This window comes from Pectinophora gossypiella, unplaced genomic scaffold (assembly GCF_024362695.1).
Source record: "Pectinophora gossypiella unplaced genomic scaffold, ilPecGoss1.1 Pgos_33, whole genome shotgun sequence".
NCBI lineage: Eukaryota > Metazoa > Arthropoda > Insecta > Lepidoptera > Gelechiidae > Pectinophora > Pectinophora gossypiella.
The window spans coordinates 653,359-725,447 of NW_026063243.1; the positions used below are offsets into that span (position 1 = coordinate 653,359).

Genomic DNA, 72,089 nt, shown 5'->3' on the forward strand with positions numbered 1-72,089 from the left:
TTTAGGTGCTATAGTTTTGCCAGGCCATAGGGTGTCTCCCTGACGCGGAGCAGTTTTCAAAAATGACGTTCCGATCACACCCCTATACATCATTTTTACACCCGAGACATTTTCTGGAAAAACAAAAATTTCTATGGCGGCCATCTTGTTTTTCGGCCATTTTGTTTTTTTTTCACTGGCGATAAAATTTGACCAAGACTTTAATAGGCCTCGTGAAAACAAAAAAGTTCCAGGTGTGATAGTTTTGCCAGGCTGTAGGGTGTCTCCCTGATGCGGAGCAGATTTTAAAGATCGGAAAGTATTTTCATACTCAACAAGACGTTTCGATTACAACCCCATACACAGTTTTTACCAACGAGACATTTTCAGGAAAATTGAAAAATTTGTATGGCGGCCATCTTGTTTTACCGCCATTTTGATTTTTTATCACCCGCGATTGGATTTGACCAAGATTTAAATATGTTTCGCGAAAGAAAAATTGCTCCAGGTTTTATAGTTTTGCCAGGCCGTAGGGTGGCTCCCTGATGCGGAGCAGTTTTTCAAGATCGAGAAAAATTTCCATAGTCAACGGGATGTTCCGATTACAACCCCATAGACAGTTTTTACCAACGAGACATTTTCTGGAAAAACAAAATTTTGTATGGCGGCCATCTTGTTTTTCCGCCATTTTGATGTTTTTTCACCCACAATAGAATTTGACCAAGATTTAAGTAGGTATTGTGAAAAAAGAATCGATCCAGGTGTGATAGTTTCGCCAGACTGTAGGGCGTCTCCCTGATGCGGAGCAGTTTTCCAAGATCTGGAAGTTTTCCCATACTCACCGGAAAATTTGGATCACACCCCCCATACATCACTTTCACCCCCCGACACTCCTTCTGGGAGAACAACCCTGTCAGTGAGTGAGTCAGTCAGTCAGTCAGTACATGGGTTTGTAGCTTTATATAATATAACTAGATGTCGCGTAGTTCGCTCGCAGCAAGCTGCTCGCGTGTCCTGTATTAGTTCGAAGCTTTGTATGGCGGCCATCTTGTTTTCGTGAAATCAAAAAAGTTCTAGGTGCTATAGTTTTGCCAGGCCGTAGGGTGTCTCCGTGATGCGGAGCAGTTTTCCAAGATGACGTTCCGATCACACATCAATCCCTATACATCAATTTTACCTCTGAGACATTTTCTAGAAAAACAAAACTTTGTATGGCGGCCATCTTGTTTTTCGGCCATTTTGTTTTTTTTTTTTCTCTAGCGATAAGACTTGACCAAGATTTAAATAGGTCTCGTGAAAAAAGAATCGTTCCAGGTGCGATAGTTTCGGCAGGCCGTAGGGTGTCTCCCTGATGCGGAGCAGTTTTCGAAGATCGAGCAGTATTTAAATACTCAACATGACGATCCCATCAAATCCCCTACACATAAATTTCACCCCCGAGGCATTTTCGGGAAAAACGAAAATTTTGTATGGCGGCCATCTTGTTTTTCCACCATTTTGATTTTTTTTCAACGGCGGTAAAATTTGACCAAGATTTAAATACATTGTGCGAAAAAAAAATTGATCCAGATCTGATAGTTTTGCCAGGCCGTAGGGTGCCGCCCTGATGCGGAGCAGTTTTCCAAGATCGAAAAGTATTTCCATACTCAACATGATGTTTCGATCACATTCCTCATACATCATTTTTACCCCCGAGGCATTTTCGGGAAAACGAAAATTTTGTATGGCGGCCATCTTGTTTTACCGCCATTTTAGTTTTTTTTCACCGGAGATTGAATTTGACCAAGATTTAAATAGATTTCGTGAAAACAAAAAAGTTCCAGGTGCGAAAGGTTTGCCAGGCCGTAGGGTGTCTCCCTGATGCGGAGCAGTTTTTCAAGATCGAGAAAAATTTCCATAGTCAACGGGATGTTCCAATTACAACCCTATACACAGTTTTTACCAACGAGACATTTTCTGGAAAAACAAAATTTTGTATGGCGGCCATCTTGTTTTTCCGCCATTTTGATTTTTTTTCACCGGCGATTGAATTTGACCAAGAATTAAATAGGTTTTGCGAAAAAAAACTTGATCCAGGTATTATAGTTTTGCCAGGCCGTAGGGTGTCTCCCTGATGCGGAGCAGTTTTCCAAGATCTGGAAGTTTTCCCATACTCATCGGAAGATCTTGATCACACCCCCCATACATCATTTTTACCCCCCGACGCTCCTTCTGGGAGAACAACCCTGTCAGTGAGTCAGTCAGTCAGTCAGTACATGGGTTTGTAGCTATATATAATATAATAATATAATAATAATAATAAATAATAAATAATAAATAAATAAATAATATTGTTACACATAGTATATGCCATAGCTTTCAAGATATTCTGGTCTCTCAATATGCGGATGATTTTGTTTTTTACATTAGCCATCAAAATATTAATGTCTGTAAACTTAATATCCAATCGGCTTTGAACACTATGGTTATTCTTCTCCGAGAACTAGGTCTAGAGTTGTCAGCTTACAAATCCCAGTATTGTGTATTTCGAAGAGGACGCAAACCGTTCAATATTCAACTAAAAATTAATGAGGGCGTAATAACTTCATCGGACTGTGTCAGGTATCTGGGGCTCTGGTTAGATAAGTCTTTGTTGTGGAGGAAACATGTCATGGAAATTTACGAAAAAACAATGAAATTTTTAAATTTGTTAAGGGTTTTGGCAGGAACGGGTTGGGGTGTACATCCAATGCATTTGCGAAGACTCTACATACACATACATACATACATAAACTCACGCCTATTTCCCACCGGGGTAAGCAGAGACTATAGAATTCCATTTGCTTCGATCCTGACACACTTCTCTTGCTTCCTCCACATTCATCAATTGAAGACTCTATTTATCTCTTATTAGAAGTAGACTCGATTATGGCTGCTATCTGTACGATAATACTGCCAAAACACACGCTTCTAAATTGAATAAGGTTCAAAATCAGGCGCTTAGAATTGTAGGCGGTTTTATTAAAAGCACCCCAATACATGTAATGGAGAGTGAATTGTGTGTCCCGCCACTCTTCTTGAGAAGACATTATCTTGCTTATAAGTATTGTCTGAAGACGCGTTCTGTATCAGAAAGTATTACTGTCTCGTTACTGGATTCGCTTAGTAATCATTGCCGTGGCAGATACTGGGATAAAAGGAGAAAACCTCTGCTTGTAAAAACATTTGGAGAAACTAAAGGGGTCGAGATTTGGTCATCTAATCCGTTAGGCATGTTTTCTTTAGACATCTGGGTTTCGAGAATTAGGATTAATGAAGTGATCCTTACTAATTTAGACTCAGTTAAGCTCCCGAAAAATAGCTACGATCAGAACGCTCTTAAATCTAATATTATTACAGAGTTACATGAAAAGTATTCGGGATGGTACAAAATCTATACAGACGGTTCTAAATCCGGTAACAACAGAGGTGCAGCCTTCTATGATTCGAAGTCTGGGACTAGTAGATTGTTTAAACTTGAGAAGGAAGTTTGTATCATGACGGTGGAACTGACTGCAATCTCAGAAGCCCTATCTTACGCACAGAGTTTGGAACGACAAACTATAGTTATTCTTACGGATAGTAAGAGTGATCTTTTTCACTTGGTTCGATGCGCCTCAGGAGACAGAGGTGTTTCGATTGCCTATACAATATTGTCCCAAATTAATGGCCTTCATAAAAGAAATAAAAAGCTGAGACTGCAGTGGATTCCATCTCACATAGGCATAAGGGGAAATAAACAAGCAGATAAATTAGCTGAAGAAGCCATCTTTAGGGGTATTCCAAAGGATGTTTTGCCAGGTTACTCTGAAGCGCTACCTAAGTTTAAAGACTTAACTTATTCCAGCTGGAGAGAGCATTTTGATTTAAGATCAAAAGACAAAGGCATATGGTATAGGACAATACAATGTGAGCCGCCTCGAATTCCATGGTTTTGTAAGACAAAAATTAAAAGATCGTATGTAGTTATGATCCACAGATTACGATCTGGCCACTATCCTTCGAATAAGTTTGCGTTTCTTATAAAAAAAATCGAATCGCCCAATTGTGATCTATGTGGGACCGTAGATGATGTTCAGCATATTCTGATGGAGTGCAAAAAGATTAATAATGATGAGACGAAGATTGTTCAGAATATGCTGAAAATCAATCTTATGGACACAGGTATATTACAGAGCATCCTGGCAGACCCTTCCTCGGACTCCGTTAGAAAGCTCTGTGATCTAGTTTTTAGTCTAAATAAGTTAAATTGTTCGGTTTAAATATGTTATGGGTGAATGTCGGAATGACGGGTTTGGTGGCGGACTTTCATAATGTTTTTTCGTGGGGAGTTGAGTTCCGGCATGGGGGGGATGGTTCTAGTTGTTTAGAGGAACAAGTTACCTCGTAGCTGAAGCTATCCTTTTTCATGTCAGAGCCCAATTTTTCGCGGAGGAATGGTGTGGGGGTTCGCTGCCGGGCTTGGCACGTTTTGATATTCATCCTCATAATAGATTGTAGTACATGTTAAGGATCGATGGAGCTGGCATGTTTTAAAAACAAAAGTTCCTAAAAATAAAGAGAAAAAAAAAATTACTTCTTGCCACCTAGAAGCTAAATCTTTGTAAATAGCTTTTCCAAACTTAGTTTCTTTCTTTGGAGCATCGCCCAAAATAGCTTGTACTTCCTCATCCAACTCCTGCGATTCTGGCATTGATGAGGGTTCCGCGGCGTCACCGACGGGCGTCGGCGCGCGGCTCGTGGGCTGCGCCCCCGACGCGTCACCGGGCGTGCGCTGTGGCGACGTGGCTACCATGGGCGGCTCGAGATTCGAGTCCATGATTATCGATGCCGTATCGTTTTCAGAGTCTGTAATGAACGGATAACGTACATAAATTATGATGTTCTTTTGTTTGAGGGTAGACTGAGTCCCATAGTATGGGTACGTGACAGAGATAGCCCAGATGGCGTCTCGCATCACTAACATCATAATATAACTAAGAAAATGTAATGTGAAAGTAAAAACCCATCGTGGTAGTTACGCAACACTCTTTTTCCAGTATGTACATTATGTGGGTATTTGCATAAAATAAATAGATACCAACCCATTGGTTCACTCTCTGACGATATAATACGGTTACAACGAGCACAGCGAGGTTGAGCCTCAAGACGAGCTTCTAATTGACGTAGTTTCCGACGAATTTCTTCACAGTCATCGTCACTTTTACGCTTGTTTCTAGGCATGGCGATATTTTTGCAAAAAAAAGAACAATCTAGTTTGAACAAATGACAATGGGCACTTTTGTATGAAACTTGGTCCAAGAACCTCCACTGATGAGACTTACATGTAATGAAAGCTTATGCTTTCCCTATGATTCTGGCAAAGTTCTATCAGATTCTGTCCCGGGGTTCTTTTTTTACGGCCATGTTTGTCCTGGCTAAAAATGTGATAAAATACAGTGGGAGCTAAAATCGGCTCAAGTTTGTTGCTGGATAACTAAGTCTACATAAATAATTATGTATCATATTGTATATAATTTTAAAGAGAATCTTTTCCAGAATCCGAAACATAAAAAAAAACAAAAAAAGTCTTTATGTAAGCGAATTATAGTCAATTTATATCTGCAGCGCCATTGTTTCTAGGTAGCTAAGTTCAAGTTTCATTCCTTTTACCCCTTCCAAAAGTATCTTACCGATTTTTTTTATATTGCTTCCTGAATTTGATCTGAGTGATAATAACAAGAAATTAAATAGACACCTCTCCGATAGAGACCGCCTAAGCTATTGCCTATTGCAAGAAATCGTCATCATTAGCAAGTCATTACGGTATTGCATATAAGCTTATCAGCAACTTGGAACTTGGTCCAAGAACCTCCACTGATGAGACTTGCATGTAATGATAGCTTATACTTGTCCTATGATTCTGGCAAAGTTCTATCAAACTCTGTCCTAGGGTATTTTTACGGCCATGTTTGTCCTGAGTGTAAGTACAGTAGAGGACTGCAAAATCACCTCAGGATTTGTTGTCGAAAAACTATTTAACTAAGTCTATATACTTACATAATTATATATCATAATGTATATCAATTTTAAAGGGGAAGGTTATCAGAATCAGAAACACAAATAAAAAAATGCATTATGTAAACGACTTTTAGCCAACTCACGTCCGTAGCACCATTTTTCTCAGCAGCTACGTACGAGTTTCGCGCCTTCCGACCTTTCCAAAGGAGTCCAATCATTTTTTCCTTCTTCTGATATTGCATTCTTAACCTGACAAGTGACAACATCAAGAAAAAAAAAAGATACCATTCCGATAGAGGCCGCGTAAGCTATGGACCTATTGCAGATAACGTACTCAAAGGCTAGTCATTATAATCCAACAGACGTAACATGATTAGAATGCGGCAGGACGGAAATGTAGTATGTTTTATTTCACCACAATCTTGTTTTATTAATCCAGGCTTATGGCTTGTCTTATAAACAATGCCGTATAGTACAACAAACAGAATCTCTTGTCAGGTTAAGAATGCAATATCAGAAGAAGGACAAAATGATTGGACTCCTTTGGAAAGGTTGGAAGGCGCGAAACTCGTACGTAGCTGCTGAGAAAAATGGTGCTACGGACGTGAGTTGGCTAAAAGTCGTTTACATAATGCATTTTTTTATTTGTGTTTCTGATTCTGATAACCTTCCCCTTTAAAATTGATATACATTATGATATATAATTATGTAAGTATATAGACTTAGTTAAATAGTTTTTCGACAACAAATCCTGAGGTGATTTTGCAGTCCTCTACTGTACTTACACTCAGGACAAACATGGCCGTAAAAATACCCTAGGACAGAGTTTGATAGAACTTTGCCAGAATCATAGGACAAGTATAAGCTACTAAGCATCAGTTTGCTCCGGGACGCTAACCGAGATACACCTACGTATTGCGCGCGCGCCGCGTCGCTGCGATTGAAGCAATAATATTGTTATCGCGACGAGAAGTGTGAGCGCGCAAGTTATTTTATTTGTAATGGAGTGCTATAAATGTAAAAAAGTTTTATCTAAAAAGGGGTCGCACTTCATGTGCCAGGGTTCGTGCCAAGGAACTTTTCATAAAAGTTGTGTGAAAGGATTAGCCGCGGATATGAAGGCGGGAAGAGTACGTATCCATTGTAACAACTGTGAGGAAGATTCTGATCCAGAAAGTGAGGAAGAGGATAGTGCAAGTATATTGAAAGATATTCAAAAAAAAGTAAACGACATATCGGGAGTAAAAAAGCAGCTTGACATGCTGAAGGACACAATTACGCTACTTTCGGAAAAATATGATAAAATACTAGCTGACCTAACTTTATCAAAGGAAAAAATTGGGAAGATGGAAAAATCTGCCATCAATATTACTAATAAATGCGTTTATTTGGAAAAATGTAACAGTGCCCTCGAACAGCGAGTGCAAGACCTGGAACAAGCAGCGCGTAAATACAATTTGGAAATTGTCGGTGTGGAGGAGATGCCTGGTGAAAATACCGCGGAACTTGTTCGCAAGATTGCTGACGTGATGAAGGTGAAGTGTGATGTTGCGTGGGTGAGAAGGCGAGCACAGCGCAAACAAGGCAGACCGGCGTCTATCATCGTCGGGTTCAATACATCCGCGGCGGACACCCGCGACTCGTGGTTAGCGCAGCGCCGCAGCCTTGTCAACGTTACCAGCGATATTATCACAGGTGGCACGCTTCGTGGTAAAATATACGTCAATGAGGACCTGACTAAGGCCACCCGCGAGCTGCCATGGAAAACGAAAACCGAATTGCGTGGTATCTACAGATATGTTTGGGTCGTCAACGGCAAAGTACTAGTTAAAAAAAGTGAAGGTACGAATGAAAAGTCGGTGTGGGTGAGAGCAGAGAGTGATCTCGCAGGCCTCAAGGGAAAATAAGTTATTTACCTACTTAAGTATTATTATTTTATTTTCTGTATGTTTAACATTATTTCGTAACATTCACAGATATAGATATAGACTCTATTGTGAGTCCTACGGCTTTTTCTAGCTCCGTAGATAGCTTGCAAACATGGTTCTCAACTTTTAGTAATTTGAAAGAGTTTTGTATTTTACATGTAAACATCCGTTCTATTAAGAAACACTAACGAACTATTAGTCTTATTAAAAGATCATATAACCAAAATACACGTCATAGTAATCACTGAGCCTAATATCAATTTCAATATGCTAAACTTGTATAAAATTGAAGGATTTGAATGCAATAGCGTGACACGCGCGGGGCGGCGCGGGGGTGGGGAGTTGGTATACTCGCGAACGCAGCTGGCCGCACAGCCGTGTGTAGCGCCACTGTCCGCGGACATGCGCTCGGCAGAGTACGTAATGGTCAAGTTTGATCATGGGACAGAACCCACTTATATAATATCTATCTATAGACCTCCTAGAATAAATAAAAAAGACAAGGTGACAGAATTTCTTCACGAATTTAGATTACTTTTAGAAAATTTGCCATCAAACAACAAAATTATATTCTGTGGAGATATTAATATTAACTTATTAAACTCGTTAGATACATCGGTAATCATTTACGAAAACTTGTTAGCTGAGTTTGGATTTACAAAGTGTATTCATAATATCACTAGAAGGGAAATTTTAAAAGGAAATTTAGTAGAATCTTGTTTAGATCATATATACATTCGTGCACCTAATGCAACCATTAATTCTGCTGTTATTGAACATAAAATTTCAGACCATTACTGTATAGCTGCAGCTTTAGATTGGAACTCACGGCCGCGAACATCAAACCGCGTACGCGCCCGCTCCGCTCATGGCGGTGGGGCCGTACCTCAGCGTCCCGCGATTTCTACGAATCCCGCGCACGTGACCCCCGCGCCCGCGCAAGTGGCCGTTTCCCGGAATTTAACTCGACGAGTCCTTGATAACCGCGCGGTACGCGAAATGTTGCTATGCAGTAATTTTGATGATTTAATGCGTATAGATTGTCCTATCAAACTTTATGAGGCTATTAGAAATTTATTTACCAATATTTATGAGAGTTGTTATATAAGTGTAAATATTAAAAATAGTAGTAATAGTAATAGAGGTAATAATAAGTGGATTAGTGAAGATATGAAAAAAATAATGTTAGAAAGAGATAGATTATTTAAAATTTGGAGTAATGAGCCTAAAAATATGATAAAGCGTCTTAACTATACGACTTATAGAAATAAATGTATGAAAACTTGTTTAAAGCGTCGAAATGAATATGATAAACAGTGTATTTTAGATTGTAATAAAAATATTAAAAAAATATGGGATAAATTGAATTCACTTTTGGGTAACGATAAACAATCTTTAGATGATATTATTACGAAAAGTATGAACAATCAGAGTAATTTAACGGATATATGTAACAACTTTGCAGCTACGTTTTCTGATGAGATAGAAGATATAAAACATATTTGTAATGATACGTGGTTGGATAGAGATACTTATGTAAGCAAGCCCAGCGTGAGCATGAGATGGTCACCAGTCAGCAGCAAGCAGGTAGCTAAAGTTATAAGTAGCTTAAGTGCCGATAAGTCTGCTGGTAGCGATCTCGTACGCATGCGGGACTTGAAGCTTGTGGTAGAGCAAATTAGCCCCGTTATTGCTAAGTTGACTAATTTATGTGTAAAACATTCAAAGTTTCCCGATAAACTTAAAGAAGCATTAGTGCGTCCGATACATAAGAAAGGTGATAAAAAGAACTACTCTAATTATAGACCAATAGCTATTTTATCCAGTATTGATAAAATCATAGAGAAGTGTATTATTAATCAAATTGGAACTTTTTTACGCTCTAATAATGTATTAAGCGAATGTCAACACGGCTTTCAGAGAGGAAAAAGCACGGGCACACTTCTGTCAAAGTTCACAGATGAAGTTAATAATTATTTAAATGATAAAAACATAATTCTGGCTGTATTTTATGATTTTAAAAAGGCCTTCGATACCCTGCAGCATGAGACGCTGTTACGAGCCATGGAGGAGTGCGGGGTGGGGGGGCCGCTGAACCGCTGGTTTCGTGACTACCTCACTGCGCGTTCCTTCTCCGTGCGTGTTGGAGAAGCGCACAGTATACCGGTGGATGTACGCTGTGGCGTTCCGCAGGGATCCGGGTGTGGACCTGTGTGCTATTTGATGCACGTAAACAGCCTATGTAACGTGCTCAAACATAGTTCCGCTCACATGTTCGCAGACGACCTGTGCACGCTGCACGCGGGCACCGACCTCACCGCCATGCTGCGGCTCGTGCAGCAGGATATCGACAGTGTAGTCAGATGGTCTCATGATAACGGCATTGTACTAAATACTGACAAAACTAAATTATTAATTATTCATTCCCCTTATTCTAGATTACCGGATAACGTTTGTTGTAACTTAGTTACTCATAGTTTCACTTGTCTTCATAGTAATAATAATATTTGTGACTGTAAACCTATCGAAAGAGTACCATTTGTGACCTATTTGGGTATGAGAGTGGACGAGCATTTTGCTTGGACCTACCACATAGATTATATATGTAATAAGTTAAGAATACTACTTGATAAATTCTATCATCTCAGATTTAAAGTTCCTACTAATATACTAAAATGTATGTATATGGCTTTGGTTGACTCCATAGTGTCCTATGGGCTGGATTGCTATGGTTTAACCTTTAAGTCACATATAAATAAAATAGAATCACTTCAAATAAGATTTCTCAAATTACTAGTCAGTAGGAAAACAAAAAATAAGTGTAATGGAAATTATACAACACTATTTAAGATTTGTAATGTACTTCCTGTTAGTCTAAAGCACACCTATTTATTAATATTAAATAACCATAGCAATCCAGACCATAGAGAACTTGTTGAGCATGGCCAGTGTACGCGGACGATGTCGACGGGCAGGTATGTTGTACCACGAGTCAACAACTACTTCGGTGACAGAACACTCCGTAAACGCATACCGTATCTGTACAACATGCTGCCGGTCGACATACGTCAGGAGTGCAATATAAATAAATTTAGAAAATCTTTATTTAAACATCTCATGCAAAAGATCTCTTAGCTATAAGTTAACTTTAAGTATCTTAAACATTAAGCGAACTCCACTCCCACAGACAAACCGAGGAATTGGTTTTGTGGGGTTTTTATTGTACCAATATTTTCTGTATTTCTTATGAAAAATAAACATTTTTACAATTTTTTACAATTTTACAATTATCATTACATGCAAGTCTCATCAGTAGAGGTTCTTGGACCAAGTTCCAAGTTGCTGATAAGCTTATATGCAATATTGTATTTGTATTTGTATTTGTAATACCGTAATGACTTGCTAATGATGACGATTTCTTGCAATAGGCAATAGCTTAGGCGGTCTCTATCGGAGAGGTGTCTATTTATTTTTCTTGTTATTATCACTCAGATCAAATTCCGGAAGCAATATAAAAAAATCGGTAAGATACTTTTGGAAGGGGTAAAAGGCATGAAACTTGAACTTCGCTACCGAGAAAGAATGGCGCTGCTGATGTAAATTGACTATAATTTGCTTACATAAAGATTTTTTTTGGTTTTTTTTTTTTATATTTCGGATTCTGGAAAAGATCCTCTTTAAAATGATATACAATATGATACAAAATTATTTATGTAGACTTAGTTATCCAGCAACAAATCTTGAGCCGATTTTAGCACCCACTGTATTTTATCACATTTTTAGCCAGGACAAACATGGCCGTAAAAAAAGAACCCCGGGACAGAATCTGATAGAACTTTGCCAGAATTATAGGGAAAGCATAAGCTTTCATTACATGTAAGTCCCATCAGTGGAGGTTCTTGGACCAGATTCGCCCATTCTCCTTTTTGAATTTGATTTTAGGCGTTGGCTCTTCCTCCAGTCCCTTTCAGTCCATAATGTCAAATTCCCAAAATGTCAAGTGGTTCAAAATGTCAAGTTATCCGTAATGTCAAATTACCAAAATGTCAAGTTCCCGAAAAGTCAAGTTCCCAAAATGTCAAGTTACCCGTAATGTCAAATCACCAAAATGTCAAGTTCCCGAAATGTCAAATATACGAAGATAAGTTTTCTGGAAGAAATCGCTTTCATGTTCGTGTATATGTCGTGTTTTATCTATCTATAGGTATATATTGGGTTATAAATAAAAAATAAATTAAATGTAATCAAAATTGGTTTATTAGAAAATTAAATAATATTAGAAAGTATCATCACTACACTTTCAGTTCACAATGTAAAATTATCTTATTGTGTAACAAAAGGTATATGAGTTTTATTTGAATAATCGAAGTCGCAGATAAATAATTTTGTTCATAAATTGTTGTAATGTAAGGTCTTTCTTTTGTAATTGTAATAAATAGTTTTTGTATTTTCGATCAAAAATGATGTCTCGGAGTGGTCTTTTATTCCTCATTTTTTTAAATAAAGAATCATTGATACGACTATCCCAATATTTGCTTTCTTTGTATAATTTATGCAGACACAAATAAAAATTGGGTTTCTTCGGTATTCGCCCATTCAATCGCCTGTGCCATCCTTCCAAAGAGTTGGTTGTCCGATGACGCTGTCCAGCACAGCTTAAAATAGTTGGCGACTTTTTTGGGTACCATGTACTTTCGAAATACTTCCGAAAACGATCCATTTCACCTGACCTTGGACTCTTTTCCAAAATGTAATGCCATGCAGCCGGTATGTCGTTTGCTGGCAATAAGGGTATAATGGCAGACATTCGTGTAGTGTTACGTCCTTCGCTTGTTGCATTTAATTTGACCTTTTTCGATTGTTTCCAAATGGCAGCGTTGAAATGATGGAAACAACCAGTCACTTCAGCTTCAGGAAAAACAAATGATACTGCATTCATGATTCCGGTTTCATAATCAGATTTAAAAGTACGGATTTGGACCCCTAATTTGTCTTTAATTAGTGAAAATAAACGGACATAAGTGTGTTCCAATTTGTTTGGCAAAAAAGCGTAAATCACTGGTATCACGTTAGTTGTTTCTTCGTTAGATTCCACATCGTTACTTCGTTAGACTGTGAAGCTTCTCGGGCTACCTCCGGCGCGGGCTGCTTGCCGCTCCTGCTGCGCGCGCACGTGCGCCGCGCGGTCAGGTCGCAGCGCATCTAGCCGGCTGCGCAGGCGCCGGCCCTGTAGGGCCACCGCCGGCGATACGCCCGTAGTGGCATGATTACAATTGCGATATTGTAAAAGGAACTTGCCGAGTGCCGTATTCACGTCCTCCCCTGTATGCAACGCTCGTTTTATCGCTTTTTTTACTGTTTTTACCGCGTTTTCCGCCGCGCCATTGCCTTGTGGCCTATAGGGAGCCGACGTTACATGTTTAATACAATTATTTTGACAAAACAATTTAAATTCATGTGACAAAAACGGTGGCCCGTTATCGGTCACAAGTTGCGATGGTAACCCGAAACGCGCAAAGATGTGTCGTAACACTCCGGTGGTAGCCCCCGCGTCGGTGCCTCTCATAGGCACTACCTCTATCCACTTTGAGTGTGCGTCCACTAGGATGAAGTACCGCACGCCAGCGCAATCCGCAAAATCGGCATGCACGCGCTGCCACGGGTGCAGCGGGAACTCCCACGCGTGCAGCTGCGCCCGCGGCGGCGCGTCGCGCACGGCTCGGCATGCGTCGCACGCTCGGCACAAAGTCTCAATGTCACTATCCAGATTCGGCCAATATACGTAACTGCGCGACAAACATTTCATTTTGTTCATGCCCAAATGTCCCTCATGTATTTCACTTAAAATATGTTTACGTATTTTATCCGGAATTACGATTCGATATTTATATATTAGGCACCCCTGTTCCACAATTAGGTCCGCCATTCTAGAAAAGTACGGCTTTTCCGCATCGCAACTCGGTCCCGACGGCGGCCAACCAAACATAACATAACCTTTTATTTTAGATAGGATCGCGTCCTCTTCCGTGGCCCTAGCAATTTCTTTACATGAAATAGGCAGCGATTCCTTGACTAGATTCAGGTAATCTAATGTATCCGCGCAGCGAGTCTCCCGAGCTAAGGGTAATCGTGACAAAGCATCCGCCGGGCCGTTATCTACTGATCGAACAAATTCAATTTTAAAATCATACGCCGCGAGGCGAGCCGCCCAACGCTGTAAACGGCTAGCCGCGGTCTGCGGGATCCCTCCCTTGTCACCAAAAATGTGTACCAGAGGCTGGTGGTCCGTGCGCAACGTGAACCTCCTCCCAAATAAATACTGGTGATGCTTAGTCACCCCAAAAATGATGGCGAGGGCCTCCTTATCAAGCTGACTGTACCCGCGCTCCGCGGCGTTGAGCGTGCGCGACACGCAACTGATCGGTCGCTCGCCTTCGGCGTAGCGATGAGCCAGCACGGCACCCAGGCCGTACGCGCTGCTGTCCACCGACAGCACCAACTCGCGCCCCTCCTCGTAATGTGCTAGTACTCTCTCGCTCAGGAGACATCGCTTCGCTTCCTCAAACGATTTTTCACAATCGACATTCCATTTCCAATCCACCCCTTTTTTTAACAGAGCGTGTAGCGGGTGTAACATTGTGCTTAAATTTGGAATAAAGCGTCCGTAATAATTTAACATGCCTAAAAAACTTTTTAATTGTGTCACATTCTCTGGTCTAGGTGCATTGGAAATGGCGTCTAATTTACTCGGATCCGGTCGTAACCCCTCCTTATTGATAATAAAACCTAAGTACTTAACCGAGTCTTGCAAAAAACTACATTTACTAAGTTTAACAGTAAGGCCCATGTCGCGCAACCGTTCAAGTACAGCTCTCAGATTTTTAATATGTTCGTTCTTATTCGACCCTGTTACACAAATATCGTCGAGAAACACAACACAGCCTACCCCACGCAGAGTTTCCTCCATTATTTTCTGAAATTTCTCTGGCACGCACGATAGTCCGTACGGCGTGCGCCGGTAAGCAAAAGTACCCATATGTGTAGTTATCGCGGTATAGCGCTGTGAATCACTCGTCAATAAACATTGTTCATACGCGTGCCTAAGATCGATTTTAGAAAATTTCTCTCCGCCGCTAAGGTTTGCGAACAACTCGTCAATCCGAGGCAACGGGTAGTAATCTCGCTTCAGTTTGGGGTTGATTGTGACCTTATAGTCACCACATATGCGTATTTCACCATTTTGTTTCACCACAGGAACTATCGGAGTCCCATAATCTGAATAATCAACCCGATAGATAGTGCCATCCTCATCGAGTCGAGACAGTTCGCGTTCAACGCGCGCACGCAATGATAATGGCACCTGTCTAGCTCGCACATAAACCGGTTCGCTATCCGTCAGCTGTAATTGAATCGGCCGCTTGCAAGTACCTAACTTATCGCTAAATACCTCAGGGTACTCATTACATAATCTGTTTACGAATCCGTCTTCGACGAACACTTCCCTATACATTTTTTCACTGATTGCTGAAATACGGCTTCCGGTGTCTATCTCACACTCAATCATCACCCGATCTATGCTCAGTTTAATAAAGTATGGTTTGTTACCTTGTGCTGCTACTTTGATATTGAACATGTCATCCTCAGATTCCTCACTCACGTAATTCTGACGACCGCCTCTATCGCGCACACGTTTACACATTGATTTTAAATGGCCTTTTACCCCACACTCATCACACGAATAATTTTTATACCGGCACCTATCTGAAGGGTGCGGTTTGCCGCAGCGCCAGCAAGCGCGCTGCTCCGCCGCGGCCTGGCCTGCCCGGCCCGCGCCGCTCGCCCCTCCGCCGCCGCTGCGCCCGGCCGACGGCCCGTGCCCCGTACTGCGCCCGCCGCTCTGTATACGGCCATAATGCAGGCTATCTCCCACCGCCATCGTTGAGTCTGTCACCGCCACAGACGCTCCCGTAGTGCCGCTGACCTCCGCATGTTTTTCAGCAGCCTCCAGAGCCAGAGCCAATTCGACCGCCTCCTTGTACCTAATTGATTTTTCGGCGAATATCCTCGATCGCATCATATCGTTTGCCAGCCCCGATACAAATTGGTCCCTTAAATTCTCCTCTAGGGTAGAACACTTTTCGCACTTTCCGAAATTACAGGTGGCTGCTAAATGTTTCAACGCTTGTAGGTACTCGGTTAACGATTCATCCGCACGTTGCCGTCGCAAACGAAATACGTGGCGCTCCGCGATCTCAGATCGTTGTGGTTCCAAATGATCCGTCACCAATTTCACTAACTCGTCATATTTTTTATCTTCCGGAAAAGCAGGAGAACACAAGTCGCACATCAACGAGTACGTGGCTTCACCCACAACCGTAATTAACAAAGCCACTTTGCGTTCGTCCTCGATCTCGTTTAACAAAATATACTGGTTTACGCGACGAATGTACGCGGGCCATTGTTTTGAACTTAAGTTAAACGCTTCTAGTTTACCGATCGGCATTTTTATTTAGTAAATCCGCCTATAATTATTATCAATTAAGTAATCTGCAATCTATTGCTAATGTTCGCGCCTCGTCGCCAGTGGTACGTCAATGAAAGTCCAAGGCTTGCGACAGACTGCTTTATTAACTAGTAAAATATACCCACCACCGTGCAATATAAACAATAAATAGGTAATATGTATGTACCGACGTTACAAATATGAATTACAAAAAGCTGGTAAAAAGGCTTAGGAACCGACCTAAAAGTTCCATCTGCGTAATATGAGCCCTGTCTTTTCATTAACTTCTTCGCAATAGTCGTAGCAAATATTAAAATTTTATCCTTGTCACCATCTTCACAAATCAAAAAATTTCTAAAATAATCTGGTATTTTGATTGAGCTCGTATCATTGTGCACTAATAAATCTGTATTAAGATATTTCTTGCGAGATCTGTACAAAGAGTTTTTTAGTGAATTAAATGACGGTATTAAATCTTCACACATAGGGTACTTTTCCTTCAACTTTCTCAATGGTTCTTCACATATTTTCTTAATAGGTCCTAAATCTCTGCACACAGCTTTCTTCAAAAATGATTTTACTTTATTCACTTCCAGTATAACAAGATTCCGTTCGCAAGTATGCGATGTTTCCCTCAATATTTTTTTCCTGGTTTTATCTATTGTTACTGATGCACAACACTCCCGTCTATTAACACAACGCCAGTTTGTGCTCTCATTTTTATTAGTTATTATTATATTATAATATTATATTATATACTAGCTTTTGCCCGCGACTTCGTCCGCGTGGCGTGTTATATAAGAGAGAGATCTTTGTGTGTGTGGGAGTGCATACTTATGCAGTTTAGATTTTTTCATAAGTACATTTTTTTTTCCCAATAACTCCCATTTTTCAAAATACAGCCAAAAATAAACTTTATATTTACTAAGGTATGCATGCGTGCTAGATTGAATCAATTGATTGAATTGTTTTTTTTTTAATTGATTGTTCATTGAGTTTTAATTTTAATACACACTTCCTCTCTTCCCTTCAACGTTGCTGTGCCCTATAGGGTCCATGTTTTAGTTCCTATGCCTATGTAACACCCTATTGTACTACATGGAATGCAATAAATAATTTAATTGAATTGAAAATATCTATCTTACGCGGTTTCGATTTTTTCATACAAATGTTTTTTTCCCACTAACTCCCGTTTCCGTGGGAATTTTGCAATATCCTGTTGCAACTAAGCTTTAAGTTAACTAAGGTACCTGCATGCCAAATTTCAAGCGTCTAACTTAAGCGGTTTAGATTTTTCATACAAAAAGATTTTCCCGCTAATTTCCGTTGCCGTGGGAATTCCGGGAATTCCTTTCTTAGTGCACCTCTACGGTACCTAAGCTATGTCCCTTCCAAATTTCAAATGCCTACGTTTAGCCGTTCAGGCTATGCGTTGATATATGTCAGTCACTGAGTCAGTCAGTTTCTCTTTTTTATTTAGATTTGATTTTTTCATACAAATGTTTTTTCCCGCTAACTACCGTTCCCGTGGGAATTTTGTAATATCCTGTTGCAACTAAGCTTTAAGTTTACTAAAGTACCTGCATGCCAAATTTCAAACGTCTAACTTGAGTGGTTTAGATTTTTCATACAAAAGGATTTTCCCGTTAATTCGCGTTCCCGTGGGAATTTGTGAATTCCTTTCTTAGTGCACCTCCACGGTACCTAAGGTACCTGCATGACAAATTTCAAAGGTCTAACTTGAGTGGTTTAGATTTTTCATACAAAAGGATTTTCCCGCTAATTCCCGTTCTCGTAGGAATTTCGGGAATTCCTTTCTTAGTGCACCACTACGGTACTTAAGGTATCTGCATGCCAAATTTCAAACGTCTAACTTGAGTAGTTTAGATTTTTCATACAAAAGGATTTTCCCGCTAATTCCCGTTCCCGTGAGAATTTTGAGAATTCCTTTCTTAGTGCACCTCTACGGTACCTAAGCTATGTCCCTTCCAAATTTCAAATGCCTACGTTTAGCCGTTCAGGCTATGCGTTGATATATGTCAGTCACTGAGTCAGTCAGTTTCTCCTTTTATTTAGATTTGATTTTTTCATACAAATGTTTTTTCCCGCTAACTACCGTTCCCGTGGGAATTTTGTAATATCCAGTTGCAACTAAGCTTTAAGTTTACTACAGTACCTGCATGCCAAATTTCAAACGTCTAACTTGAGTGGTTTAGATTTTTCATACAAAAGGATTTTCCCGCTAATTCCCGTTCTCGTGGGAATTTCGGGAATTCCTTTCTTAGTGCACCACTACGGTACTTAAGGTATCTGCATGCCAAATTTCAAACGTCTAACTTGAGTGGTTTAGATTTTTCATACAAAAGGATTTTCCCGCTAATTCCCGTTCCCGTGAGAATTTTGGGAATTCCTTTCTTAGTGCACCTCTACGGTACTTAAGGTACTTGCATGCCAAATTTCAATTGTCTAACTGGAGTGGTTTAGATTTTTCATACAAAAGGATTTTCCCGCTAACTACCGTTCCCGTGGGAATTTTGTAATATCCTGTTGCAACTAAGCTTTAAGTTTACTAAAGTACCTGCATGCCAAATTTCAAACGTCTAACTTGAGTGGTTTAGATTTTTCATACAAAAGGATTTTCCCGTTAATTCGCGTTCCCGTGGGAATTTCGGGAATTCCTTTCTTAGTGCACCTCCACGGTACCTAAGGTACCTGCATGACAAATTTCAAAGGTCTAACTTGAGTGGTTTAGATTTTTCATACAGAAGGATTTTCCCGCTAATTCCCGTTCTCGTGGGAATTTCGGGAATTCCTTTCTTAGTGCACCTCTACGGTACTCAAGGTATCTGCATGCCAAATTTCAAACGTCTAACTTGAGTGGTTTAGATTTTTCATACAAAAGGATTTTCCCGCTAATTCCCGTTCCCGTGAGAATTTCGGGAATTCCTTTCTTAGTACACCTCTACGGTATCTAAGGTACCTGCATGCCAAATTTCAATTGTCTAACTTGAGTGGTTTAGATTTTTCATACAAAAGGATTTTCCCGCTAATTCCCGTTCCCGTGGGAATTTCGGGAATTCCTTTCTTAGTACACCTCTACGGTATCTAAGGTACCTGCATGCCAAATTTCAAACGTCTAACTTGAGTGGTTTAGATTTTTCATACAAAAGAATTTCCCTTCACTACTCTGCTCCTATTGATTGTAGCGTGATGAAAAGTAAACTATAACCTGTCCAGGAGTGTGAAGAATAATTGTACCAAGTTTCATTAAAATCCGTCCAGTAGGTTTTGTTTCTATAAGGAACATACAGACAGACAGACAGACAGACAGACAGACAGACAAAAATTTTACTGATTGCATTTTTGGCATCAGTATCGACCACTTATCACCCCCTGATAGTTATTTTGAAAAAATATTTAATGTACAGAATTGACCTCTCTACAGATTTATTATAAGTATAGATTAAAATATCCCATACAAACTTTCAACCCCTATTTCAATCTCTTCGTCCCTTCTTTTCGCAATAAAAGGTATCCTATTTTCTTTCTCAGGGTCTAAAGATTGTCTGTGCTAAATTTAATCAAAATCGGTTGAGAGGTTTAAGCGGGAAAGCGAAACAGACAGACAGGACAGAGTTACTTTCGCATTTATAATATTAGTAAGGATTATTTTCCCTCGTTAAATAGTAAACAAACTAAGTGTAGGTGTTATAATTTCGTTGACGAACTGATTACCTATCCGTTTCTTTGTCTAAAATGAGTATTACCTTATTACTATGATTGATTACTGGGCTTAAAGTTCGTATAAATGTCTATCGAATTACCTCCTCAAGTTTAAAGCGTAGCTAGTCATGTAGTACTATATTAATTATGTGGTGTAAGTAATTAGATTTTATCTGTATGTAATGTAACAGTCAGTTGAATAAAAAAACTTATACAAATCAGATCAATTAATTGGCGTAATGTGATTCTAGAAAGAGTTTTAATGTTAATAGATAGCTAGCTATAGCTATGTGTAGGTTCCTGTAGGAATGAGATATAACTGTTTAATAAAGACAGTTGCATCAAAATTTTATCATAAATTCCCTAAATTATGGCGCCTACCTACCCTCTAAGTTAGAAAAGTGATCAAATACTAACTTGAAGTCACTCAGTTTAAAAAAAAACATCGAAATCATTCCAGTAGCTATGGCGTCATGCGCTTCTTGACACGATCACGAAATCTAGATTTCCGCGGGAATGAGGTATTTTCCCGCCATAAAAAGTAGCCTGTGTCCGTGCCTAAGATCCTATCTTTAAATTAACCAAGTCTTATAAAATTCCGTTCAGACGTTAAGGCGTGAATGAGGCAAACTTTTAAAACAAACAATTAAAAATCACTAATCTAATTAGTTTTCTGTCTACTGCCTACGCCTTAAGTACGATAGCATAAATATTAATAGGCCATATCCTTTTCTAGATTACTATCTATCAGCTAACTAAATTTCATCAAAATCCGTTGAGCCGTTTAGGCATGATAGACAAAACTCCCAGCAAAAACCATAAAAAAATCACTAACTCAATTCAGTTTTCTGCCTACTTCCTACCCCCTAAGTACGATGACGTGATCAATTTGATCGTACAACCGTTTTTAGATAACCAACTATTACCTTACTAAATTTCATTAAAATCCGTTCAGCCGTTTAGACGTGAAAGAGCAAAAGTCCCAACAAAAACGACTACAAATCACTAAATCAATTTAGTTATCTGCCAACTGCCTACCCCGTAAGAACGATGGCGTGATTATTTATAGCCTATGACCATTTCTAGGTTATCATCTATCACCATACCAAATTTCATCAAAATCCGTTGAGCCGTTTAGGCGTGAAAGAGTAACAGACAGACAGACAGACAGACAGACAGACAGACAGAGTTACTTTCGCATTTATAATATTAGTATGGATAGCTGCAAACCCACTGACTGACTGACTCACTGACATAATTGTTCTCCCAGAAGGAGCGTTGGGGGGTCAAAATGATGTATGGGGGGTGTGATCGGGACCTCCCGGTGAGTATGGGAAAACTTCCAGATCTTGGAAAACTGCTCCGCATCAGGGAGACACCCTACAGTCTGGCGAAACTATCGCACCTAGAAAGATTCTTTTTTCACAAAACCTTCTTAAATCTTGGTCAAATTTTATCGTCGGTGAAAAAAAATCAAAATGGCGGAAAAACAAGATGGCCGCCATACAAAATTTTGTTTTTTCAGAAAATGTCTCGGGGGTAAAAACTGTGTATGGGGGTGTAATCGGAACGTCTTGGTGAGTTTGGAAATACTTCTTGATCTTGAAAAACTGCTCCGCATCAGGGAGACACCCTACGGCCTGGCAAAACTATAAAACCTGGAACAATTTTTCTTTCGCGAAACATATTTAAATCTTGGTCAAATCTAATACCCGCTGAAAAAAAACCAAAATGGCGGAAAAACAAGATGGCCGCCATACAAAATTTTCGTTTTTCCAGTAAATGCCTCGGGGAAAATAACTGTGTATAGGGTTGTAATTGGAACGTCTTGTAGAGTATGGAAATACTTCTCGATCTTCGAAAACTGCTCCGCATCAGGGCGGCACCCTACGGCCTGGCAAACATATCACACCTGGAACGTTTTGGTTTTCATGAGACCTATTAAAATCTTGGTCGAATCCAATCGCCGGTGAAAAAAAATCAAAATGGTGGAAAAACAAGATGGCCGCCATACAAATATTTGTTTTTTCCGAAAATGTTTCAGGAGTAAAATGATGTATGAGGGTTTTGATCGGAACATCATGTTGAGTATGGAAATATTTTTCGATCTTCGAAAGCTGCTCCGCATCAGGGAGACACCCTACAGCTTGGCGAAACTATCGCACCTGGAACTTTTCTGTTTTCACGAAGCCGATTAAAATCTTGGTCAAATTTTATCGCCAGTGAAAAAAAAACAAAATGGCCGAAAAACAAGATGGCCGCCATACAAATTTTTGTTTTTCCAGAAAATGTCTCAGAGGTAAAAATGATGTATTGGGGTGTGATCGAAACACCATGTTGAGTATGGAAATACTTTTCGATCTTCGAAAGCTGCTCCGCATCAGGGAGACACCCTACAGCCTGGCGAAACTATCGCACCTGAAACTTTTTTGTTTTCACGAAGCCTATTAAAGTCTTGGTCAAATTTTATCGCCAGTGAAAAAAACAAAATGGCCGAAAAACAAGATGGCCGCCATACAAATTTTTGTTTTTTCAGAAAATGTCTCACGAGGTAAAAATGATGTATTGGGGTGTGATCGGAACGTCATCTTGGAAAACTGCTCCGCATCAGGGGTCACTCTACGGCCTGGCAAAACTATAGCACCTAGAACTTTTTTGATTTCACGAGACCTATTCAAGTCTTGGTCAAATTCTATCGCGGTAAAAAAATGGCGGGAAAACAAGACACGCGAGCAGCTTGCTGCGAGCGAACCACGCGACATCTAGTTATATTATATAAAGCTACAAACCCATGTACTGACTGACTGACTCACTGACTCACTGACAGGGTTGTTCTCCCAGAAGGAGCGTCGGGGGGTAAAAATGATGTATGAGGGGTGTGATCAAGATCTTCCGGTGAGTATGGGAAAACTTCCAGATCTTGGAAAACTGCTCCGCATCAGGGAGACACCCTACCGTCTGGCAAAACTATCGCACCTGGAACGATTCTTTTTTCACGAAACCTATTAAAATCTTGGTCAAATTCTATCGTGGGTGAAAAAAAATCAAAATGGCGGATAAACAAGATGGCCGCCATACAAAATTTTATTTTTCCAGAAAATGACTTGGGGGTAAAAACTGTGTATGGGGATGTAATCTGAGTGTCTTGTCGAGAACGGAAAATGTTCTCAATCTTGAAAAACTGCTCCGCATCAGGGAGACACCCTACGGCCTGGTGAAACTATCGCACGTGGAACTTTTTAGTTTTCACGATACCTATTTAAATCTTGGTCAAATTTAATTGCCGGTGAAAAAAAATCAAAATGGCGGAAAATCAAGATGGCCGCCATACAAATTTTTCGTTTTTCCTGAAAATGCCTCGGGGTGAATGTGATGTAAGAGGGATGAGATCAAAATGTCATATTGAGTATGGAAATACTTCCCGACCTTCAAAAACTGCTCCTCATCAGGGCGGCACCCTACGGCCTGGGAAAACTATCGTACCTGGAACGATTCTTTTTTCACCAAACCTAATAAAATCTTGGTCAAATTTTATCGCCGGTAAAAAAAAAATCAAAATGGCCGAAAAACAAGATGGCCGCCATACAAATTTTTGTTTTTCCAGAACATGTCTCGGGTGTAAAAATGATGTATAGGGGTGTTATGGGAACGTCATCTTGGAAAACTGCTCCGCATAGCACCTAGAACTTTTTTGATTTCACGAGACCTATTCAAGTCTTGGTCAAATTCTATCGCGGTAAAAAAATGGCGGGAAAACAAGACACGCGAGCAGCTTGCTGCGAGCGAACCACGCGACATCTAGTTATAATATATATAGCTACAAACCCATGTACTGACTGACTGACTGACTGACTCACTGACTCACTGACTCACTGACAGGGTTGTTCTCCCAGAAGGAGCGTCGGGGGGTAAAAATGATGTATGGGGGGTATGATCGGGACCTCCCAGTGAGTATGGGAAAACTTCCAGATCTTGGAAAACTGCTCCGCATCAGGGAGACACCCTACGGCCTGGCAAAACTATCGCACGTGGAACTTTTTAGTTTTGACGATACCCATTTAAATCTTGGTCAAATTCTATTGTGGGTGAAAAAAAATCAAAATGGCGGAAAAACAAGATGGCTGCCATACAAAATTTTGTTTTTCTAGAAATTGTCTGGGGGGTAAAAACTATATATTGGGTTGTAATCGGAACGACTTGTAGAGTATGAAGATGTTTCTCGATCTTTGAAAACTGCTCCGCATCAGGGCGGCACCCTACGGCCTGGCAAAAGTATAAAACCTGGAGCAATTTTGTTTTCGCATGATATGTTTAAATCTTGGTCAAATTCAATCACCGGTGAAAAAAAACCAAAATGGCGGAAAAACAAGATGGCCGCCATACAAAATTTCGTTTTTCCAGAAAATGTCTCGAGGCAAAAATGATGTATGGGAGGTGTGATCGAAACGTCAAGCTGAGTATGGAAAAACTGTTCGATTTTTAAAAACTGCTCCGCATCAGGGAGACACCCTACGGCCTGCCAAAACTATAGCACCTAGAACTTTTTTGATTTCACGAGACCTATTTAAGTCTTGGTCAAATACTATCGCGGTAAAAAAATGGCGGGAAAACAAAATACGCGAGCAGCTTGCTGCGAGCGAACCACGCGACATCTAGTTATTATATTATATATAGCTGCAAACCCACTGACTGACTGACTGACTGACTGACTGACTGACTGACTCACTGACTCACTGACAGGGTTGTTCTCCCAGAAGGAGCGTCGGGGGGTGAAAATGATGTATGGGGGGTGTGATCAGGACCTCCCGGTGAGTATGGGAAAACTTCCAGATCATGGAAAACTGCTCCGCATCAGGGAGACACCCTACAGTCTGGCGCAACTATTATACCTAGATCAATTATTTTTTCGCAAAACCTATTTAAATCTTGGTCAAATTCTATCGTGGGTGAAAAAAAATCAAAATGGCGGAAAAACAAGATGGCCGCCATACAAAAATTTGTTTTCCCAGAAAATGTCTCGGAGGTAAAAATGATGTATGGGAGATGTGATCGAAACGTCAAGCTGAGTATGGGTATACTGCTTGATCTTGAAAAACTGCTCCGCATCAGGAAGACACCCTATGGCCTGGCTAAACTATCAAACATAGAACATTTTTTTTTCCACTAAACCTACTTAATTCTTGGTCAAATTCAATCGCTGGTGATAAAAAATCAAAATGGCGGAAAAACAAGATGGCCGCCATACAAATTTTTCAATTTTCCTGAAAATGTCTCGGGGTTAAAAACTGTGCATAGGGGTGTAATTGGAACGTCTTGGTGAGTATGGAAATACTTCTTGATCTTCAAAAACTGCTCCGCATCAGGGAGACACCCTACGGCCTGGCGAAACTATCGCACGTGGAACTTTTTAGTTTTCACGATACCTATTTAAATCTTGGTCAAATTTAATTGCCAATGAAAAAAAAAACAAAATGGCGGAAAATCAAGTTGGCCGCCATACAAATTTTTCGTTTTTCCTGAAAATGCCTCGGGGGTAAAAATTATGTATAGGGATGTGATCAAAACGTCATGTTGAGTATGGAAATACTTCCCGATCTTCAAAAACTGCTCCGCATCAGGGCGGCACCCTATGGCCTGGGAAAACTATCGCACCTGAACCAATTTTTCTTTCACAATACTTATTTCAATCTTGGTCAAAATCTATTACTGGTAAAAAAAACAAAATGGCGGAAAAACAAGATGGCCGCCATACAAAATTTTCGTTTTTCCCGAAAATGCCTCAGGGGTAAAAATGATGTATGAGAAATGTGATCGAAACGTCATGTTGAGTATGGAAAAACTGTTCGATCTTGAAAAACTGCTCCGCATCAGGGAGACACCCTACGGCCTGGTGAAACTATCGCACGTGGAACTTTTTAGTTTTCACGATACCTATTTAAATCTTGGTCAAATTCAATCGCTGGTGACAAAAATCAAAATGGCGGAAAAACAAGATGGCCGCCATACAAAATTTCCCTTATACAGAAAAAGCCTCGGGGCTAAAAATGATGTATGGGAGGTGTGATCGGAACGTCATGTAGAGTACGGAATTACTTCCCGGTCTTCGAAAACTGCTCCTCGTCACGGAGACACACTACGCCCCGGCAAAACTATCGCATCTGAAACTATTCTTTTTTCACGAGACCTATTTAAATCTTGGTCAAATTCTATCGCCGGTGACATGCTTCGCATCAGGGAGACACCCTACGGCCTGGCAAAACTATAAAACCTGGAGCAACTTTTATTTCGCATAACATATTTCTATCGCCGGTGACATGTGTGCTGTCAACTTTTGCTGGGTTTTTTTAATTTCTGACTAAAATTATTGTGAACCTATTCCATAAATTTTAAGCCTGTCGTTTACCCGTCACCTGATAATAAAATGACAGGTATAACTTCAAATAAACTTAGACAGTGTGTACTGGAATCAGCACCAATAACACACGTTACTCTTGCATATTTAGTAACTAGGTAGGTCATGTTAAATCTGGACAGCGCCATCTGTATTTTTTTTTTGAGAAACTAGCCTGGAAAGTCCCTCATTGGTACCTATAGATTCTGTAATTATATTTGTCTTGCATTTAGACCAATAAAGACCACCAAAGGATGTTTGATGTGAAAATCTGGTCCCAAGAGGTCAAAAATTAAATGTAACTAACAATTTTGATACCACAAAAAACATTGATTGTGAGATCCTATCAGTTGGAGTGGTGCTAAACGACGTGATTACTATTTTTATTTTTCAAAATAATTTTAAAAAGAAACAATTTTATTAAAAACATAATGAAAGATATTCCTACATTTAATTAAATAGTTGAAATAAAACAGCAACTTAACCATATATACTCTCGGCCTATGTGGTCCAGTGGCTAACATTCCGGAGGTCCCAGGTTCAAGTCCCGGTGGGGACAAAACACAAAAATTTCTTTGTGATCCCTGATTCAGTTAGGACATTGCTGGCTGATCCAACGACATTGGCGGCTCAGCAATAACCCTGGTTGATGAGGTTGGTCATCCACTTCACAACCTACATGATAGAAGAAGAACAAGTACCTATTTATGATTTTTGAACAGACTTAATATGGTAACATATTAGTAAGTAGGTAGAGAATAAACTTAACAATAACATTAAAATATACACAGGTTTTTATCTATTTAATGATTTAATAATATAAATTATAATAATTATAAAGTGATATAAACTCATAGTTTACCAACATCTATGAACAAAAAAAACCCCCGACAAAACAAAAGTACTCAATTATTATGAAAAAAGGTGAAAAAAACCCTATAAAAAGCAAAAAATAACTTATCCCACATACCTATGCTTGCAAGCAAACTGAGCGTGTAACATTCCTATCACACTTAACAAACATTTCTGATGACCTTGAAGACCTGAACCGATTTCTACCAAACATAGCTAAGAACACTCTCGACTAATATAACTTACAAACAAAAAAAAACCATATTAAAATTGGATCATCCGTTTGGCAGCTACGATGCTACAGATAGACACATATACACAATTTTGCGTCGGGGGTTAATAAATAGAACTATATACATTGCAACAACACACCTAACACAGCTTTTATGTTCACTAGATATTAATGCTTTTGAGGTGAGCTCATCCTGCAAACAATGCATACATGGGCATCCATCAGGCATCTGAAAGCAAACATGAATGTTTTTAATAGTATATTGCACAATATGCCCGATTGTATCAATATTATTTAATGTGTAGGAATGGAACTGAAACATTGCCAACAATAAATTAAAATTAGAACAATGTTTTAATCATAATTAAGGATTGCCTTATAACATTTATGATTGAAACACAATATTTTTCATGTACAACATAAAATACTTAATACTTTAATACCTATCTCGGAGATTGTTTTTCTATATAATACCACTCTTCACTTCTTTCCATAAGCCCATGGCCTGTGATTTTATCTTCGTGACTGCTTTCCCAAAGATATTCCACAACTTATACAGACATAATTGTTTCCAACTGTCCGATTGGAACATTCTTCAGGAAACTTGTTATTGTTGCTTACATCTCTTAGTATGAGTATGAGTTAGTATGACAAAGTCGATCAGCATTCACACCTATAAATAAATAACTATATAATAACAGTGTCATATATAATAACAATGTCATTTGATTGTATGTTACTTACATTGCAATTTATCAACGAACATTATCCACAAACTTTTTATCATATCGGCTCTATCCAAAACACACAATGGCTCTGGAAGTTTTTACAGTAGAATGTCGACGCTCTCGCACGGTGAACTTGTAAGCTACAAATTCTAACAAAGTAGCACAGGAAATTATCAAGAGAACTTCTCGGCAACGAGACCACAGAACGAGACCATAAGACCATTTTGTTTAGTTTTTTTTTTGGTTATTTTGTACATAGGACAGGCAAAGGAAACATAACCCATACAGCCAAATACTATACTAGGTACGTTAAATTCGTTAAAAACAATAAACGTATTTTCATATTTTCAAATCGGTAAGCAATGGAATCCACAGGTTACGCAAATTATGTGTTATTATGTCATAATTATAGCCTCATCTTTTTTTCTTTTTGGAAATTTTTGGCCTGGTTACATAGATCTTTAGGTTTGTGATACGAATTAACTCAAAAGTCCGCATAAATTTTCGAGTTATGAAGCGGCTTCTTGGCACGAAGTGAAAATAGATAGTACCACTTTGTTTATTGAATGTTTATTTATTATTTATATTTATATAGGCTTTTCGGCGGGAAACGGGAACGGGACAGTTGCTTTCTTCATTGAGTAATCTAAATAATTAATACGAAGTGGTGTTTTGTGGTTAATGATCGCATTAAGTTAGTCGGAAGACATTCGCGAGTGTTATTATATTGGAGTATTCAATAAACAAAGTGTATCTGCCTATTTTCGCTTCGTGCCGGGAAGCCGCTTCATAACTCAAAAGTTTATGCGGACTTTTGAGTTAATTCGTTTGGGGTTCGGAGTAGGAGTCTACTCCGAGGGTGGGGGCTTAGGTTTCATCATCATCACCTTTCATCATTTCATTAATCATCAAGAAAAAAAATACGTAAGACATGGCTGTATGGGCATAGTTCCCTTTGCCTTACCCTTCGGGGAAAACAAAACAAAAAAAAAAAATATATTTATATATTTTTCCGATATGATAACACTTAAGTGAATGTTTTTCGATTACTTCTTCATTTCGTATTAAATATAAATAGATTATTCAATGAAGAAAACAACTTTCCCGCCAAAAAACAATGGAAAAATTAATGAAAATACTCAATATTCACTGCTTTTAATAAATTGTACTGAAGTAACAAAAAGCAATTAGATTTTATATTGCTTATTTATTAATTCTATCGACATCTATGCGACCGAGTCAAGAAAAAAGTACCTCAATATTTTTCGATATTGGCTGTTTGAATCTGCGTTGCCAGAATTTCTTTGTCTCATGGAAAAAAAAGTAAACTCAGTACCCAAACCGTTGGCGCGAAAAAGTGACAAGCGTTTTTTCACTTGTATTTCAAGATTCCAAAGGTAAGTTGATTTTGTTATTGATAATTTAACAATTATTTATAAATATATTTAGGTATATAATCTTTAAAATCGTAAAATAGTTAGCCATATAAACATAATTATTATAATTGTAAGATCTTTAACTATCTGTACTGATTTTCTCTTTTTCACATAATGAAAGTGAAACATTAAAAGGTAAGTACGTACCTACTTAAAGCTATAATTCTTATTTTATTGTCTATTAGATAAACACAAATAGTACAGAAGTGGTTTGTTTACAGATGAAGCGTTCAAGCGTCGAAATTCCATCGTGCTCTACAATGCGTCGCCGTCGCGTCGACGACGAGCCTGCTGCAACCTGCATCGGTGCCGGTAAGTATTTAGATTTTAACGAGTTTAATTCCAGTTTACCAAACGATCGATTGATTTTATGATGATAAAACTTTACTTAATAACAGGCAATAGGTACCTACTTACTTAAATCAATTGTATTGCCCCTACTTATGCTGTGTGACTAGAATAGGCGATAGTTAATTACTATTAATATTTTTTTAGATTATGTAAGTATGTTGGTAGGTATATGAAATAAGTTAATTAACCTATGATAAATTTAGATGAGATCATAACACTATAGATAATAATAATAAGATTGAATCCTTTTTGAATTATAACAATCCGAGTGTGATTCTGGTTTGACAGCAACCCATGTTGTAGCACAACAGTAACTTCACTCATTAGATGACCTGTAATAAGTAGGTCTGTAAAAAATTACCTATAGTACACACAAAAGTTAACCTATGACCGTAGCATTATTACTTATTCTATGCTATACTAATACCAGTCACTCTCTTAATATTCTGTGTGAAAAGTTAAACCTTTCTCTAAAATCGTGAAAAAGCCAACTAAATAATTATGTCTGTTTTATGTGTAGAAGAAGTAGCGTATTTTATCAAAAATTACAAGTTACTACAGATGGTTAAATACAACTATAACCAATCTTATAATAATATTATAAGATATTAACTGTCTAACTAAAAATTATAGAAATAAGTAGTAACTAGGTAACAAAATTATTATAAAGTTACCTACTTAATTATATAATACAGCTATTTATAATAACAAAATTATATCAAACAAGTTATTAAGTAAGTATATAGATATAGAGATATCGAAGCTTTGAAGTATTTTATCTGAAAAAAAAGTTTGAATGCTATAATAACATTTGTCTACAATAAACTTATTTAAATGACTGTTAAAGGGTGTATGTAGGTTTGTCTATATTTTGAATATGGTTAGGGATATGGTATATATCTTGATGACCATGTGGTGGGGACTGAAGGAAACTAATCTAATTCAACCGACTTCAAAAAAAAGGTTATCAATTTGACCCATATGTATATTGTAATGTGTGTTAAATTTTCCATATACATGCCTGTATGTTTGTCCATGCATTTCGTAAAAACTACAAATCGTATTGCAATGCTTTTTTATTAAGTATCGTCCAACATAGAAAAGAATGTAAGTTTCATCAAAATTGGTTTAGAAATTTCCAACTTATGGTTGAAAAACAGTTAAAAATTAGGAATTTTGTGTTTCGACTATACTAATAGAAGCTTAGAGCTTAAGTAAGTATGGATACTAATGGTTTGAGAGTAAATTAAAGAAAATTGGAAAACGGTCAAGAGTGTGTCGGACACTACATACATTGAACAAATTATAAGACATTTTATAATATTTCAGTGTTTTGGTAACGATGGTCACTGGCGTATTAATATTATTAGGGACACTCGAGTTTATACAAATAAAAAGTAATTTCAAAATTTAGATTCTAATGTATTCAACTAAATATTATTTCTTACTATTTATTTGACAGATTTTGAAGTCCGTTTTATTTTTTTTAATTACTTTTTGTGACAGCTATAAAGTAATAAGCAAAATAAAGTAACAACTTTATAATTATTTTGTTTATTACTTTACAGCTATCTAAAGATATAGAAAACGCCGAATACAATGAGTGTCTAAAAAATACCATACCTCCACAACCCTGATACAGTAAAAATATAATAAAGGTAGGCATATATACTATGTTATACTATATTTTATGTGTATATGTACCTAAGGTTCCGTCCACAGAAAATGTTAGTAAAGGAAAAATCTATGTATGTAAGTATGTATACGTATCATACGTAGATACACGTCTACCGCATAAGTACGAGCGAGACAGACCATTCTAACGTAGTATTATTCTTTATTTGATGCCTATAGCTTAAGTGAAGTTCAACTCGATCGTCTTATATCTAGATACTTGAATTTCGGCATCAGAATTTTCTTTTACTAACCTTTTCTGTGGACGGAACCTTCGGTGCGCGAGTCCAAATCGCACTTGCCTGGTTTTTTTTTTAAATTTTGACAAATATACGTACCTACTTCACCTGTATTAGTCTGAAATAATCTCACACTATGATGCAACAAGATCAAAAGAAGAACAAAAACTGTGGTATTACGTTTTCCTGTTATTTTATATTAAATTTTCGAAATATTCCGTCAATAGAGTGCTGCATTGCGTACATACATAATATCTCGCCTATTTTCCATTGGGGTAGGCAGAGAACAGACTGTATAATCCTTTATTTAAGTAAAGTGCAGTGTAATAAATCGACATGTCTTCTAAATATTTTATAACGAGGGTTTGCGTTGCGTTACATCAATTGAGTTGAATGTTTGTATACCGGTACGGCACCCTCTCGGTGTCATTGGTCTTAAAGTCATTTTATTAGGTACCTGAATTAAATATTTATGTTACAATGATGTAATTTTCAATTGCTTAATATTTTATTAAAACCGTCAAAAGGTTACTAATGAGAACGTTGAGGAGTATGAGTGGGATAACTTTGAATGATAAAATAGTGTGTTAAGGGACTGTTGTAAAAGAAAATGTAGTGAAGAGAATTGACAAAAGGACGCTTAGATAGGTTGGACAAGGCCAAGATTTATTATACGGATGTAAGTGGTAAAATCCGAAGTGGATGGCCTAGGTGGTACATACCTCGATTAATTTCAGGATGTTTAAAGAAAAGCCACGGTCAAGAGTACTGGGAACCGGCGAGCATGCATAAATGAGTGTACTTTGATAAGAGTGGTAGAAGCGAAAGTGATGTGTCAGGATCGTAGTAAGTGGAATTGCGTGGCCGATCCCAACGGAAAATAGGCGTAATCTTAAGTATGTGTTTTTTCGAGAAAGTTGCTTAGCCATTTTCTATATTGTAAAGTCGGCGCCTCGTATTTTTTTTTCACTTCAGCCACAGCTACGATGGCAATGTTGTCGACTTAATTCATCGACCTTTGATGTTCAACCACAATGTGTGCTCTACATGACCGTCGCGACTGAAATGATTATCGGCGGCGGCTTTGTGCGGCACGAACTGGCGGCACTGTGTGAAAGTGCTTAAACGAATGCCATTTTAACTACTTATTAAAAAAATCACCTACCTAGGTTTATTGATCCGACTGAAATTTTATATATATGCGTAGTTTTTTTTATATTAGGTAGGTAACTTAATTCTCATATAATAATTATTGCATTCCCTATAATAATATCGGTGAATAATTGTTTTATTAAAAAATAGATTGTTGGAGAATGATAATATTGATAATTGATATTTTAATATTGATATTTTAATATAAGGTTCATCATATCCATCTTAGGACTTCGTATCAACAGTGGCTGCAAGTTGTCTTTGATTACTTGTGGCTCTGCCCACCCCATTTGGGATTACGGGCGTGAGTTTATGTATGTATGTATATTTTAATTTAAGTACTTATGTAGGGTAAACTGCCTAATTATTAGAACCTTAAATGATTGGTACGGTCTAATCATTTTTCGGCACCGAATATATCAAAATGCAAGGAATATATCAAAATGTTCTTATTTTTTTTTTCTTAATAGTCAGTAGGGGTGTCAATAATATGGTGTATTACCTTATCTATTAAATAAATTAATATCTAAAATTTACTGAATCCTTAGGTCTAACACACCAAGGCTCCGATATGTATGAAGGTAATAATTCGCAATGTACGGTTATCTCAGCATGCGCTTCAATTTATTCAGTGTTCCATAATCGCGCATCTTTCACTACTGCCGAAATTGATGAAATTTTAAGAATGGGGGATACACTTTACATGCAGTTAAAATATCTACTTCAGAGGGGTGTCAGTTATTTTATGCCAGATGAATTACCCAATGAGCTTCGCGTCGGGAATAACGTCGCACATATAGTTAGTATGGAGGACAACTGGATCATTTCTAATACGTATCCTACAACTCCCGCGAATAAAGACATAGGTTTATTAACGTTAAAGAATATACTGGACAATAGAGTGTTTTTTAATACTAATGACTATACTGTCGATTCGCAATTCGCTTATAATGTGAACAACTCGAATCACAACGACAGTACCGATAGCATATTGTTTACGGGTCAGGGTTATACTTTTAGTTTTTGGCGGTTTAATGGTGAATATTATTTTTTTAACAGCCATGCAGTTAACAGCAACAACATTAATATAGGAACGGGTAAGCCAGAAGATGGTCCTTACGTAGCACGTTTATTTAAATGTAATTCAACCGAAGCGCTAGCCAAACTTTTGCTCGCGAATGAAGTTTACGACGGATCCGAATACTCATTAACCCGATTAAGAGTATTAAATGACGACCTTATATGGCAAAACGAAGCGCAGGTTAGTTCCGAAACGTCACAATCCATTTTAGTAGATTTAATATCATCACCATTACTGAATGAGAATCAAACTTTAGATTCGATTTTGATGAACTATCAATCAACCCTGGCCCCGCTTAAAACCTCTGTGCAAAATTTTGATATTAGTAAATTGGAAGTTGATTCAAATCCGGTAGATGTATATAACACTACAAGTGATATAAAACTGACAATTTTAAAACCAGTTGTCCTATTAGAAAGAATCAGTAATCAAGACGAAAGCCAATGCGTTAAAAATAAAGGTGGCCGACCCAAAAAACAGAAACGCGGACCGAAACCAAGTAAAGAAAACGCGCATCGCGAAGCTGTCAGGAAATACACAACGAAAAACCCCGCTGTTAATCGCAAGGCAGTTCAACAGTATAGTGAACGCAATCCAGATATTCACCGCGAGGCCATTCAACGGTACAACGAACGCAATCCAGACATTAACCGCGAGGCCGTTCAACGTTATAACGAGAACAACCCAGACGTTCATCGCGCGGCCGTTCAACGTTATAACGAGAACAACCCAGACGTTCATCGCGCGGCCGTTCAACGTTATAACGAGAACAACCCAGACGTTCATCGCGCGGCCGTTCAACGTTATAACGAGAACAACCCAGACGTTCATCGCGCGGCCGTTCAACGTTATAACGAGAACAACCCAGACGTTCATCGCGCGGCCGTTCAACGTTATAACGAGAACAACCCAGACGTTCATCGCGCGGCCGTTCAACGTTATAACGAGAACAACCCAGACGTTCATCGCGCGGCCGTTCAACGTTATAACGAGAACAACCCAGACATTCATCGCGCGGCCGTTCAACGTTATTACGAGCTCCACCCTGAAATTAACAAAAAAGCAGCACAAAGATATACAGAAAATTGTCGTAACATAGAAACACCGCTGAGATATTCAAAAAATTTAATAGGTGAAAAACAGGGGCATGAACTCAGTACTATTCGATTATATAATTTAAAAAATACGTCGCTTTTGTCTGAGCTAACATATAGATGTCCAAGATGTAATGCTCCATTGTTCGAAGAAGAGAAATCTCGTCGGCAATGGTGTTGTCATTCAGGAGAATATAACGTTCAGAATTTTCTCCCATTAAACGAAGAATTTTATTCAAATTCAGCTTTTTTAAATAGACCACGCGCTTACAATAATATTTTTGCATTTTCGGCATTAGGTGTTTCCCATGGTTACCATCATCCAGAAGGTATATCTTTTCTAAAAATTCAAGGACGTATTTACCACCGTATATTTGATTTGTCTTACAATGAAAGTCCTAATAATATTAATTTTTACATAAATGACAGTAGCGAAAGAGAGAGTTTAGCTGGCGAATTAAGTTTAGATAAAACGGTAGTTCGAATGATTACAGGGTTCATGCACACAGTTAATCCATACATAAAATGTTTTAGAAGGTTAAGTTTAGAGGTATCATCAGAAGCTTTCTTGAAGTTCGAAAGAACTACACGTACGACTCACGGTAACATCCTCGGAGATCAACCTATTGGTCAAGAAATTGCTGCAATTATTAGTACAGACCGCGAAGAATTTTCTCCACGCTGTATTGTAGTCAAAAAGATAGCAGACGGTAGGCCTCGAACAATAGATATAATGGATTCCTTATACGAGACTTTCCAGTATCCTCTCTTATATCCTCACGGAAATACTGGTTGGCATCCAGATATGAGAGATAATAAGGGCAATAAGCTTAATCAGGTTAAATATGTCCGTTGTTTACTTTTATCAGAATCGCGATTTAGCATATTTGGTCGGTTATCTGAAGAGTGGTTAGTCGATATGTTTTGTAGAGTTTTAGAAGAACGCTTGCGGTTTTTGAAAAATAGCCAAACAAAACAACAAAACAGGCTAAGAGTAGCTCCACTCCAAGAATTAATTAATGACGAGTTTATTTTAGGAGAAGGTGGAGTAGAACCTGGTAAAATTTATTTACCTAGCTCATTCACAGGGGGTCCACGGTACATGAAAAAGAAATACCTGGATGCTATAGCAATGGTAAACAGGTTAGGTCCACCATCATATTTTTTAACTTTAACATGTAACCCCAACTGGCCTGAAATAAAAAATTCAACATTATCAGGTCGATCAAAAGACCCCCTTACTTGTGCTCGAGTTTTCAACTTAAAACTCGGAGAGTTATTAAAAGATTTAAAATCGGGTAAATGGTTCGGAAAAATTGTTTATATAATGCATGTTATAGAGTTCCAAAAAAGAGGACTACCACATGCGCATATTGCTTTTAGAGTGGAAGGTGGTGGACCAGTAGAAAGTCTGGATATTGATAAGTTTGTTCGAGCTACCATACCCGATCCAGCACAAACTTTATTATACAAAGTTGTCATGGATCACATGATACACGGTCCATGCGGCCCTCCTTACCGAACTAATTTGCCGTGTTGGAATAGTGAGAAAAAAAACTGTTTAAAATATTTTCCAAAAAAAGAAACACCAGTCACCTTCAGTGACGATAGAGGTTTTATACATTTACGTCGCAATAGTAAAAATCAGGCGATTATTAAATATCGCGGCAGAGACGTAATAGTTAATGATTTGTGGGTCGTTCCTTATAATCCTGCTCTTCTCCTAAAATATGATGCTCACATAAATTTAGAAGTGTCCACACAGCGTGCTATAATTAAGTATTTATTTAAATATATGACAAAAGGACCTGATGAAGCCCGTATTGCCGTTGTTGATGAAGAACATCGTGAGGATGAAATCGAACAATATGTCACTAAGCGATATATTAGTTCTAGCGAAGCAGCGTGGCGTGTTCTCGAATTTGATATTGTAGCTAGGAACCCTACGGTAAAAATGTTAACAGTACATTTGCCCGATCAAAATTCGGTATTTTTTAAGCCTGGCCACGCGAACGAGGCAGTTAATAATGCAGGTTCAGATCTTTTAGACTATTTCAGTAGGCCTTTAACTGAGGAGTTTGATCGGGTATCCTACTTAGACTTTTTTGAAAATTATAACATTCATGCGAAAGATCCATGTTTAAAGACAGTTCAGGCGGTGCAAATGCAAAACGGCAAATTTCTTACGCGGAGAATGCGGGGTGAGCTCGTCGCGCGTCTATTTTGGGTCGCGCCGAACAGAGGTGAACAGTTCTTTTTAAGACTTCTTTTAAGTGTTTACCCTTGTCGTAGTTTCGCGGATTTACTTCAAATTGGAGGTCCAAATTGCACAACTTTTCAAGAAGCTGCCAAATTCGTAGGACTTGCGGACGACGCAGTCGAATATGAACGGGCTATGGAAGAAGCTTCCACTTTTTTAACCGGACCACGACTTCGTAGCTTTTTTGTAACGCTGGCTGTTAATGGTGCCTCAGTGGCGTCACTGTGGAACACGTATAAACGTCAATTGGCCGAAGATTTCCTTTACAGGGTGCCAGATGACGAAGAAAACGCGTTTAACATGTGCCTCATTCAAATAGATAGAATGCTACGCAGACACGGAACTTCGTTAATAGAACAAGGTTTGCCGGAAGTAGTTTATAGGTCAACGGAGTTGGATAGGGAACGCACTGAATATGATTTAGATAGTTTGAAATCATACGTAGAAGAGTGGTTGCCACAGTTATCTCCCGATCAACGTGCCGTATTCGATTACGTGGAAAAGCTTTGCGTTGATAGTGTTTACCGAGAATCCAACAACTGTGCGATTTTTATCGATGGTCCCGCCGGCACCGGGAAAACGCTTTTATTGAAGGTCATAACTGCATACATCCGCGGTAACCTTAAAGGTATAGTTTTAACCTGTGCATCGTCTGCAATTGCTGCTCAAAATTACACAAACGGAATGACGGCTCATTCCTTGTTTAGATTTCCTTTACATCTATTAGATGATAGCGGATACTGGAACATCTCAAATGGTACTCAAAGAGCTGAATTGATTTATAATTCTAATCTCATTGTGTATGATGAGGCGCCGATGGCTCATAAATACCTTATAAATTTATTAAATAGATCATTACAGGATTTGATGAGGTCAGACAAAATTTTTGGTTCTAAAATAATTATTTTTGCAGGAGATTTTCGTCAAATTCCTCCTGTAGTCCCAGAAGCACGAACGAATTTTGATATATTAAACGCGTCACTAAAAACTTCACCTATTTGGAAACAATTGAAAAAATTTAGTTTGGTAACTTCACAGAGATGTAAGGATGACGCACAGTATGCAGAATTTCTTTTAAAACTGGGTTCAAATTTATTACCTACTCTTAGGTTAGAAACAAATAATAATGATTTGCAATTAGTCGAACTTGAATCCATTGATTATGTTACTGAATTAGAAGATTTAATTGATTTTGTATTCCCAGAAGTTACCCTTACTGAGCCAGGCGTATGCTCCTTCAGAGCGATTCTATGCACCCGTAACGATGCAGTTAGAGAAATTAATGCCGTTATTTTAGACAAACTACCAGGAGAAGTATTACATTTTTATGCCATAGACAAAGTTTTAAGCGACAACGCTGATCAAGTATATTTTAGTCCCGAATTTTTACATACACTTCGACCACAAGGTGTTCCAGATTTCGACTTACAATTAAAATTAGAATGTGTTTGTGTAATCACGCGTAATCTTAGTTTCGCGGACGGCTTAGTAAATGGCACCAAAGTAATAGTTGTTGAAACATCTCCATATATTATTAAAGTTCGGAAACAAGGTGAACTAGGAGATTATTTGATCCCTCGAATTCTTTTTAAAGCGCCTATAGAACATAACAGCCCTTACGAGATGTGTCGCCGTCAATTCCCATTGCAGGTGTGTTATGCAATGACTATTCACAAGAGCCAGGGTCAAACGATTAGTCGCGTTGGGGTCGATCTTAGATCTGATATGTTTAGTCACGGTCAACTGTATGTAGCTTTAGGTCGCGTTCGCGAAAGACGTGACATAAAAGTACTACTACCCAGGCACCGAATCGAAAATGACCAACCTTTCTCGAATAACGTTATCATATCAGAACTTTTAAGTTTAACGTAACTTTATTTAGGGTGGCACTTCTTGAAAAGACTGAACAGTTCATCTCTGTTATTAAGCTTATTGGGTTTTTTTAGATCGGTTAAATCATGTGCTGAAATTATCGTTTATTGCGAATTTTTAATTATTATTTATATTCATTCTATCTTGTTTTTTCTTCTTTTCGTATAATTTAACGATAGAACTGACTTTAACAAGCTTGCACTCGATTTGATAATGGTTACATTGAATTTCAAAGCTAGGTTTACCATTTTATTAGTCACAATCACTGAATTAAAATGTGTGTTAATCAATTGGCAATGTGTGCATGCCCTTCCCAGCCGTTAACGCTGTGGAGGCTCATCTTTAGGGGACGAGAGAACGGGCGTGAAGGGAACTGGCAGGATGAACACTTGGCTGCGGGTGCGACCGGTGCATGGGAGTGAAGTGGAGCTGGCTGGAAGATGGAGGCAGGTATCACTCGATTGCTTTAGCTGAGTTCCACTCAGATCAAGTAAGCTGTCATATGGATGAATGTCGCAGGTTGGAATGATCCGGAGTAGAACTGTCGGTGTCGTTCCCATCGTCGTAGGCATTTTCGGTGGATTTTGTAGGTCGATCAACAATGGTTGCGTGAGTTTTAGCTGTCAAGCTGCTATGCCGTGCTAGCCGATTCTTGCGATCTGGGATACAAGGGATGGACGTATCCTGTGGAATGATCGTGTCAGTGAAGGTTTGAATGTCGCTTAGGACTGGAAAGGAGGGAGTACGGAAACTGTAATCAGTATTCAGGATCTCGCTGTACATGGACAATGTTTAGTTTAGGTGTATTAAAGTGGTAATTGTTCGAAGTTATTTGAAAAGAATTCTGTTTCAGTGTTTAAGCGCTAAAACTGTTTGTTTTTTGTGAGCAAACGTATGATTTATTGATGTTCATTTTTTACTTTATAACGCTAACGCCTTACAAATAATATTGTTACCAAATTTAAGTGCGTATATAAACAATAAATTAATACTAAAATATTTCGATGAAGACACCAATAATGTTTATTGATACATTTTTCTCCTAAGTGCTACTTTCTCAACTTAAAGCAATAAGTTATGCAGTAATTATACTTCTACAAGTATATTTAAACAAATCATCATTCAAAAGTATTTTACCCAATACCTAACTTACATTAAGTAAAATTAATCTTTGTCATTATAGTCACTTATTTTTTTATCATTCACTAAGCAGTAACCAAAATATATTTACTAAAATAATAAAAAAAAAATACGATATTCATGGTAAGTTGGATTAGCTACTTTATAACACAAACGACTTGATATTTTCATGCATTAATTCAGGAAAATAAAATTGTATAATGAAAAATAAGTTTTTATAACCGATTAAATTTGTGTAATGTGTAGTGTATACATTTTAATGTATTTAACATTTGCAAATTATATTGATTTGTAATAAATATAAGTTCCATTAAAATTGTACTAAAGAATATTTTATACTAGCGTATATTAGTAACTTAAGTTAGAATTAAGTAAACAAAAAAATATACGCCTTAAATAATAAATATAAGGAAGAAAGGAAACTACCCGGATGCCTGTTTACTCATCATCAAGGAAACTTTAAGAAATAACATTACTACAAATGTCTGCTCGAGGAAATATTCAAAAACTTAAACAAATGCCAAGCTGGAAATCGATTAATGAGTACACATAAACGCTACATAGTGAAACTCGTGTGTCATGTAATGGAACGGACAGAATAAAGAATATGTGTTATGGTACGTTGAATCAGTACAGTAAAATATTATACATTAGCATTCAATGGTGTATGAATGGTCATCGTCATTGTGTCAGCAAAGACGCTTCATCAATTGCACAGATTTGTGGCTACAAATATATAAATGAAAAGTATTATTTAGAACATTATTTATTGTGTTGTGGAATAAAATAGGTCAATAATTACCTGTATCCGGCAGTGACGAACAATTTCATTCATAAACATGGGTAAATATGACGACTGTCAGATGGGCTAAACATGAAAAAAGTCCTTAAACCAAATCCCATTGTTTCGCTATTGTGTTTGAAAATCTAAGCCGCAGGAGGATATTAAGTACGATCATGCTTTACCTTTAATGGTGTATGTAAAAATAATAAAGCCTATAATCAACAATGAATGTTCTATACCATTCTAAGCAAATTCAAAAACAAATTTGATCATGTTAATTTCTGGCCTCCCACAAGCGGGTCTCACCAGTATTGACAGAAGAATGATCACTCATCGATACAAAAACATACATAAAGTAATTAATACATGTATACAGGCTAAATAAAGTGAAATTGCTAGAAAATACCTACTACTTGGAAAAACAATAATTGGAGAAGAAAGCACTACCTAACAACGTGAAACTTTGATATTCAAATTTTCAAATCAAATATGGCTAAAACAAAAAAAAATACTTAAAAATTTAAAGGTAAAAGAAAACACCTTTAGTTAAAAAAATAGAAAGCGAGTCATATTTTATATATTCTGGTAAAATTGTTTAGTTTTAAATGTTACCAAATACACCAAATGTTATTAGAAATGAAAGTAACTGCATATAGTTTAATTCATATGTGTACAGTCATAACCAACATACTACCTACGTTTTATTTTTTAAGTCTACATTCGTTATTTATTTACTTATAATGACGCAAATAACAAACAACTATGCTTGTTATTAATTTGCATACACCTACAGTAAATCCAACTTACCATGAATATACAATGATAATATAATATACATAGTAAGTGCAGAATAAAAACTTAGGGATTACATGGTTTTATGTTTTCCGGTGGATCTGGTTAGAGCTATGTCACGCTAAATAGTATTCTTTGCATTTCTTCTTACAATACTTTTCAATAGAACACTGTTTCGCATGAGACGGTTCCTCAAAAAACATAATATCGTGTATGAGCTAAACTAAAACTTAGGTTTTATATGGTTTTATGTTTTCCAGTGGATCTGGTTAGAGCTATGTCACGCTAAATGGTGTTTTTTGCATTTCTTCTTACAATACTTTTCAATAGAACACTGTTTCGCATGAGACGGTTCCTCAAAAAACATAATATCGTGTATGAGCTAAACTAAAAACTAGGGTTTTACATGGTTTTATATTTTCCAGAGGATCTGGTTAGAGCTATGTCACGCTAAATTGTGTTCTTTGCATTTCTGCTTACAATACTTTTCAATAGAACACTGTTTCGCATGAGACGGTTTCTCAAAAAACATAATATCGTGTATGAGCTAAACTAAAACTTAGGGTTTTACATGGTTTTATATTTTCCAGTGGATCTGGTTAGAGCTATGTCATGCTAAATAGTGTTTTTTGCATTTCTTCTTACAATACTTTTCAATAGAACACTGTTTCGCATGAGACGGTTCCTCAAAAAACATAATATCGTGTATGAACTAAACAAAAACTTAGGGTTTTACATGGTTTTATGTTTTCCAGTGGATCTGGTTAGAGCTATGTCACGCTAAATTGTGTTCTTTGCGTTTCTTCTTGCAATACTTTTCAATAGAACACTGTTTCGCATGAGACGGTTCCTCAAAAAACATAATATCGTGTATGAACTAAACAAAAACTTAGGGTTTTACATGGTTTTATGTTTTCCAGTGGATCTGGTTAGAGCTATGTCACGCTAAATGGTGTTTTTTGCATTTCTTTTTACAATACTTTTCAATATAACACTGTTTCGCAAGAGACGGTTCCTCAAAAAACATAATATCGTGTATGAGCTAAACTAAAACTTAGGGTTTTACATGGTTTTATGTTTTCCAGTGGATCTGGTTAGAGCTATGTCACGCTAAATTGTGTTCTTTGCATTTCTTCTTACAATACTTTTCAATAGAACACTGTTTCGCATGACACGGTTCCTCAAAAAACATAATATCGTGTATGAGCTAAACAAAAACTTAGGGTTTTACATGGTTTTATGTTTTCCAGTGGATCTGGTTAGAGCTATGTCACGCTAAATTGTGTTCTTTGCGTTTCTTCTTGCAATACTTTTCAATAGAACACTGTTTCGCATGAGACGGTTCCTCAAAAAACATAATATCGTGTATGAACTAAACAAAAACTTAGGGTTTTACATGGTTTTATGTTTTCCAGTGGATCTGGTTAGAGCTATGTCACGCTAAATTGTGTTCTTTGCGTTTCTTCTTGCAATACTTTTCAATAGAACACTGTTTCGCATGAGACGGTTCCTCAAAAAACATAATATCGTGTATGAACTAAACTAAAACTTAGGGTTTTACATGGTTTTATGTTTTCCAGTGGATCTGGTTAGAGCTATGTCACGCTAAATTGTGTTCTTTGCATTTCTTCTTACAATACTTTTCAATAGAACACTGTTTCGCATGACACGGTTCCTCAAAAAACATAATATCGTGTATGAGCTAAACAAAAACTTAGGGTTTTACATGGTTTTATGTTTTCCAGTGGATCTGGTTAGAGCTATGTCACGCTAAATTGTGTTCTTTGCATTTCTTCTTGCAATACTTTTCAATAGAACACTGTTTCGCATGACACGGTTCCTCAAAAAACATAATATCGTGTATGAACTAAACAAAAACTTAGGGTTTTACATGGTTTTATGTTTTCCAGTGGATCTGGTTAGAGCTATGTCACGCTAAATGGTGTTTTTTGCATTTCTTTTTACAATACTTTTCAATATAACACTGTTTCGCATGAGACGGTTCCTCAAAAAACATAATATCGTGTATGAGCTAAACTAAAACTTAGGGTTTTACATGGTTTTATATTTTCCAGTGGATCTGGTTAGAGCTATGTCACGCTAAATTGTGTTCTTTGCATTTCTCCTTACAATACTTTTCAATAGAACACTGTTTCGCATGAGACGGTTTCTCAAAAAACATAATATCGTGTATGAGCTAAACTAAAACTTAGGGTTTTACATGGTTTTATATTTTCCAGTGGATCTGGTTAGAGCTATGTCATGCTAAATAGTGTTTTTTGCATTTCTTCTTACAATACTTTTCAATAGAACACTGTTTCGCATGAGACGGTTCCTCAAAAAACATAATATCGTGTATGAACTAAACAAAAACTTAGGGTTTTACATGGTTTTATGTTTTCCAGTGGATCTGGTTAGAGCCATGTCACGCTAAATTGTGTTCTTTGCATTTCTCCTTACAATACTTTTCAATAGAACACTGTTTCGCATGAGACGGTTCCTCAAAAAACATAATATCATGTATGAGCTAAACTAAAACTTAGGGTTTTACATGGTTTTATGTTTTCCAGTGGATCTGGTTAGAGCTATGTCACGCTAAATTGTGTTCTTTGCGTTTCTTCTTGCAATACTTTTCAATAGAACACTGTTTCGCATGAGACGGTTCCTCAAAAAACATAATATCGTGTATGAACTAAACTAAAACTTAGGGTTTTACATGGATTTATGTTTTCCAGTGGATCTGGTTAGAGCTATGTCACGCTAAATTGTGTTCTTTGCATTTCTTCTTACAATACTTTTCAATAGAACACTGTTTCGCATGACACGGTTCCTCAAAAAACATAATATCGTGTATGAGCTAAACAAAAACTTAGGGTTTTACATGGTTTTATGTTTTCCAGTGGATCTGGTTAGAGCTATGTCACGCTAAATGGTGTTCTTTGCATTTCTTCTTACAATACTTTTCAATAGAACACTGTTTCGCATGAGACGGTTCCTCAAAAAACATAATATCGTGTATGATCTAAACAAAAACTTAGGTTTTATAAGGTATTATTATGTTTTCCAGTGGATCTGGTTAGAGCTATGTCACGCTAAATTGTGTTCTTTGCATTTCTTACAATACTTTTCAATAGAACACTGTTTCGCATGAGACGGTTCCTCAAAAAACATAATATCGTGTATGAGCTAAACTAAGACTTAGGTTTTACATGGTTTTATGTTTTCCAGTGGATCTGGTTAGAGCTATGTCACGCTAAATTGTGTTCTTTGCGTTTCTTCTTGCAATACTTTTCAATATAACACTGTTTCGCATGAGACGGTTCCTCAAAAAACATAATATCGTGTATGAACTAAACTAAAACTTAGGGTTTTACATGGTTTTATGTTTTCCAGTGGATCTGGTTAGAGCTATGTCACGCTAAATTGTGTTCTTTGCATTTCTTCTTACAATACTTTTCAATAGAACACTGTTTCGCATGACACGGTTCCTCAAAAAACATAATATCGTGTATGAGCTAAACAAAAACTTAGGGTTTTACATGGTTTTATGTTTTCCAGTGGATCTGGTTAGAGCTATGTCACGCTAAATGGTGTTTTTTGCATTTTTTTTTTACAATACTTTTCAATATAACACTGTTTCGCATGAGACGGTTCCTCAAAAAACATAATATCGTGTATGAACTAAACTAAAACTTAGGGTTTTACATGGTTTTATGTTTTCCAGTGGATCTGGTTAGAGCTATGTCACGCTAAATGGTGTTTTCTGTATTTCTTCTTGCAATACTTTTCAATAGAACACTGTTTCGCATGAGACGGTTCCTCAAAAAACATAATATCGTGTATGAGCTAAACAAAAACTTAGGGTTTTACATGATTTTATGTTTTCCAGTGGATCTGGTTAGAGCTATGTCACGCTAAATTGTGTTCTTTGCATTTCTTCTTGCAATACTTTTCAATAGAACACTGTTTCGCATGACACGGTTCCTCAAAAAACATAATATCGTGTATGAGCTAAACTAAAACTTAGGTTTTATATTGTTTTATGTTTTCCAGTGGATCTGGTTAGAGCCATGTCACGCTAAATAGCATTCTTGTCATTTCTTCTTTCCATCCTTTATATTATATTAAATAATATTTCATACGGTATTATTTCGTTCTTTAATTTAATGTGTTTTTAGTGCTTCTGAATGTGATTTTGTTTTAAATGCTTAGCTTATTAGCATTCATCAGTATCCAAGAATTCATCATACCACTGCTAATTAATAAACAAACAACGGTTTTAGCGTTTAAATGCCGAAAAAACACCTGCCTGTTCATTTATTACTTGTTTCATTAAACAGGAATTTGCATATCGATCGTTTTCAATTAACTTCGAACAGTTACAACTGCACGTAAACTGAGCATGTAGTCTATCTACAGCAAGATCGTGACCGCTGACTGCAGCTCTCCTTCTCCCTCCATTTCACTCCCAATCGACATTTTCACCTTTGCTGATATGATTACTCCACAGGATACCTCCATCCCCTGCATACCTGGTCGCTAGATTCGGCTGGCACGTCATATCGGTTTGACAGCCAACTCACGTAACTATTGTTGATCGATCCACAGTCCACTGAAGTGCCTACGATGAAGGGAACAACATGGACAGTTCTACTCCGAATTACTCCAACCCATGCGATGTTCATCCATGCGACAACCCACCTGATCTGAGTGGAACTTAACTGAAGCAAGAGAGTGATGCCTAATTCCATCTGCCAACTAGCTCCACTTCTCTCCCGTGCACCAGTCGCACCCACACCGACGTGTTCATCTTGCCAGTTTTCCTCACACCCGTCCACTTGTCTCTTGAAGATTGGCGTCCACAACACCAACGGTTGGTTAGGTCATGCAAGCATTGTTACAATTGATAAAAACACATATTTTCATTTAGTGAATGTGATAACCTGTACTAATAATTTGGTCAACTTAGCGATGATAACTCAATGTAAGTATTAACAAACTCGGTACGTGTTTGTTATTGTCAATAATATCTTTAAATTATACAACTCGCTTATGTTTGACAATTACTGAGTAATTGCTTTGCTTATTGCATGCTAATTGCTGAAAATTGCTTTTTATTTTAAATTCCTTAGCTAAAAATTGCTTTTTCTTTCACATTTCTCTGCTTATTGAATGACTATTGCTAACTCATTAGATAGAACCTACTTCTCATATAAGTAGGTGGATGCGGCCTCGATTAGCGGGGGAACCACATGAAAAAAAGCGAGCTACTGGGTGTACCTCCTGGGTAGTTTGGAAATCACCTAATATATATATGTATATATTTATAAATAAAAGTTAATATATATAAATTAACATTATTTTTTTTTAACAGGAAATGCACAATGCTAAAAACTGCGTAGGAGATTTTAATACAATAGTACTACCAAGCCTGATGTTGGCCGCTATTTCAATGAATGCAGCAGTGTCACAGCTAGCAATCAAAAGTAACAAGATATTGAGGTACGTTAAATGACGATCACGACCACTTTGGCAAAAACGTATCGCTATAGACTAAAGAAAAAAAATAATATATATTTTATTTACAGGAAATGCAGATGGCAATAAACTGTGTAGGAGTTTATGATTGCAATAGAATAAAATCGACCAAGCCTGAAGTCAGCAGCCCCTTCAATGAATGCAGCAGTGTGACAGCCAGCAATCAAAAGTTACAAGATATCGAGGTACGTTTCATGACGACCACGACTATTTTGGCAAAAACGTATCGCTATAGACTAAGGAAAAAAAATATATATATTTTATTTACAGGAAATGCAGATGGCAATAAACTGTGTAGGAGTTTATGATTGCAATAGAATAAAATCGACCAAGCCTGAAGTCAGCAGCCCCTTCAATGAATGCAGCAGTGTGACAGCCAACAATCAAAAGTTACAAGATATCGAGGTACGTTTCATGACGACCACGATTATTTTGGCAAAAACGTATCGCTATCGACTAAGGAAAATAAATTATATATTTTATTTACAGGAAATGCAGAAGGCAAAAAACTGCGTAGGAGATCATTAATACAAAAGTATTATATAAACCAAACCTGATGTTGCCAGCTCCTTCAATGAATGCAGCAGTGTGACAGCCAGCAATCAAAAGTAACAAGATATCGAGGTACGTTACATGACGACCACAACTATTTTGGCAAAAACGTATTGCTATCGACTAAGGAAAATAAATTACATATAATATTTAATTATATATTTTATTTACAGGAAATGCAGAAGGCAAAAAACTGCGTAGGAGATCATTAATACAATAGTATTATATATAAACCAAGCCTGATGTTGGCCGCTCATTCAAAGAATGCAGCAGTGTGACAGCCAGCAATCAAAAGTAACAAGATGTCGAGGTACGTTACATGACGATCACGACCACTTTGACATAAACGTATCGCTATAGACTAAGGAAAAAAAATGTAATATACAGGGTGTTAGTGACATCGTAACGAAAACTTTGAGGGATGATTGAGACCATGATTATGAGATGATATCAAGTGGAATTTTCCGTCGCAAAAGTATGGAACAGAAAATAACTTAAAAAAAAAACAAAAATTTTCATGAATTTTCCGACTGAAAATTCCACTTGATTTCAACTCAGAATTATGGTCTGAATCATCCTCCTCAGTATTTGTTACGGTGTCACTAACACCCTTACCTACTTGTATGGCTACAGTATGTACTTGTGCGGGGTGTAAGTGACATCGTACCGAATACAGAGGGGGATGATTCACCTGATTATTCTGAGTTAATATCAAGTGGAATTTTTCATTGCAAAAGTATAGAATTGAAAATAATTTAAAATAACTAAAAAAAAAATCATGAATTTTGCGACGGAAAATTCCACTTGATATGAACTCAGAATCATGGTCTGAATCATCCCCATCAGTATTCGTTACAATGTCACTAACACCCTGTATATTTTATTCACAGGAAATGCAGAGTGCAATAAACTGTGTAGGAGATTATGATTGCAATAGAATAAAATCGACCAAGCCTGAAGTTCTTCAATGCACGCAGCAGTGTGACATCCAGCAATCAAAAGTTACAAGATATCGAGGTACGTTTCATGACGACTACGACTATTTTGGCAAAGACGTATCGCTATCGACCAAGGAAAAGAAATTATATATAATATTTAATTATATATAATATTTAATATGTATTTTATTTATAGGAAATGCAGAAGGCAAAAAACTGCGTAGGAGATTATTAATACAATAGTATTATATCAACCAAGCCTGATGTCGGTAGCTTCTTCAATGAATGCAGCAGTGTGACAGCCAGCAATCAATAGTGATAGTGACAAGAATCTAGGTACGTTACATGACGACCACGACCACTTTGGCAAAAACGTATCGCTATCGACTAAGAAAAGGATATTATATCTATACGTTATTATAAATAAATTAATATTATTTTATTTTTAACAGGAAATACAGAAGGCAAAGAAGCAGATGTCATCAAAGAAGATCTTTGTTCCTGCAATGTTTCCGCAGACGATACATCCAACAGAGCGAAGTCGAAGGAAAAGACTCGGAAAAAAGAGCCCACCACCATATGGGAACAATGCAAGGGAGAGAGAGAATATAATTTTATATTTTTATTTTTTGATGACATAAAATAAACCAACAATATCCTACACATTTTTTTTATTTCTTTTTGTGTCTGTCTTAATAGTTATTATTACAAATCTGTGATGCGAAACAAACTATACGAAAACGTCAATCCACGTACAACGCCCGCGAAGCTGCTTTAGCAGCGAGCGCACTTAGCACCATCTAGTTATTTTATTATTATTATTATATTATATATAGCTACAAACCCATGTACCTATTGACTGACTGACTGACTGACATAGTTGTTCTCCCAGAAGGAGCGTCGGGGGGTGAAAATGATGTATGGGGGGTGTGATCTGGACCTTCCGGTGAGTATGGGAAAACTTCCAGATCTTGGAAAACTGCTCCGCATCAGGGAGACACCCTACAGTCTGGCGCAACTATTATACCTGGATCAATTTTTTTTTCGCAAAACCTATTTAAATCTTGGTCAAATTCAATCGCCGGTGAAAAAAAATCAAAATGGCGGAAAAACAAGATGGCCGCCATACAAAATTTTGTTTTTCTAGAAAATGTCTCGGAGGCAAAAACAATGTATTGGGGTGTAATCGGAATGTCATGTTGAGTATGTAAATACTTCTTGATCTTCAGAAACTGCTCCGCATCAGGGAGACACCCTACGGCCTGGAAAAACTATAAAACCTGGAGCAATTTTTATTTCGCGAAACATATTTAAATCTTGGTCAAATCCAATCCCCGGTGAAAAAAAACCAAAATGGCGGAAAAACAAGATGGCCGCCATACAAAATTTTCGTTTTTCCTGAAAATGCCTCGAGGGTAAAAATGATGTATAGGAATATGATCGGACCGTCATGTCGAGTATGAAAATATGTCTTGGTTTCCGATAGCTGCTCCGCATCAGGGAGACACCCTACGGCCTGGCGAAACTATCACATCTGGAACAATTTTTTTTTCGCACAACGTAATTAAACCTTGGTCAAATTTTGTCGCCGTTGAAAAAAAATCAAAATGGCAGAAAATCAAGATGGCCGCCATACAAAATTTTCGTTTTACTCGAAAATGCCTCGGGGGTGAATATGATGTAAGAGGGATGCGATCAAAATGTGATGTTGAGTATAGAAATTTTTCCCGACCTTCAAAAACTGCTCCGCATCAGGGCAGCACCCTACGGCCTGGGAAAACTATCGCACCTGGAACGATTCTTTTTTCACGAAACCTATTTAAATCTTGGTCAAATTCTATTGTCGGTGAAAAAAAAACAAAATGGTGGAAAAACAAGATGGCCGCCATACAAAATTTCGTTTTTCCAGAAAATGTCTCGGAGGTAAAAAATATGTATGGGGGTGTGATCAAAACGTCAAGCTGAGTATGGAAAAACTGTTCGATCTTGAAAAACTGCTCCGCATCAGGGAGACACCCTACGGCCTGGCAAAACTATAAAACCTGGAGCAATTTTTATTTCGCGAAACATATTTAAATCTTGGTCAAATCCAATCCTTGGTGAAAAAAAACCAAAATGGCGGAAAAACAAGATGGCCGCCATACAAAATTTTCGTTTTTCCTGAAAATGCATCGAGGGTAAAAATGATGTATAGGGATATGATCGGATCGTCATGTTGAGTACGGGTATACTTCCAGGTTTTCGAAAACTGCTCCGCATCAGGGAGACACCCTACGGCCTGGCAAAACTATAAAACCTGGAGCAATAATTTTTTCACGAAACCTATTTAAATCTTAGTCAAATCCATTCGCCGGTGAAAAAAAAAACAAAATGGCGGAAAAACAAGATGGCCGCCATACAAAATTTTCGTTTTTCCCGAAAATGCCTCGGGGGTAAAAACTGTGAATGGGAGTATAATCGGAGTGTCTTGTCGAGTACGAAAAATGTTCTCAATCTTTGAAAACTGCTCCGCATCAGGGAGACACCCTACGGCGTGGCGAAACTATCGCACCTGGAACAATTCTTTTTTCGCTCAAAGTATTTAAACCTTGGTCAAATTTTATCACCGGTGAAAAAAAATCAAAATGGCGGAAAATCAAGATGGCCGCCATACAAAATTTTCGTTTTTCTCGAAAATGCCTCGGGGGTGAATATGATGTAAAAAGGATGTGATCAAAATGTCATGTATGGAAATGCTTCCCGACCTTCAAAAACTGCTCCGCATCAAGGAGACACCCTAAGGCCTGGCGAAACTATCGCACCTGGAACATTTTTGTTTTCACAAAACCTATTTAAATCTTGGTCAAAATTTATCGGCGGTGAAAAAAAAACAAAATTGCCGAAAAACAAGATGGCCGCCATATAAATTTTTGTTTTCCCAGAAAATGTCTCGGGAGTAAAAATTATGTATACGGGTGTGATCGGATCGTCATCTTGGAAAACAGCTCCGCATCAGGGAGACACCCTACGGCCTGGCAAAACTATAAAACCTAGAGCAATATTTTTTTCACGAAACCTATTTAATTCTTGGTCAAATTCAATCACCGTTGAAAAAAAATCAAAATGGCGGAAAAACAAGATGGCCGCCATACAAAATTTCTTTTTTCAAGAATATGTCTCGGAGGTAAAAATGATGTATGGGAGGTGTGGTCGAAACGTCAAGCCGAGTATGGAAAAACTGTTCGATCTTGAAAAACTGCTCCGCATCAGGGAGACACCCTACGGCCTAGCCAAACTATCGCACCTAGAACATTATTTTTTCCACCAAGCTTTTTAAAATCTTGGTCAAATCCATTCCCCGCTGAAAAAAAAAACAAAATGGCGGAAAAACAAGATGGCCGCCATACCAAATTTTCGTTTTTCCCGAAAATGCCTCGGGGGTAAAAATGATGTATGAGGAATGTGATCGAAACATCATGTTGAGTATGGAAATACTTTTCGATCTTCAAAAGCTGCTCCGCATCAGGGAGACACCCTACAGCCTGGCGAAACTATCGCACCTGGAACTTTTTTGTTTTCACGAAGCCTATTAAAGTCTTGGTCAAATTTTATCGCCAATGAAAAAAAACAAAATGGCCGAAAAACAAGATGGCCGCCATACAAAATTTTGTTTTTCCAGAAAATGTCTCGGGGCTAAAAATTATGTATGGGGGTGTGATCAGAACGTCTTGTTGAGTATGGAAATACTTCTCGATCTTCAAAAACTGCTCCGCATCAGGGAGACACCCTACGGCCTGGCAAAACTATAAGACCTGGAGCAAATTTTCTTTCAAGAAATCTATTTAAATCTTGGTCAAATTCAATCACCGTTGTAAAAAATTAAAATGGCGGAAAAACAAGATGGCCGCCATACAAATTTTTAGTTTTTCCTTAAAATGCCTCTAAGATAAAAATTATGTATGAGGGTTTTGATCGGAACGTCATGTAGAGTACGGGTATACTTCCAGGTTTTCGAAAACTGCTCCGCATCAGGGCGGCACCCTACGGCCTGGCGAAACTATCGCACCTGGAACATTTTTTTTTCCACCAAACCTATTAAAATCTTGGTCAAATTTTATCACCGGTAATAAAAAAACAAAATGGCCGAAAACCAAGATGGCCGCCATATAAATTTTTGCTTTTCCAGAAAATGTCTCGGGTGTGAAAATGATGTATAGGGGTGTGATCGGATCGTCATCTTGGAAAACTGCTCCGCATCAGGGAGACACCCTACGGCCTGGCAAAACTATCGCACCTGGAACTTTTTTGATTTCACGAGACCTATTTAAGTCTTGGTCAAATTCTATCGCGGTAAAAAAATGGCGGGAAAACAAAACACGCGAGCAGCTTGCTGCGAGCGAATCACGCGACATCTAGTTATAATATATATAGCTACAAACCCACTGACTGACTCACTGACATAATTGTTCTCCCAGAAGGAGCATCGGGGGGTAAAAGTGATGTATCGGGGGTGTGATCTGGACCTTCCGGTGAGTATGGGAAAACTTCCAGATCCTGGAAAACTGCTCCGCATCAGGGAGACACCCTACAGTCTGGTGCAACTATTATACCTGGATCAATTTTTTTTTCGCAAAACCTATTTAAATCTTGGTCAAATCCAATCCCGTGAAAAAAAATCAAAATGGCGGAAAAACAAGATGGCCGCCATACAAAATTTTGTTTTTCCAGAAAATGTCTCGGGGGTAAAAATTGTTTATGGGGGTGTGATCTGGACCTCCCGGAGAGTATAGGAAAACTTCTAGATTTTGAAAAACTGCTCCGCATCAGGGAGACACCCTACGGCCTGGCAAAACTATCGCACCTAGAACGATTATTTTTTCACAAAACCTATTTAAATCTTGGTCAAATTCTATCGTGAGTGAAAAAAAATCAAAATGGCGGAAAAACAAGATGGCCGCCATACAAATTTTTCGTTTTTCCTCAAAATGCCTCGGGGGTAAAAATGATGTATAGGAATGTGATCGGAACGTCATGTCGAGTATGAAAATATGTCTGGGTTTTCGATAGCTGCTCCGCATCAGGGAAACACCCTACGGCCTGGCGAAACTATCGCACCTGGGACTTTTTTGTTTTCACGAAACCTTTTTAAATCTTGGTCAAATTTTATCACCGGTGAAAAAAAAACAAAATGGCGGAAAAACAAGATGGCCGCCATACAAAATTTTGTTTTTCTAGAAAATGTCTCAGAGGTAAAAAATATGTATAGGGATGTGATCGGAACGTCATCTTTGAAAACTGCTCCGCATCAGGGGTTACCCTACGGCCTGTCAAAACTATAGCACCCAGAACTTGTTTGATTTCACGAGACCTATTTAAGTCTTGGTCAAATTCTATCGCCGGTGAAAAAAAAACAAAATGGCCGAAAAACAAGATGGCCGCCATATAAATTTTTGTTTTTACAGAAAATGTCTCGGGTGTAAAAATGATGTATAGGGGTGTGATCGGAACGTCATCTTGGAAAACTGCTCCGCATCAGGGAGACACCCTACGGCCTGGCAAAACTATAGCACCTAGAACTTTTTTGATTTCACGAAAACAAGATGGCCGCCATACAAAGCTTCGAACTAATACAGGACACGCGAGCAGCTTGCTGCGAGCGAACCACGCGAAATCTAGTATTTTTATAAAACCGGAATCCATGACGTGTCAATGTGAACTTTCCTTTTTGGTTACACAAGAATTCAAATTCTTCTTCACTCATAGTAGAATTTCAAAAAAAATGTTAATGTGGAAAACACAAACACGAGAAACGAGGACAAACTAATGACTACTATAAGTGTTATTGCAAAGCAATAATTTCCTCACTGCTAACAGCGACAAAGGTAATGCGTAAAATTATATTTCAAAAGTACCCACATTATGGACCTCAAATTTTGTTTATACTAATGCGTTTCGTTTTTGCATACAAAAACTATTTATTACAATTACAAAAGAAAGTAAACTATAATAACTATATAATATTTCAAAAGTACCCACATTATGGACCTCAAATTTTGTCTATACTAATGCGTTTCGTTTTTGCATACAAAAACTACACTTCTCATCAAAAAAATCGAAACACTTCCGTTTTCATTGTTTCTGTCCGAATTTAACACAAAAAAGAATTCATACGATGAAAAAAAATACATAAATGTATAGCTGGCAGTTTGGCCATTACAGTAATAAGCGAAAATTCTAAATTCAAAATTAGAATTTCATTTGTTTATCTTATAAACGAAATGAATCACTGTTTTGAGACAAATGTGTATTTAGGGTTGAGTACATTTAGCGTTTAAAAACTAAAAATTGGCGCCTATCCTTAAACTTTTTGTTTTTTATTTCAATACTGTGACTTTGGGACGTCTGAAAAAAGGTTTTTTTTCTAAAACGTATGGATACTTCGCCCACAGAAGCCGCCCAAGTTGTGGCATTGCTGGATTCTGGCCTTAGTCAGCGTGTTGTGGCTGCAAGACTGCATCTAAGCCTGTCATCTGTTCATAGAGTCTATAAACGTTATCGGGAGACTGGTTTGTTCACGCGCCGGCGCCGTTCAGGATCTGGCAGGAATCGGGTCACTTCTGAGCGAGATGATCGATTTATTGTAACAACTTCTTTAAGAAATCGACGCCTTAACGCTTTTCAACTGCAGCAGCGGCTTCGTGTTGTACGAAGGGTGGCTGTAAGTGACTCTACAATTAGAAGAAGGTTGAAGGATCGTGGACTGGTACCGCATAAGCCAGCAAATGGGCCGAAATTAACTGCAGACCATCGAAGAGCGCGCCTTAACTTTGCACGTGAGCACCTAAATTGGTCATACCTACAGTGGAGCAAAGTTCTCTTTTCTGATGAGTGTAAAATTATGCTGTATGGTAACGACGGAAGGAACAAGGTCTACAGAAGAGACGGAGAACGCTATGCACAATGCTGCATTGAAGAAAAGGTCAGCTATGGTGGCGGTTCGTGGACGGTTTGGGGAGGAATCAGCGCCGACGGTAAGACAAAGCTTGCTTTCGTGTCTGGGCCACGTCTGCCTGCACTAAACTGTCATCGGTACGTCGAAGAGTGTCTCGAGCCTCATGTGATGCCCTATGCACATTTTATTGGCAACGGCTTCATATTCATGCACGACAATGCTAGGGCTCACACCGCGGGCGTCGTAAGAGATTATCTTAACGAAGTCGATATCTCTATTATGGAATGGCCAGCAAGAAGCCCGGACATGAATCCCATTGAACATCTGTGGGATGAATTAAAGAGACGAATTCGAGCAAGAGATCCTGCCCCAGAAACACTTAGCCAGCTGCAAGATGCAATCCAAGAGGAATGGGACAATATACCACAGCATGTGATCGTGACTCTCATCCGATCGATGAAGAACCGTATGGAAGCAGTAATTAGAGCTCGGGGAGGGAATACAAGTTATTAAATAAACGTTTTTTAGCTTTTTTTTTCATTTACGTGTGTTGTTTTATCCATTTCCTTTATACTCCATACGGAATAAAAATGACTCATTTAACAAAATACGAAACCTATGAAAAATTCATTTAAATTTAGAACATTAACATTAAGATTTGATAAGCTCATATTACTCACTATTAAACGACATTTAACGTTTATTCCTAAATGTACACATTTTTCTGATAATCCTGACAAAACGTAAACTTGCGAGGTGTTTCGATTTTTTTGATGAGAAGTGTATTTATTACAATTACAAAAGAAAGACCTTACATTACAACAATTTATGAACAAAATTATTTATCTGCGACTTCGATTATTCAAATAAAACTCATATACCTTTTGTTACACAATAAGATAATTTTACATTGTGAACTGAAAGTGTAGTGATGATACTTTCTAATATTATTTAATTTTCTAATAAACCAATTTTGATTACATCTAATTTATTTTTTTATTTATAACCCAATATATACCTATAGATAGATAAAACACGACATATACATGAACATGAAAGCGATTTCTTCCAGAAAACTTATCTTCGTATATTTGACATTTCGGGAACTTGACATTTTGGTAATTTGACATTACGGGTAACTTGACATTTTGGGAACTTGACTTTTCGGGAACTTGACATTTTGGTAATTTGACATTACGGATAACTTGACATTTTGAACCACTTGACATTTTGGGAATTTGACATTATGGACTGAAAGGCTCCAGTCCTGCCAGCGGACCAGTCTCTCCCACGCGCCTCCCATGAATGGCGCGCTAGGAGGGATGAACTTCCAGGTGATGAAGCGAGCGGAGGCTTCTTGTTATATAGCCTCCTCGACGGCGTGCTTCATCTCGACGTCCGCGCTGCGCAGGTTGGTGCCCTGGTCTGACCAGAGCTCGGTGGGGCACCTGCGGCGACCTATGAAGCGCCGCAGTGCCATTACTGCAGAGTCGGTGCTGAGGCTTCCGGCGAGTTCCAGGTGCACTGCCCGGGTGGTTAGGCATGTGAAGAGGACTCCGTACCTTTTCTGATGTGCGCGACCCACGGTGACTGTCATGGGCCCAAAGTAGTCAAGCCCCGTGTAGGTGAAGGGCCGCTGGTGATGGGCTAGACGGCTCTTTGGATGGTTGCCCGTCGACGGTTGCGCTGGCGTAGCACGACGGATGCGGCAGACCTGGCATTTCTTCAGTTCGTTGCGTACGGCGTGGTGGAGGCGCAACACCCAATAGTGTTGTCGCACCTCATTTGCAGTTGTTTCAAAACCGCCGTGGTGCAATTGCGTGTGCACCCACGTGATGTACAGCCGCGTCCATCGGTGGTCTCCATCCAGGATGACGGGCTCCCGTTGTTCTGTTGTAATGTCGGCGGCGGCGGCGACCCTCGAGCGCAGATGTACCAGTCCCTCTTCGTTAATCATAATCGACAGTTGCTTGAGTCGACTGTCGGCAGGTAGGGGCTTCTTTCTTCTTATAGCTTCTAGCTCCGCGCTAAAAGCCTCTTCCTGCACGGCGCGTATCCATAGTTGCCGTGCGCGATGCAAATATCGTGCCGCGCGAGGCACGATCTTTCTCTGCTGGCGCGGCGTATGTTTGTGTCCTGTTCCTCGTCCCGTTTCTCTGTGCGGTACGCACGCCTGTATCTTCTTCCATATCGGGTCTTCCTCCGCACGTTTCGCGGTGCGTTTTCTAGTGGCGGCGCACCTTTCTCTTCCTTTTAGTTTTTCTATAAATTGTAGAACACGCGCCGTGACACGCAGTAGCTTCGCCTATGATGAAAAGCGCGTTATGTCGGGTAGCGCTTTCCCCGTTTTTTCTGTGGCGGTCGTCGCGTGCACCCTCTTCTCGTTCGTGTTTTCAATAGTCTCTGAGGTGTCCTCCGCGGGCCAGGTGTCTTCTGGTTGGTACAGGAAAGGCGGGCCGTGGAACCAACGATGCTCGGAGGCGAAGTCTTTCGGCGTTCCTCGTATGGCGTTGTCGGCCGGGTTGTCTCTCGTCGATACCCAACGCCACTCGTTTGTCTTCGACTCCTCTGCTATCTCGGCGACTCGATGAGCTAAGAAGGGCTTGTAGGCTCGTGGTCCCGTTCGCAACCATGATAGGATGGTCCTAGAGTCGCTCCAGAAGTAACGACGCGCAGGTGTCGTGGTCCTCTTGCACTGTGCGGGCTAGGCGGCAGCCCATTACGGCCGCTTGGAGCTCCAGTCGTGGTATCGATGTCATCTTGCTGATAGGCGCCACTCTCTCTTTGCCGGCGATGAGCGAAATGTGTATCAGCCCGTCCTCGTCGACGACCCGCCAGTATACCACAGCGGCGTAGGCAGAGCTGCTTGCGGACACGAAGGTGTGTAGCAGCGAGGTACGGCCAGTTGTGAGAGGTGCCGCGCATGCTCCGTCCATTTCTTCAATGCTTCTGCTTCGGGGGTAGGCAGCGCATCGTCCCATCCTATTCCGGAGCGCCAGGTGTCTTGAATGATGCGCTTCGCTTGTATAGTCACGGGTGTGGCAATTCCCAGCGGGTCGTAGAGTGACATCGTCGTACTTAACGCTTCCCTCTTCGTAGGCACGCGGTCGCCGTGAAGTATGTCGGTGGGTATCCGGGCTTCATTCATGTTGAATGACAGCGTCGTCGACGAAGACGGTCACTGTTGCTGAAAATGTACCCCCGGCAGAACCTACAGCATTGGACGAGGACATTTTGGAAATTTTAGGAGAAGACCCATCTACCGAGATTAAGTACGCGAGCGACATTCGTACAGAACTAGCTAGTCGCTTCAAACATACAGCTCAAGAAGGCCTGAAAAAAGACGATAGAAGATAGTACCCGATTCCTACCAATTGTTTACATATCAGCGCCCCTCAGGTTAACCCCGAGATTAAGGCCGCTCTCCCAGAATCCGCACAAAAACGCGACAAGGGCATTGAAGCTAAGCAAAAAAACAAATGGCATGTGCCATTTCATGCCTCAGTGATGTGATCAACACACAAATTAACTCGAAGGACAAAAATAATGAAATGCTCCAAAAACTTATGGACCTAAGCCGCATACTCTGCGATATTCAACACGGCGATTCGGCGACCAGGAGGAATTTCATACTATCAATACTTAAAAAAGATATGAAGGAGCATCTCTCCAATAGGAAAATTATCTACCTTTTACCTTTTTATTTGGCGAAAATCTGTCGGAAACCATTAAGTCTGCTAAGGCTGTGACAAAATCTGGTGTTGAACTAAAATTTGACGCAGCAGGCGCTAAAAATACAGCAAAAAGGACAAACACATCTGCTCCAAAATCTTTAAACCGCAAGGCTCCGGCGTCGGCACGCAGGCCATCAGGCGCGAATTACCGGAGCCGCGAGCCTGCAGCTCCACGAGCGCACCCGGCTACCTACTACCGTATGCCGTGGCAGCCTCCGGCCCCGCCGCACGCGCCGCCGCACCCAGCGCCGGCAGCTCCACCAGCGCCACAACGACGCCGCGACTAGACACAGTTAAGTACGCAGGCCGTCTGGCAAATTATTATAAACAGTGGGCTAATATTACAGATGACCACACAATCCTTTCCTGGATCGCTGGCTACAAAATAGTATTCTCATTGCTACAGAATAAAACCACGGTTGAAGTTTACTGACTGATTTATTAGGCTTCTACCCACAAGTGCCTTTACTTTTAAAACTGTATACATGTATCTACCTACATTACACATTCCCCCAACAATTATAAAAATACCCTGTGCTTGTTCTTATTCCTTACATGGGCTCTCCTCGCCCGGGCCGATGCGTCTGGCGGTAGAGACGTTCGCGGTTCTGGTTCCTTCACAACTTCCGACGCATTCTCAAATTCTGGGATTCTCTTAAAATGCATAAATGGTTTTGTCATAATTTTAATTATCATAATCCTTTTTGCATAACGTTTTTAAGCATAATAGTACTTTCCCATAATAACATCTAAGAATACTGGTTTGTTAGGTATAACTTATTTTTGGACTAATATTTGTTGGTATAAATTTGATTCGCATATAAATAGGTATCCATAATTCTTTTTTAGAATAATAGTGTTTTGTCATAATTTTTACAAGGCATAACAGTAGGTTAGTAGAGTGCGGCGGGGGTGGCCCTTGGGCCACGCCTACGCCGCCAGCATGTTTATCTTACACACAAAAAGTATACTGAATGATGACCAACAGCATGAAATAGAGTCAAAAAATATAAAAAGTCACAATCATGAACCAAATTGCAGCCTAGGAAAAAATAAGTTTCGGAAATGTTCAAAGTTGTGCCAAAGCTTTTCTCATTCGGAGTACAGTTTTTATGCTTATAATAATTATGCTTATATATCATTATTGCCATTAATTATTATGCTTATAGTAGTTATGAGTTTCAAATTTATGCTTAAAAAGTTATGACAAATTAATACTATGCGTAACTAATAATAGGAGAAGTAACATTATGCCATGGTAAATCTATACTTATAATAAATCTGTAGAGAGGTCAATTCTGTACATTAAATATATTTTCAAAATAACTATCAGGGGGTGATAAGTGATCGATACTGATGCCAAAAATGCAATCAGTAAAATTTTTGTCTGTCTGTCTGTATGTTCCTTATAGAAACAAAAACTACTGGACGGATTTTAATGAAACTTGGTACAATTATTCTTCACACTCCTGGGCAGGTTATAGTATACTTTTCATCACGCTACAATCAATAGGAGCAGAGTAGTGAAGGGAAATTTTTGGAAAACGGGAGAAGTTACTCCATTTTTTAAGCTTCCGTCACGTGAGCAGCCTTAATGGTTAAAGTTACATAAAAATCATGTATGACGGAAATATCTAAATATATAAAAGGAGAAACTGACTAACTGACATATCAACGCACAGCCTAAACGGCTAAACGTAGGCACTTGAAATTTGAAAGGAACGTAGCTTAGTTACCATAAAGGTGCACTAAGAAAGGAATTCCCGAAATTCCCACAGGAACGGGAATTAGCGGGAAAATCCTTTTGCATGAAAAATCTAAACCACTCAAGTTAGACGTTTGAAATTTAGCATGCAGGTATCTTAGACACCGTAGAGGTGCACTAAGAAAGGAATTCCCGAAATTCCCACAGGAACGGGAATTAGCGGGAAAATCCTTTTGTATGAAAAATCTAAACCACTCAAGTTAGACGTTTGAAATTTGGCATGCAGATACCTTAGATACCGTAAAGGTGCACTAAGAAAGGAATTCCCGAAATTCCCACGGGAACGGGAATTTGCGGGAAAATCCTTTTGTATGAAAAATCTATACCACTCAAGTTAGACGTTTGAAATTTGGCATGCAGGTACCTTCGGAACCGAGGAGGTACATTAAGAAAGGAATTCCCGAAATTCCCACGAGAACGGGAATTAGCGGGAAAATCCTTTTGTATGAAAAATCTAAACCATTCAAGTTAGATGTTTGAAATTTGGCATGCTACCATAGGTATCGTAGAGGTGCACTACGAAAGGAATTTCCGAAATTCCCACAGGAACGGGAATTAGCGGGAAAATCCTTTTGTATGAAAAATCTAAACCACTCAAGTTAGACTTTTGAAATTTGGCATGCTGGTACCATAGGTATCGTAGAGGTGCATTAAGAAAGGAATTCCCAAAATTCTCACGGAAACGGGAATTAGCGAGAAAATCCTTTTGTATGAAAAATCTAAACCACTCAAGTTAGACGTTTGAAATTTGGCATGCAGGTACCTTAGATACCATGGAGGTGCACTATTCTTAGTGCACCTCCACGTGCACCACGTGCATTTTGTATGAAAAATCTAAACCACTCAAGTTAGACGTTTGAAGGAAGTAGTAAACTTAAAGCTTAGTTGCAACAGGATATTACAAAATTGCCACGGGAACGGTAGTTAGCGGGAAAAAACATTTGTATGAAAAAATCAAATCTAAATAAAAGGAGAAACTGACTCACTCAGTGACTGACATATCAACGCATATCCTGAACGGCTAAACGTAGGCATTTGAAATTTGGAAGGGACGTAGCTTAGGTACCGTAGAGGTGCACTAAGAAAGGAATTCCCGGAATTCCCACGGGAACGGAAATTAGCGGGAAAATCCTTTTGTATGAAAAATCTAAACCGCTTAAGTTAGACGCTTGAAATTTGGCATGCAGGTACCTTAGTTAACTTAAAGCTTAGTTGCAACAGGATATTGCAAAATTCCTACGGAAACGGGAGTTAGCGGGAAAAAAACATTTGTATGAAAAAATCGAAACCGCGTAAGATAGATGTTTTCAATTCAATTCAATTAAATAATTTATTGCATTCCATGTAGTACAATGGGGTGTTACATAGGCATAGGAACTAAAACATGGACCCTGTAGGGCACAGCAACGTTGAAGGGAAGAGAGGAAGAGTGTATTAAAATTAAAACTCAATGAACAATCAATTAAAAAAAAAAAAACAATTCAATCAATTGTTTCAATCTAGCATGCATGCATACCTTAGTAAATATAAAGTTTATTTATGGCTGTATTTTGAAAAATGGGAGTTATTGGGAAAAAAATTGTATGAAAAAATCTAAACTGCATAAGTTAGATGCTTGAAATTTGATATGCACTCCCACACACACAAAGATCTCTCTTTTATAACACGCCACGCGGACGAAGTCGCGGGCAAAAGCTAGTTATTACATAAACTTTTATGCGTTAAAATAGAGAACCTCAAATTCTTCTGCGGAATCCATCTCAATCCCTTTTGGGTTACCTTGAAACTCGTCCGTATCGCCAGCCGCCTCTGCGTCATCCTTCTCACCGTGACCGTCAGTCCCCTCGGTCTCTCCTACTAAAGGCTGCGTGCTCGTTCGTGACAACGAGTAGCGATTTGCCCCTCGAAGTGGGACAAGTTGGTCGTGATGTCTACGCCATTTGATACCATTTCCCATATTAATTTTACATGAAACTGGACCCGTTACGTCTGATATGATGCCCTCCGCCCACTTGTCCCCTTTCTTAGTATAGTCCCGAGCGAGCACGGTTTCGCCCACAGCGAGGCGGATGTGGCGACCGCCGACGGCCGCCACCTGTCTGTCTTGTGCCGCGCGAACCACGGCCCCGCTGTCCGGCCGCAACGCATCCAACCTGCCCCGCAGGCGGCGGCCCAACAACGCGACCACGGGTGGATCACCAATCGTAACGTGCTCGCAATTTCTGTATTGAAATAAAAACCTATATAAGGCGGCTAGTACGTCCTCTTTCTCATAAATCGCCCTTTTAATGGCTTTTTTTACAGTTTTCACAGCGTTCTCCGCCTCGCCGTTACCTTGGGGCCTATACGGTGCCGATGTTGAATGTCTTATTATATTTTTTATACAATGCTGTTCAAATTCTTCAGAGAAGAATGGCGGGCCATTATCTGTGACTAATTGTGATGGGATACCAAGACGGGAAAATAATGATCGTAACGCCGTAATAGTGGCACCTGCTGTCGTACTTGTCATCTCAATTGTCTCAATCCACTTTGTATCAGCGTCTACTACGATTAAATATCTTTTTGCCGGTGCAATCAAAAAAATCGGCGTGTAGCCGTTGCCATGGATGGAGCGGGAACTCCCACGGGTGCAGCGGGGAACGCGCGGGCGCGTCGCGCACCGACCTACACGCGTCGCAAGCGCGACATGTCTCTTCTATGTCGCTATCGATATTAGGCCAATAAACGTAATTTCGAGCGATGTTATTCATTTTATTCATGTCTAAGTGTCCACTATGGATTTCCTTTAAAATTTCCGTTCGTAGGGTTGGGGGAATGACCACTCTATATTTATATATTATACATCCCCTATCTGTGAACAAGTCCATTTTACGGGCAAAATATACCTTTTCCTCATCACAAGAAGGAGATGCCGGCCAACCAAACATGATATAGCCTAGTATTCTAGAGAGAATGGCATCTCGTTGGGTCTCTTTAATAACCTCGTTAAAATCTATAGGAATCGTTTCCTTTACATAGTACAAATTTTAATAATCTAATTGAGGGGTGGGCGGCCGCTCATGTGGCAGCGGCAGTCGCGATAGACTATCAGCCGGACCGTTATCAGCTGATTTGACAAATTCGATTGTAAAGTCGTACCCTGCCAGCCGCGCATCCCAACGTTGTAATCGACTAGCCGCCGTCTGTGGAATACCTTTTTCCCCCAGTATATACGTCAGCGGCTTGTGGTCTGAGCGCAAGATGAACCGCCTACCAAAGAGGTATTGATGATGTTTGTTAATACCGTAATAAATTGCTAAAGCCTCTTTATCTAGCTGGCTATAGTTGCGCTCAGCGTCGTTGAGCGTGCGCGAGGCGCAGCTGACGGGCCGCTCGCTACCATCGTCATACCGGTGCGCCAACACCGCGCCTACTCCGTACGTGCTACTATCCACGAACAACACGAGCGGCCTCCCCTCTACGTAATGGGCCAGTACTTTATCGCTTAACATCGCCTTTTTTGCGTCTTCGAAAGCCTTCGCACAACGCGAATCCCAAACCCACTTTATGTCCTTTCTTAAAAGATTATGTAATGGGTGTAGCAGTGAACTTAAATTAATAATAAATTTACCATAGTAATTAAGTAGGCCAAGAAAGCCTTTTAATTGCGTGACGTTCGTAGGTGTAGGTATATTGGCAATCGCGTCGAGCTTCACCGGATCGGGATGTAAGCCCTTTTTATCAATAATACTGAAACAAAAGATTTTAGCTACCTATAGGAAGGTAGTGTAAATAGAAAGGTTGTTAAGAAAATACATATATGTTTCAGAAATTTATAAAGTGGTGTTTACCTGAAGGCCACAGCTAGATGTTATAGACCGGTGAGCATGAGACAAAGAAAACTGCCTTTGAATTTGTACAATGTATAATTTTAAATATACAGATTTAATTAACCATAGATAGGTAAAAACCCTATGGAGGGAGACAGGTCGCGCTTTGGTCCGTCAGGTTAAATTGACATTCCGTAACAACCATGGGATATCACTATTGTTTTAAAACACTGTCCGTACACCTGTAGGCACCTCACTTACTCGAGGACCTCCGACTATCAGGCCTACCTGAAGCGTTCCGGAATACCGTACAGGTGATGAGTTGAGGCCGGCTCAGGCCAGGGCGTGCTGGACGATGGCGGCGCAGCGGGCAAACTGTTACGCAGCTGGCGGGCTGCACGTCCACCGGTCAACCACGCAGTCCTTCACCGGGCCTTATCCGGAGTGTTGACAACAGGAGAGGCGCGGCACATTCACATGCGCGCCGCACAAAGGAAAGCTTCGACGTGCAAACAACCAAGGCAAGCTCCGCCGTAATGAAGCTTGAAATAACTTGCAAACGCAGAAGAAAACAGTAGCAATCTTCATTCACAAAATTTGTTGAAATAGTCTGATCCAATCATAAACTTCTTAGACAATAGCATGTCACAACCATTGAAACTTCTTCATTCTTAAAATAGAACTTAAAAACGTTAGAAAACTTTAAAACCCCATCTGCAACAAGGAATGGCAATGATTAGCATGTGGTTCAGCTGACAGCGTGGCAATGCAACTCACGAGTGTAAAACAAAGAAAATAACTTACAGGTTCATCCGGGATAGTTGGGCATCGCTCGGATGAAACCTAAACCCACCCACTGGACCTTCGGCGATGGGATTTCAGTGATGTTGCTGAAAACAAAGGACCTCGAGGTTATCACCAAGTTGGTGCAAAAATATGCACGAAGAATGGCGAGGACTTACCATCTCGGTTAAGTTGTTTATTTAAATTGAGACATCGGCTCTTGATGTCGCCGATAAATCGTGGCTTTTAATTTGCCCACATTATAGTTACGGCAGTGGAGTCTCCGGCGCTCTCGCGACGTCCCCACTTTCCAAAAACCTGTCTCTCAGCTCAGCCAGCCGTCAGTCTGACACACGAACCAACAATGTTGCCAACCAAAATAAAAATCTAGCAAACCATAGATTCGTTATCGATTCACTGACAACAAACGATCGATTTGTTTGATCCAAATTAATCCAAAACTAAACCAAAAATATAATATAATTTAGAATAAATGTTGCAGATAATTTAAATATTAATTTAGAAAAAAAAGAAAATTATTAAAATGTTCGGGCCCATCGATAACCCTGCAGCGCCATCTGTGATGTCCTGCGGGTAAAATATAAAAACAACGTTATATCGCCAAAAACCACAAGATGTCGCTACAAGGCTCGTTGGTCCGAAATGCTTCGTTACAATACCCCCCTACCCACGAGAGGTTTCGAACTGGGTGAGAAACACGGCTGCCCTCAGCCATAGAGCCTGGAGCGCACAACCAGTCTAAATTTTAACGATTTAAAAAAAAAATCTGCCTCAAAAGACAAGACAACTAAACATTAAAACACTGTGCCGGAATTCGAAGCCTAAATATGTGAGAGTAGCGCTGTGTTTCTTATTCTGTGGCAGTTACAATATATATCTGTCCTTTTCCCTCTTTCGTCCTGTGTCTTTTTTCACACCTGGTAGACGCTCGCTGTGGAACCACCGGTTATAAATACGGAGACGCGAGCGCCGCGCCTCATTGGCGTTTTGTTTCTCCGTCTGTGCAGTACACTGTCAAAGATATTTTTCGGTAAGTCGTCTTCAATTTATAACGGTTTTACCGTTCGGTAGTCTACTTCATAATTAATCTGTGATCTTTCTTTTCCTCAATGGATAATCGAAAGCGTAAAGCACCGGAAGAATCGAATCCGGAGAATCCAAAACGATTGTGTGATGTTATTAATAATTTAGTAACACAGGTGAACAATATTCAACATTTTTTAACGAATTTCGTCCAGCCTCAACAAGATCAGGTATCAGTTGATCAGGACCCTTCAGGTCTAGATTCACCATTTGATGACGTGTTAGATTTGAATGCTAGCGGGGATTTATTTCTCGAGGATGATCAGAATGCTAATTCTAATCAAATTGAAGTTGAAACGGGCACAGTTCCACCACCCGCTGCGGTGGTTTGTGATCAATTAATATCGAATCCTGACATGATGTGTACAGCTACACCTTCAACATCTTTTACTTTACCCGTTAATACTTTTGTAAAGGAACCCGCAGTTCCTAAATCTTTACCTGAACATGTTGAGAAACTGAAAAACATTCAACATTTTGAATCTGAAAACTGGTCGGAGGTTAGATATGCAGAAGTGCAGAAAAAATATTGCGCTACCCCCGGTTTTGTAGAATTAAAATGTAATGACGAATTTAAACCATTTGAAACATCCTTAAATTTAAATTATACGGAACGTGGTTTTGCTGCCATTTCTCTTGCATTACTGCAACAAAATGAGACGTTGGAACAAGTGATCCGGGAGTTTGTTTCTTGGCTAGGTTCCGTGGAAATTACCGATACTAAAGCGGTAGAAACTAAGATAAACGAACTTTTTGCGCAAAGTGAATACCAGAAGATTTCTAGTGATCTTCTTCAAATGACTTGCGGACACCGTGCTGACCTAGTGCAACAACGGAGAGAAATGTTATTGAAATCCGTTAAAAATAAATTTATAAAATCAAGTCTTCGCAATATACCACCATCTACTAATAATTTGTTTAAATGTGATGATCTATCATCTGCGATCCATAAAAATGGAGGTAGCAGTAAAATTTTTTGGCCTTCAAAAGATTCTCGCAAGAAATCTGTAAGCTTTGATTATTCTAAATCGAGTTCTGTGTCTGCGCAAGGCCAGAGTCAATATTTTCCACCGGCGCACGGTGGCACTTTTCCCATGCAGCCTGCGCAAGGCATGCCAGTTTTCCCCTTTAATAACTATTTAGCATCTCCGCAAGGAATGCCACCTAATAATGCTGGAATGATGGTAGGCGCCTTACACCAGCCTCGTAATCCTACTCATGGCAGGACTTTTCGTCCGAGAGGCGTTCGCTTAACGCTGGAAAACCGTTCCAATGCAAGACAATATTCCGACTCTCGCAGAGACGGACGTAACAAAAGACAATTCTGACTTCAAGGCTGGTCAACTCCGTGCTTATCCAGACAGGTGGGTGTTGTTAGGAGCGAACAAATCAATTCTAAACATAATTCAAGGTTATCGCATCCCATTCAGGCAAAGACCACCACTACACTTGCCTCAATTAATCAATCATCCGTTCCAAACTCCTTACTCAGAAGAAATGACGTCAACCTTACAAGAACTATTACAAAAGAAAGTTCTCGAGATTGTTCAACCAACACCGAGCTTTGTCTCACAAATGTTCCTAGTTCCGAAGGCAGACGGATCGCGACGACCTATATTCAACCTTCGAAATCTCAACGATTTTGTTTACGTAACCAAGTTCCGACTGGTAAACATGCAAAGGATTCCATCCTTTCTTCAAACAAGCGACTGGATGGCAAAAATCGATTTGTCCAATGCGTACTTTCATGTACCGATTGCTCCAGCGCACAGGTGCTTCCTACGTCTAATTTATCAAGAATCGTTGCTTCAAATGTGTTGCCTCCCGTTTGGACTAGCCACGGCACCAAAAACGTTTGCTTCATTGACCAACTGGATCGCTCAGATCTTAAGAAAGCAGGGTATACGTCTAATAGTTTACCTAGACGATTTTTTGATTGTGCACAGAGACAAAGAGATCCTCCGAAATCATGTTCAGTTTACTACCAATTTACTTGTCCACCTAGGTTGGACTATAAATTTCTCAAAATCGATTCTCGACCCTCTGCAGGTAATACAGTTCTTGGGAATAATGTGGGATCCAACTCGCAACCTCAAATGGTTACCAGAAGACAAGTCTCAAGTTTTGAGGCGAAAAATTTTGAATGTTTGGCAATCCGGGACAGCGAGTCAAAAAATAATGCAATCATTAATAGGTCTAATGAACTTCGCAAGTTTCTGCGTACCAAGAGGTCGCCTCAATTACAGAGCACTCTTAAGCTTCTGCCAAAGCCTCCCGGACAATCAAGAACCGTGTTCTGTCCCCTCACCGGCGATGAAAGAGCTACATTGGTGGCTACTAAACCTCCATCGCAAATCGAAGATTCATGCAAGTCCAGTGGCCCATTTTATAGCCACAGACGCGTCCGGCGACGGCTGGGGAGCACAGATCGACAATCTGACCATGAGCGGCACTTGGACCATATCCGAACTCTCCCTTCATTCCAATCTAAAGGAAATGTTAGTTGTCCTCAAAGTATTTCAAAGTCTGGCTCCATGCTTTCAAAGGACGACAGTGTCAATTCATTCCGACAATCGGACGACTTTGTCATACTTACGCAACGAAGGCGGGACAAAATCTCGTCCTCTACTAGATCTGACCCATCAGATATTCAATATTCTGGACCTCTACGACATAAGCCTAACGCTTCATCACCTCCCAGGTCGCTACAATATAGAAGCGGATCGATTATCGCGCCAAAAATCGGTCTCGGAATGGCACTTGTTGCCTCAGATAACTTCAAGGATCTTCCTGAAATGGGGCCTACCCGTAATAGACCTGTTCGCGTCACGAAAAGCACATGTCTTTCAGTGTTACGTGAGTCTCGATGTGACAGACAATCAAGCAGTATTCCACGACGCACTGAGTCGAGCATGGAATTATTCCCTCGCTTGGGTGTTCCCACCGCCCTTCCTTCTACCACGAGTTCTGTCTCACCTAAACAGTGGGCAAGGAATTTACCTCATAGTAGCCCCCAGGTGGGAGAAAGCCTTTTGGCGCCCAGACCTACGCAATCGGGCTCTTGCACCCCCATTCACTCTGTACAATTTGGAGAAAGTCCTAATAGATGCGACAACGAACCGGCCTCCTCCCAAAGTAGAAGAGATAACGTTGGAAGTGTGGAAATGTGGGGGTGGAATGAAGTAGTAAAGGATTGGACTGTTGATCAAATTGCCTTACTTCGATCTGGATGGCGAAATTCTTCGCTAAGGTCGTATCAGTCAGTATGGCGACGTTGGTCTCTTTGGGCGCAAGCTAATGGAGTCTCGGTAACTAATCCAGGTGGACCTGATGTCGCCAGGTATTTATGTGATCTTTTTCAAGTAGAAAACCTTGCTAGAAATACCATTTTATTACATAAATCTGTAGTGTCAACACTGTGTCACCCAAGTAATAACGAGAAATTAAGTTCACATCCCTTGGTTCATCAAGTAATTAAAGCTATTTCTAACAAAATTCCAAAGATGGAAAAAGCTCCAATCTGGGATATAGATTTATTATCATCTTGGCTGTCTAATAGTTACTGTGTTAATTTTGACCTTTATGAATGCTCAAAACGTACTGCGTGTATACTTTTATTATGTTCTGGAAGACGGGTTCATGATTTGACCCTACTATCTATCCACCCTGATAATTTCTCTATTACTGATGAACGGATTACCTTTTGGCCAAAATACGGCTCCAAGACTGATAATGCTGATCATAGACAATCTGGTTGGCAGTTGACGAAAAATCTGGACTCAACAGCGCTAGATCCCGTGTTCTGGATTAAATCATTGATTCGTCTTACTAAACCAAGAAGAGATAAGTGCGAACTCGATAGCTTGTGTCTAACGATATGTGGGCCTCCGAAAGCAGCTTCTAGAACAACTATCGCCAACTGGTTGAAAGTTTTGCTTACCGAAGCAGGCATCAAGGCAACACCGGGCAGTTTTCGTCCAGCAGTTGCATCCAAGAACTGGATACAGAATTTTCCTGTCGATGAAATATTGAGCAGAGGAAATTGGCGTTCACGTAATGTTTTCATGCAATTTTATAAAAGAATCATCTTGCCCGTGGAAAATAATTCATCTATAACTCGCCTGTTTTCTCCAATATAAGAGTGTGTTCAGTTCATGATTTTTGTAATTTACTATTTACCTACGTGAAGCATAGTTCAATTTATAATGTTATGTACCTGATTAAATATATAAAGTAAAGCATTTATACATGTCAATTTACTTCCTATAATTAGTAACTAGCTACCTAATTTTGTTATTAAATGTTATGTTATTGTTATTTTTGGTTATGCAAGAATAAACCACTTTTTTCATAATGTCACTTATTTCACCAATTCCTTGAATTCATACAATACATTTGTTTGTTGATATAATTATTTCTTTCTTTGTGTCATTCACACCAGGCGATAACAAACACGTCTCACATATTTAGGCTTCGAATTCCGGCACAGTGTTTTAATAGAAGCGTTTTAACTACCATAATATAAAAACCTGGTAGACGCTCGCTGTGGAACCACCGGTTATAAATACGGAGACGCGAGCGCCGCGCCTCATTGTGTTTCACATATCACCAGGCAGAAATAAAATGTTAGGCTTCGAATTGGCAAGTATTTTAATATGCGTTTTATTGGTAGTTAAAACGCTTCTAATTTATAAAAAAGAAAA

At 39.1% G+C, this 72,089-nt stretch overlaps 3 protein-coding genes and 2 long non-coding RNA genes across 5 annotated transcripts; 2 read left to right on the forward strand and 3 right to left on the reverse strand.

Moving 5' to 3' along the window:
* Positions 1–8,192: 8,192 nt before the first annotated feature.
* LOC126380976 (uncharacterized) lies at positions 8,193–12,134 on the forward strand. Its single transcript, XM_050030544.1, has one exon. It carries the CDS (start codon positions 8,193–8,195, stop codon positions 11,058–11,060), a length of 2,868 nt encoding a protein of 955 aa, XP_049886501.1. The 3' UTR covers positions 11,061–12,134.
* Positions 12,135–13,032: 898 nt separating this feature from the next.
* LOC126381017 (uncharacterized protein K02A2.6-like) lies at positions 13,033–16,002 on the reverse strand. The gene is made up of 5 exons (XM_050030576.1): positions 15,677–16,002; positions 15,531–15,601; positions 13,910–15,200; positions 13,430–13,711; positions 13,033–13,321 (listed from the first exon to the last, which is right to left on the reverse strand). Exons 1-5 carry the CDS (start codon positions 16,000–16,002, stop codon positions 13,033–13,035), a joined length of 2,259 nt encoding a protein of 752 aa, XP_049886533.1.
* Positions 16,003–27,003: 11,001 nt separating this feature from the next.
* On the reverse strand, positions 27,004–28,593 carry LOC126380987 (uncharacterized). The gene is made up of 3 exons (XR_007568613.1): positions 28,371–28,593; positions 28,070–28,299; positions 27,004–27,855 (listed from the first exon to the last, which is right to left on the reverse strand). It is a non-coding gene; the product is annotated as an uncharacterized LOC126380987 (long non-coding RNA).
* A 19,222-nt stretch (positions 28,594–47,815) lies between these two features.
* Positions 47,816–49,883, forward strand: LOC126380995 (uncharacterized). Its single transcript, XR_007568622.1, has 7 exons — positions 47,816–47,952; positions 48,038–48,172; positions 48,257–48,391; positions 48,493–48,629; positions 49,210–49,336; positions 49,454–49,593; positions 49,710–49,883. It is a non-coding gene; the product is annotated as an uncharacterized LOC126380995 (long non-coding RNA).
* A 7,665-nt stretch (positions 49,884–57,548) lies between these two features.
* On the reverse strand, positions 57,549–58,947 carry LOC126381018 (uncharacterized). The gene is made up of 3 exons (XM_050030577.1): positions 58,863–58,947; positions 58,563–58,780; positions 57,549–58,493 (listed from the first exon to the last, which is right to left on the reverse strand). Exons 1-3 carry the CDS (start codon positions 58,945–58,947, stop codon positions 57,549–57,551), a joined length of 1,248 nt encoding a protein of 415 aa, XP_049886534.1.
* Between the last annotated feature and the right edge of the window lie 13,142 nt (positions 58,948–72,089).

What these genes read in the sequence shown, in the direction of transcription:
- LOC126381018 (XM_050030577.1), bottom strand. Translation starts at nt 58,947, where the DNA reads ATGACATCGATACCACGACTGGAGCTCCAAGCGGCCGTAATGGGCTGC. An exon ending in GCAAGAGGACCACGACACCT is followed by an intron (nt 58,781 to 58,862) that starts GCGCGTCGTTAC and finishes AGCCCTTCTTAG; the next exon opens with CTCATCGAGTCGCCGAGATA. An exon ending in AAAACACGAACGAGAAGAGG is followed by an intron (nt 58,494 to 58,562) that starts GTGCACGCGACG and finishes TTTTCATCATAG; the next exon opens with GCGAAGCTACTGCGTGTCAC.
- LOC126380976 (XM_050030544.1), top strand. Translation starts at nt 8,193, where the DNA reads ATGCTAAACTTGTATAAAATTGAAGGATTTGAATGCAATAGCGTGACA.
- LOC126381017 (XM_050030576.1), bottom strand. Translation starts at nt 16,002, where the DNA reads ATGATGCGATCGAGGATATTCGCCGAAAAATCAATTAGGTACAAGGAG. An exon ending in TATCAAAGTAGCAGCACAAG is followed by an intron (nt 15,201 to 15,530) that starts GTAACAAACCAT and finishes TTGATTATTCAG; the next exon opens with ATTATGGGACTCCGATAGTT. An exon ending in CACATCTTTGCGCGTTTCGG is followed by an intron (nt 13,322 to 13,429) that starts GTTACCATCGCA and finishes GGCTCCCTATAG; the next exon opens with GCCACAAGGCAATGGCGCGG.